At 47.1% G+C, this 60,948-nt stretch overlaps 1 protein-coding gene and 1 long non-coding RNA gene across 5 annotated transcripts; one reads left to right on the top strand and one right to left on the bottom strand.

Moving 5' to 3' along the window:
• Nucleotides 1-24,734: 24,734 nt before the first annotated feature.
• SPINT1 (serine peptidase inhibitor, Kunitz type 1) lies at nucleotides 24,735-54,926 on the bottom strand. 4 transcript variants are annotated; one of them, XM_074955685.1, is made up of 11 exons: nucleotides 54,517-54,926; nucleotides 53,867-54,333; nucleotides 38,581-38,732; nucleotides 36,943-37,078; nucleotides 35,895-36,065; nucleotides 35,181-35,207; nucleotides 32,534-32,659; nucleotides 31,547-31,597; nucleotides 29,536-29,706; nucleotides 28,503-28,559; nucleotides 24,736-27,262 (listed from the first exon to the last, which is right to left on the bottom strand). In XM_074955685.1, the coding sequence occupies exons 2-11, from the start codon at nucleotides 54,288-54,290 to the stop codon at nucleotides 27,066-27,068; spliced, it is 1,512 nt and encodes a 503-aa protein (XP_074811786.1). In that variant the 5' UTR covers nucleotides 54,291-54,333; nucleotides 54,517-54,926; the 3' UTR covers nucleotides 24,736-27,065. The 4 variants fall into 4 exon arrangements, with proteins under 4 accessions (XP_074811785.1, XP_074811787.1, XP_074811786.1 ...); XM_074955683.1 differs by lacking the exon at nucleotides 54,517-54,926 and having other exon boundaries at nucleotides 53,867-54,357; XM_074955684.1 differs by lacking the exons at nucleotides 32,534-32,659; nucleotides 54,517-54,926 and having other exon boundaries at nucleotides 24,735-27,262; nucleotides 53,867-54,357.
• Nucleotides 53,849-59,798, top strand: LOC141989247 (uncharacterized). Its single transcript, XR_012639945.1, has 3 exons — nucleotides 53,849-54,637; nucleotides 58,256-58,409; nucleotides 58,894-59,798. It is a non-coding gene; the product is annotated as an uncharacterized LOC141989247 (long non-coding RNA).
• The last annotated feature ends 1,150 nt before the right edge of the window (nucleotides 59,799-60,948 follow it).

The raw sequence follows: 60,948 nt of genomic DNA on the forward strand, positions 1-60,948 counted from the left end.
CAAGCCCTGGGCTCTGTGTTCAACAAGAGTTCCCATGATATAAATATGATATTGTACTAGTGAAGACCTATTGCACAAGAAAGGGGGAGATGATTCAACCTCTCCCTTAGACAGGTTCCTTCTGCTGCCACATCATGTGATGTCAGTTCCCAGGGTGACGCGATGCCCTTTCCTTTCGGAGGGCTGCTCTGCTTAGTGTCCAAACAGGCCTAACTTGTTCTGGAAGGGCAGGGTGAGATACGGACCCTCTCCTCCTTTACCCCACCGCTGCCCCAGGGCTGTGTTGTGCTCTGAAATACATGGGTTTCTTCTCACACAGAGATGCATCAGGTGCAGGAAATTTGGCTCAGAAACAAGTTTCACCACAAGTCACTGAGCCAGGGTTTTCTTTCCCATGAGATAATCCTGGGCGGGGCAGACAATCTATTAAAATTAAAATACAATGAAAATAAATGGCTTCCCACGGGTTAGCGTAAATCTCCCTTTCTTGTTTTCTCAGGTAGCTGGCCAGGGTTTTGTGAAACTGGCTCCAGGTTAGTGCCACAGAAGGTAACCCTGCGGTCTCAGGAACTACTTAACACTATTTGCACTCTGTGCTATAACCGATTTATAGCCCATTGGTTCTGACATGCTCTGAATTCAGAGCACTGATTTTGCTCTTGCTTTCACTAAGTGGTGTCATTGGAATGACACCCTTTCAAATCTAGAATAAATGAGAGCAGAGACAGGTCCTAGTAGAAAGAATTATAAATATTACCTCACCCACCTAGGCTGTCTTTTATTAGACCAACTTCTGTTGGTGAAAGACAAATTTGAGCTCCACAGAGCGCTTTTTCAGAGCTCTGGGGGAAGAAGAGCCAAATTGGTCCAATAAAAGATATTACCTCACCCACCTTGTCACTCTCCTCACCCAGGACCAACATAGCTACAACAACACTGCAAACAGTAATAAATGCAAGTTTATTTTCTGTCCCATGTTACAACTCCCCTGAACATAGTGCTATTATATTATTACTTGGTCCTGCTTTGAGTGCAGGGGCCTGGACTAGATGACGTATGGAGGTCTCTTCCAGTCCTACCCTTCTATGATTCTGTGCTACTGAGGGCAGAATTTGGCCCACATTGTCTAACTGCTCTCTTTTGCCCTAGGCATGCTTTGTCATCTTACATCAAGTATGGCTATAGAGGAGCCTGATATAGATACGATTCTTTTTGCCAAAGATTTCACAGCATTGCTGCCAATGGTCCACTTACCTGTGGTGGCAGAGCACTAGTGTAAACAGGGCTCCAGGCAGCCACTGTTATTTTAAGCACTGTGTTGTCTAATCTTGCTCAAAGCAGGTCTACACAACACAGGGGCCACTGGCACCTTAATGTAAATGGAAGCCTCCATGTTTTCTAGTACCCCAACACTGAACTGCTGGTGACAATGGTGTTAAATCTTACAGACATAAGAATAATACAGACAAGGTCACTGAGTGGAAAAGGCCAAGATTTTATTCCCCTAGGATAGGGTGGGACTTCCAGGGCTGGATTCCACTGGCCCAACTGCCTGAGAATGCCAAACAGCATGAACCTGGAGACTGAATTCCCCTCTCACCCCGGGGAGAAAAGTCAGTCCTGAAGTGCTGTGCTGGGCCCCTGTGTGGAAGCCAGGCTTTCATGAATAGTGAGACTGGGCTCCTCTCTTGAGAGGGTGATCCCTGCAAGGCCTGGTGGGAACTCTTCTCTATACCTTTGGAAGAAGTCTTTGAATGAAGAAAATATATTGCAGAGCACACGATAGTCCCCTGCCAAGAGCAGTTAACAAAGTGGCAGGGAAGTTGTCACCCTCTGTGTCTCTGCACCCCGGAAGCTGCAGGTGGCTGTAAAAAGTGGGTCTGTGGACCTTTGCAGGAACTGCATGAGATGGTGAAGATCTGAAGTTTTGAGAGGCTGTAGATATAAAAGTTTACACAGGATTCCTAAAATTGCACATTCATCTTCCCCTCAAGTCAGCCAGTAATGCCTTGGGCAGTACTATGACATGCTGCATGCCTAAATCATCATTTTCATGGGAACAGATTCATGAGACAGAGAAAGAAAGAATAAGGGAGGCTCTCCCAGCACTTCAGACATTGTCAGCACTCAGAATGTGGATTTCACAAGATAACCAAAAGCCTTTAATAACCACAGTGATCTAGACTTTGAAACCCTGCCAAATCCTTCTCAAGAAATGAGAGCAAACAAGAGACAGAATCCCAGGCCCGTGCCAGACCCACAGGTTAGTTACTCAGCTGCTTTCAGTGAAGAAGTTTGAGTGCGGGAGGGAGTCTAAAGATTCGGATATTAATTGACTGTAACTCTTCATGGTGAGTTTTCAGCTGATGACTATGTTGTACAACACCCCCCGGGGGCTGACAATTTAAATAAAAGAAATGAAAGAAGTCATACCTTGGACTTTTATCTGGGGACCCATGTATAATCTCAAAGCAGAGCACATGTGAGGGTATTTTATTCTAGGATCTCTTCCATCGGATGGAGATTGGGTGTCCTTGTTTTTTTTTGTTTTGTTTTTTGCAAAGTGTCCAGACACACAATAATATAATAAACCATTACATTTAAGTGTCTTATTTCAGAAGGATCCCAGACTGAACATATACAGATCACCTGCTAACCTATGAAAAGCAACTACCTCTGGTATGGAACGTGGCAGCCCAGAACACCAGCTCTCTACCACGAGGTTGCGCTCTCGGAACTTGGGGTGGCAAATTTTTTGCTTGGAGCAGCAAAAATCCTAGAGCTGGCACTGCTCTTCCCCCAACCCCCTCACTCCCACTTTCCTCATTTTCCCCCATCGCCCCCTTACCCAGCCACCCTGCAGCACTCACTGTTGCACAGAAAACAGGAAGGCTCTCAGCACGCAGAAGGGGAGCATGACTGGCACTAGGACCCAGGGAGCGGCACTGAGAGGCAGCCTCCTTCAGCTGGGCAGCTCCACACTTGCAGAAATGAGGAGGGGGGCAGTGGCATGTAACCTCATGCCCCCCCCATGCCTCACCTCTGTTTAGGGGGAGCAATCTCCCCCCCAAAACTGCACCCATGGTCTCCCCCAGCCTTCATGTGGCAGGGGAGTTTGGGGGTGTGGATGGGGGTCAGAGGGCAGGGAACAGGGTGTTTGGATGGGGCAGGGGTCCCGGGGGGGTCAGTCAGGAATGGGGGGGTGGATGGGGCAGTCAGGGATGGTCAGGGGACAGGGAGCAGGGGGTGGTGAATGGGGCAGCAGTCACAGGAGGGGCCAACAGGGAATGGGGCGGGGGGGGGGGGTTGGATGGGGCAGGAGTCCTGGGGGAGCTGTCGGGGGCAAGAAGCAGGGGGGGTTGGATAGGAAGCGGGGGTCAGGCCATACCTGGCTGTCTGGGAAGACACAGCCTCCCCTAACCGGCCCTCCATACAATTTTGGAAACCTGATGTGACCGCCCCTGCTCTAGATGAGCTCCTTCTCTGCAAGCAGCTACGGGTTGTTGCAGGGCAACTCATGAACTATTAACTTTGAAGATTTTGCTCTTTCCACAACCACTTGCACAACTAACTTTGTCCAGAAGGGTCAAAGCCCAGGAATGTGAAAGAATGCTGGCCATTTAAAAAGGGTTCCTCCCAAGTGGGTAGTTTAAGGAAAGCAAGCTGAGACCCAGGCACCTGGAGAAGGTAGGCCTGCCTAGGTTACCCTCAGGGCAGGGGCAACAGAACAGGGTTGCCAAGGGGTCATGGCCCTCCCACTTTTTGCCACAGGCCTGGCCCCTTGCCCGTCCTCTTCCCCCGCAAGACCCTGGAGCCTGGCCTGGGTAAGAGTGGCACAGGGAGCTCAGGCAGCTGTGGCGAGCGTGGGCCCCTCCACCTGCCTGAGGTGGGGGGCTCAAGAGCAGCCCCTGGCCCATGTCCTCGCCTCCCACACCCAGGGCAGATGGAGGGTCTGTGGCTCCCCACATCTGCCTGGGCCACGCTTACCATGGCCCTACTGTGGCCTTTTGGCTCCCAAGGGCCCCACCCCTAGGCCAGACTGAAAGTTGGATCGGGGTAAGAGCCATGCGGGCAACTGTGAGGAGCCATGAACCCTCCACCTGCCCTAGGTGGGGACACGGGCCAGGGGCTGCTCTCGGGCCCCCTCACCCTGAGCAGGTGGAGCTCCCCTGCCTAGCTCCGGCTTCCAGCTTGGCTGGGGTGGGCAGGGCCTTGTGGGGGAAGAGGTGGGGCAGAGGAGGGCCACGAAGGGGGTGGGGACTCATGGCCCTCCCCACTTTTAGGAAGAATCCTTCGTCCCTGCCTCAGGGGAGTCTTTAGGTAAGAAACACGCTTGTAGACTGTTGTTTGAAAACCCTTTTCCCTTCAGTGTTTTGTTCCTATTGCAAAGTAAACTATGTTATTGTTTTAATAATGCTGTCTGATCACTGAGTACCACTGGTCACAGACTCCCAAACAGAAAAGCCACAGGTGTCCAAGCTCAGTCAGACCTGCTGGGTAAGCACAGTTGATGCACATGGTTCTATAGGCCAAGCTACGAGTGGGAGAACTGAAGAATTCCACCCAAGGAGAGGTAAAGGTGGGATGCCTGAGACCTGTGGGTTGCTCTCAGAGAGACCAGAAAGGGGACACGGGTGCAGCTAACTCTGTAGCCATGACAACTACCAAAGTCTCTTCGAACGTACTGAATCTGGAAGCTGTGCCAGGAATGATGGGATATGTAACGTACCCAGAAAGTACTGGGCCTCACATGGATCAGCAGAGCAGTAGGGTAGATGCAAGGCAAAAAAGCAGATGTCTTAGCACAATGTATTATTATATTAATTAATTATATTTATTATAGCAAGGACACGCTCAATTGTTTGTGTTTCAATCCATGCAAAACAATTGACCCTGCACCCCAACCTGCTCCTTCACCCCCAGCCCTGGTCTCAGTGCACCCCCAGCCCTGGTCTCAGTGCAGAGAGAGGAAGAGAATGGGCCAGAACCAGGGAGAAGGTAGGTACCTACTCTATGTGGACAGGGCTGGGATCCCAGACCGGCAGCGGGCTGAGCGGGGCCGGTAGCCGGGACCCTGGCTGGCAGGAGCTGGCGGACGGAATCCCAGACCGGCAGCGGGCTGAGCTGCTCAGCCCACTGCTGGTCTGGGGTCCTGGCTGCCAGCCCCGCTCAGCCCACTGCCGGTCTGGGGTTCTGGGTGCCTGCCCCTTGCCAGCCCGGGTTCTGGCCGCAGGCCCCGCTCAACCCACTGCCGGCCTAGGTGAATGGAACCCCAGGCCGGCAACAGGCTGAATGGGCCGGCACTGTAAGATCAGCATTTTAATTTAATTTTAAATGAAACTTCTTAAACATTTTGAAAACCTTGTTTACATACGACAATAGTTTAGTTACAAATATATAGACTTATAGAGCGAGACCTTCTTAAAAAATGTTAAATGTATTATTGGCACACACAACCTTAAATTAAAGTGAATAAATGAAGACTCGGCACACCACTTCTAAAAGGTTGCTGACCCCTGGGTTAGAGGATACGGTGCCATATTTGTCTTATGCTGTTAAGCTCTTTGGGGCTTTTTGTTCTATATTCATACAGCGCCTAGCATAGTGGGGTCCTGGTCCATGCCTGTGGTTCCTACACACTACTGCAAACTAATAACGGTGTCAGCAACCAGTGGGCTATCTACACTAGAGATCCTAATACTGGTTGTGTAACTTGCAGCTGAACCTGACAAGATGTTTCACAGGCCAGTGATTCCGAGAGCTGAGGGAACTTTGCCTGGGGGCAGAGCTTCCTGCCATTGTCAGGAGGTTTCAGCAAAACTCTTTTCAAACTACATGAACAAACAGGTCCAGCCAGGCTAAGAAAACATCTTGTTGCTGGAGTTTGAAGGTTTGTCTTTCCTTCATCCTCTTTGTACTATGGCTTGAGCAGCGCTAGCAATTGACCAGCAATTCAAAAAAGGCTATCAAGCATGCTAGAGCCGTGCTCAATACCTGCCTCTGCTGTAGGAGGAAGCTGTGGTTTCTTTGAACTTTGCCGTTTTGTTTTTGATGACTGCACTAGTCCAAACCTTATGCACACAGAGGATTTACTCAAATTTCCCTGCCTGTGCTACAGACTGTGGGAGTGCTTGACTGCTGTCTTTTTACCACTGCGTCATTTAACCCTGCAGAGTTAGAGGACTTGGAGGCAAAACACTAGGGGCCTGTCTACACTAGTCAGCAGCAGAGAAGAAACTGAACTGGTGGGGAGAATTTGAGAAAGTCCTCAGCGCAGACATAGCCTATGACTATTTGCAGTAGTTATGGTCAGAAGCCATACTATCAAGACCACACTATGTTAGATGCAGGACATAGTATACTTGGACATAGTGTACTTAAGTTTCCAGAAAGCCTTTGACAAGATCCCTCACCAAAGGCTCTTACGTAAATTAAGTTGTCATGGGATAAGAGGGAAGATCCTTTCATGGATGGAGAACTGGTTAAAAGATGGGGAACAAAGGGAGGAATAAATGGTAAATTTTCAGAATGGAGAGGGGTAACTAGTGGTGTTCTCCAAGGGTCAGTCCTAGGACCAATCCTATTCAACTTATTCATAAATGATCTGGAGAAAGGGGTAAAGAATGAGGTGGTAAAGTTTGCAGATGATACTAAACTGCTCAAGATGGTTAAGACCAAAGCGGACTGTGAAGAACTTCAAAAAGATCTCACAAAACTGGGTGACTGGGCAACAAAATGGCAAATGAAATTTAATGTGGATAAATGTAAAGTAATGCACATTGGGAAAAAATAACCCCAACTACATATACAATATGATGGGGGGCTAATTTAGCTACAACTAATCATCTGGGCCCATCTCTAAGTTACTATCATAACATATTGTAGAAGACGGTTGGTATTTTTAAACTCAGCTTTTAATGCTAAAATTAAGTGAAGGGTCCAGAAGGGAGGAAAACATCTAATAATAATAATGTATTAATCCAGTTGGACTGCAGTTTACTATCAGAACAGAATGGCATTAGAAAAGGTTCAGAAAAGGGCAACTAAAATGATTAGGGGGTTGGAACGGGTCCCATATGAGGAGAGATTAAAGAGGCTAGGACTCTTCAGCTTGGAAAAGAAGAGACTAAGAGGGGATATGATAGAGGTACATAAAATCATGAGTGGTGTGGAGAAAGTGAATAAGGAAAAGTTATTTACTTGTTCCCATAATATAAGAACTAGGGGCCACCAAATGAAATTAATGGGTAGCAGGTTCAAAACAAATAAAAGGAAGTTCTTCTTCACTCAGCACACAGTCAACCTGTGGAACTCCTTGCCTGAGGAGGTTGTGAAGGCTAGGACTATAACAGGGTTTAAAAGAGAACTGGATAAATTCATGGAGTTTAAGTCCATTAATGGCTATTAGCCAGGATGGGTAAGGGATGGTGTCCCTAGGCTCTGTTTGTTAGTGGGTGGAGATGGATGGCAGGAGAGAAATCACTTGATCATTACCTGTTAGGTTCACTCCCTCTGGGGCACCTGGAATTGGCACTGTCGGTAGACAGGATACTGGGCTGGACAGACCTTTGGTCTGACCCAGTATGGCCATTCTTATGTTCTTATGACACAAACTCTGTCTACATATTTGAAAATGGTTTCAAAGGCCTAGTCTACCTTACAATTATAAGTGAGTAGGGGACACACCCAATGTCTTAGCCCACTTATGCAACACTTAAGGTCCTACTACATTACAAATTTGAACCATGTTGTAAGTGACATCCATGACTTCATTGTAATTGTAGCAGAGACAAGTATAAACTTGATTACAATCCCTAATATGGATTAGTTCACTGCTAACCTCTGCTCTCCAACTTTCAGTGGCTGGTTGTATAAAGCTCCCACATGAAAGCTCTTGATTCCTAACTGAGACCTTAATCAGGAGCCTAATGTCATTATCCTAACTGTTTTCACCTGGGTGGGTATGGGAAGCAGGCAAGCTGAACAGTGAGTTAATTCCTTGGCTGCTGGGCCTAGGGCAAGGGCTCTGCTGCCATCAGTCACTCAGGGACCTTTAGGCACCAAAAAATTAAACTTAATCTTTAATACAGTCTGACCAGTCAGTCCAGGAAGTAAGGATTTAGGGGAGGTGGGAGTTGCATCTGAGCAAATGTGTCTCATCTGATAGCGCTGGAGTTGGGGGCTACAGGCTGGTGTTTTCAACTCCCTTGGAACATACATGGGAACATTTGGAACGTGCTAGGATTCCGTTCAGAGAGTCACTTTACTCTCCATTCCAGACAGCAGGTGTCTTCTATCCCTCTGAGAGCTTGTCTGCACTGGCACTTTACAGCGCTGCAACTTTCTCGCTCACGGGTATGAAAAAACACCCCCCGAAGCACAGCAAGTTTCAGCCCTGTAAAGCACCAGTATAGATAGTGCACCAGTGCGGTGAGCCGTGCACCTCATGGAGGTGGGTTTTTTTAGAGCACTAGTAAAGCTCTCTCCCAGTGCTGTGCCACGACCACACAAGTCACATTAAAGCACTGCCACGGCAGCACTTTAACGTTGCCAGTGTAGACGAGCCCTGAGTCAGCCTTGAACCAGAGCCCTAGCATGGGGCTAAGAAGCCATGCTGCTGAAGGTGCAGTCTGTCACATGAGACATAAAAACAGGCCCCTCACTAGAGCCGGGCAAAAGGTGTTGGTTGCTCTCCCCGTTTGATTTTTAGTTTCTGGCTCAAACAATCCCCCATACTCAAAGTGAAACTCAACTGAAGTCACCAAAGAGTTTCATCCTCAGCCATAACTTGGGCCTGGCTCATCCAAAAGGTGTCTGAATGAATGTAGGCCGAGTTGCAGATTGATAGTAATGCAACAGGGTTTGGTTCTGAAAGGGTCATGCACAGTTAGACTTTGTCTTCACTGCAGACGAAAGTGTGTTTTTACATCCAGTTAGCTCTTGATGTCAAATCCTAACAGAGACAAAGCACTGTAGTTTTTACCTCAGTGTAGGCAAGATCACTATACCTCCCACTTGGGATCAACCCCAACTACTTACACCGAGGGAGAAATTATAGTGCCTTGTCTCCCGCTGGATTTTACACGCCAGTTAGCTCTCCTGATGTAAAGCAGTGAAGACACAGCTTCAGTCTTGTGGTTATTAATGCTCCCAAGGCCTTTTTGCAAGGAGCACTTACCCAAGTGCCCAGGCAAACTCCAGTTTGGGCTAATTGCACTATGACAAAAATTCCCTTACCAGTTCAAACTGGAGAAATTAGTTTTCACTTCCCCTCCTGAAACCCCTGCATTACTGGTGCAGAAAGTCTGCTGGGTCCCAGCCCAGTGATGGCTGCACTTCAGTGGTGTGTGAATTGAAGAGGCTACACCCTCTAATGTTGGTGGGATCCTTCAGAATGAAAGGTGCTACGCAGCTAGATGGTGTTATTACATGTTTGATTGGATTGCACACTATCTGAACACTTTCAGACTTCTGCCTGGCATATCAAAGCTCCCTCTGCCCCTGGGAAAAAACCCAGACACATGGGAAGGGAGTGTGCAAATCAAACAAAGGAAGAGTACATGGGAAAGTGAAGGGGAGAGGGGCAAACGAGAGATAGGAAACAATACTTTGAACAAGCCCAGTCATGCCCCAGGTACCTGTTTTACCTGCCCTAAGTGTGACCACAGCTCAGTCTGCCCAGCAACTGCCGTAAGAACTGGGACAAACCAAGATCAGGAGAACAAGAAGAATTTGCTGGGTGATATCACTGCGGAGCTGAGCTGGCCAACCACCTGTGTGATGAATGCATTAGTCATCTAGCAGCCCTCACCAAAAATCCCTGGGTTGGCATTACAGGGAGGAAGCAATTGTTTACATATGACGTCTACAGGAGCTAAGTCTTTGGAAATGACTGGCTGTGGGAAAGTGAAAAGATAGAAGTCACTACTCTGCATCCAATCTACTGGTGCATCTGTCTGCACAACCCTACAGGCATAGCAAAGGGGCTTGTGCAATGGGGCTGGCCAGCACTGTTTCAAGACCTGGGTGACCCATTAGATCATTATCTCTATCCCCACTAAACCTCACCCTGAGGAAATACAAGAAGATAAAAACCTCTCCACAGAAAATCTCCTCAAGCCTCTCCTCTGCCATGCAGCCTGTAAGAAATTGGCCAGTTAATCATGGCTAGGATGAGGGACAGGTGGGACTATATAGCACTATCTATTTATCATATTGTTTTAAAATAAGTGTATATAAAATGGTGTGTATTTGATTATATCTCTCTCCCGCCACTCTTCATTTGTTACCTCTCTTCATAGATCATACTGTTATGCTGAAAGATCTGGTTACTGCATGGATCAACAGACCTCTTTAGGACTGGGTGTGAGCACACTCTTCAGTTAGCATAACTGTCAGGATAAATGAATCACAAGCCCCTCACCTAAGACAAAAGGGAGTTGTGAACCTGCCCAGGAGTTTTTGGAGTGAGTGGTCTCACTGAATATTGGGAGGGGACAGAAAACACAGAGGAGAGACAGACAGACGCCCTGACAAAGCAGCTGAAAGCATAGTGTCTGACCCTGAAAGAAATGTGGAGAGAGATTTTTGGGTCAGGAGTGCAGGCTGAAAAGACCGTTCTTGGTTATGTGAACAAATGAAGCAGTTTCCTGCTATTTGATTCCTTCTGTGTTCAGAATAAGAGATGCAGGACTTCATACATTCTTTGTGGTGACAGAACTGTGTCAAAGAAATAGCAGACTACTTCCAATTTCTACTCCCAGCTGAGACACCCACAGGGCCCTAACAGGAAGTTATTTGAGGAGAGGACTGTGTCTTTGTATGCGTGTATTCAGCTCCTAGCAAGGAAAAGTTAGGGAGAAGGAGGCTGAAGACCCTACATTCCAAGGGTCTTCCTGTAGCGGCAGGATACTTGTATTTCTAGCTCTCAGGAATAAGAAGTCTGTGCAGAGACATTACTGTAGTCTAGTGATTAGCACAAGGTACTGGGGGCCTGGTTCTCCACTGCCCTGAACCTTATGTAGTCATTTATAGCTGTATAAACTGCTACTACCAGTATAAATAAGGGTGAATTCTAACTTGGTAGCACTTCACACACACTTTATACAGGTGCAAGTGACTCTACGTGGTACAAATCAGAAGGGAGTCAGGCCACTGGCGCATCAGGACACCTGGGTTCTGTTCCCAGCTCCGCAACTGACTCAATGTGTGGCTTAAGTTTAGGCAAATATGTTCAAAGGTGGTCTTTGATCTTGGTGTCTCAAAGTTGTGCACTGCAAAATTGTGACACCCAGAACCAGAGGCCACTTCTGAAAATATTTGCTTTAAACCTCACTGCGCTTCAGTTTTCCCCTCTGTAAAATTGAGATACTTTAATATATAAACCGTTATTACAAGAACACCCAGAAATGCTGAGTACAAAGTCTTATTTTATCTATCTGCTGTAAGGATTTCAGTAATAGTTCCATCTCAAAGTCATTTAGATCCATTCTTTGGGCTGGGATTTCTTTTGCCCTTCTGGGAGCAAGGGAGACTGTGTGGCTGGTCTATGCCCCAGCTCCGAGAAGCAGATTCAGTCTGCTGTGTCTCCTTTTTAAAGCTCTTTTCCTCATTCTTAACTTCATGTCTGTGTGTCCTTCACACCCAGCTGTCCTTTGCTGTGGAAATCCAGGCTGCCAATGAAAAGCTGCCCATGTGTCCCTAAATCAGCAGGTCTTTACCTCCCTCTCCACCATCATTTCCTAGCTATTTCCTCACACCTCTTTTGGAACTGGCTTTAATAATAGGTCCAGCCCATGGCCAATTAATCACTGAACAAATGAACATAAGCCAACTGCACTACTGCACTAAGGAAAGTGAAGGCTGGGCACACACACACATCCACCCACCCACCCTCTCCCTCCCTCCCTCCCTTTTCTCACAGCTGGATCAGGCAATTTACAGAAAGCCCAGCGGGCTGGGGAGGGAGTAAATCCTTCCTGAGGTTGTTGCTGGACTCCATAAGGAAGGAGCGGACCTACAGCAATTTTAGAAAAGTTTCCTACTGTTGCTAAGGCAGTTTCAGCTCCACTGCCATTGGCAAAATCAGGAGTCTCCTAGGGCAGACATCCTGCCAGCTCTCACCACTGTTTTGTATTTGAAAGCCTCCCTAGTGTTTAAATGTCAGTCATAATAAATACCTAGCTATTGCATAGTGCTTTTCATTCCCTAGTCCTCAAAGCACTTTTATCCCTATTTTACAGATGGGGAAACTGAGGCACAGAGCAGGGAGGTGACTTGCCCAAGTTCACCCAACAGGCCACTGGCAGAGCCAGCATTAGCCCACCACTGTCCTGAATCCCAGTCCACTGCTCTATCTGCTAGGCCACACTGCCTCTCTGAATTAGGCACCTAACTCCCACCGATAGTCAACAAGAGTTAGGTGCCTTTGAAACTCACCCGTGTCTCACTCAGACCTGTCTGAGCAGGGTTACTTGATGTGGTGATAAAAAATGCTGTTGATAACGGATAGCCACTCTGTCCTGGGGGCAGGGGTGCAATGTTGCTAACACTACAGGAGCCAAACCACAGTTAGCAAGGGTGGAATGTTTTAGAAAGTTTCCCTCCCTTGTGTAGACAAGGCCAGTGTCTCAGTGGTTGAATGGGAGATGCCAATACCCCTCTCATTGCGTATTTGGTTGGGGTTTTCTTCTCTGGGTCAGAGATACTAAATGTCCCTGACATCTGATTGGCTAGCTGGGTGTCCAAGTTTCTACTGCACTTGCGGGGGCTGGGGACATAGGCATAGTTTGACTTCTATATTTGCGGGGACAGCTCCAGTCAGGCCAATGGGGCCATGCGTGGCGGGGGCGGGGGCAAATTCCACACCTGCCTGAGGCTTGCAGTTTGGGGAGGCAAACTATGCCCATGGCTGTGGGTTCAACAGAAAGTGAGGGTGGGGGCTGATTTGATGGCTGAGTGGGTGTGTATGAGAAGTGTCAATCTGGGTGCACACATTATGGAGGCTGATCACTTTAAATAGCTCCTTGCTCTCTGAGCAGATCCTAAGCCTCTAAGAGAAGCCTATGAGCAGGCTGACTGGATAGAGAGAGAAATGAAGAGGGGGATGGAAAGTGTATGACTGGACGTGGGCAGCAGGTATAATGGGCCAGGGGAGGCTAAGGTTCTTGTGCATCCTCCAGGTGATGGGAAGGGGCTCAGGGGAGGAGGCCAAGTGGGACCTGGGCCTGGGGTGGAGCATGGGCGGGGCCACAGTCCAGGCGCTGGTGGCCCTCCCCACACTTCCAGGGAGCTTCCGCCGCTCAGGCCTAGCCTCGTCAAATGTGGGAGTCATACGCCGCCCATATGGCTGGATGAATAAGTTAACAATGGTTGAATGGGTATGGACTGTGCTTGGGCAGACTTCAGCGAAGGTTCAGACTTCAAGGAAAGGGAAGAGAAAGAAGAAAGAAGCAGAAAATACAAGGCCAGCTAGAGAAGGAAAGAGACAGATTAAAGTACAGGTTTCAGAGTAACAGCTGTGTTAGTCTGTATTCGCAAAAAGAAAAGGAGTACTTGTGGCTCACCAATTTATTTGAGCATAAGCTTTCATGAGCTACAGCTCACTTCATCGCATCTGATGAAGTGAGCTGTAGCTCACGAAAGCTTATGCTCAAATAAATTGGTTAGTCTCTAAGGTGCCACAAGTACTCCTTTTCTTTTTTAGATTAAAGTACCTATCTTTGCAAAGGGGAACAAAGAGAACCTTGGGAATTATACAACAGTCAGCTGAACTTCCATTCATGGAACAAATTTGTGATGTTGCACTCTATATGATTTTATGAAAATATGCTAATGAGTTTTAATATAATGTAACTGAAATATGCCTCATGCAAAAGGTCTCTTGTAAGGTACCATTACAAAGCTTATAATCTACTGAGTGTGGTCATCCTATTTGTATGTATGGATCATTCTTCTATCTGAAACTAGAAATATGAAATACAACTCTGAGGGCCTATTGTAATTATGCAAAGTGTGGGCCATTAATGGTGATTTGGAATCTTGATGGCTCCCTATTAACCAGGACAATTGACTGTAGATGGCTCTGTTTACTTGTAACTGTTCCTGTATACCTGCGTGCTGGCAAGTGGGTAATGAAGTCTTACAGTGATGTGTGATCAAGTCACCTGAACTGGAATCCATCTTTAACCTGATGCTTTTCCATTTAGAAGGAGGGGTAGGAACCCAGAGAGGGACAAAGGATTCCTGCCTTGTGCAAAAGATATATCAGGGGGTGGAACAGAACAAAGAGGGCTGCAGTCATGAGAAATCCCCTACCTACGACCTGAGCTGGAACAAGGACTGTACCAAGGGAAAGGATTGTGCCCAGACTAGGAAGGCGTCCAGTCTGTGATAGAAGCTTCTTGAAACATCTCTGAGGGTGAGATTTTATCTGTATTCAGTTTTCTTACTGTACTAGGCTTAGACTTGCCTGTTTTATTTTATTTTGCTTGGTAATTCACTTTGTTCTGTCTGTTATTACTTGGAACCACTTAAATCCTACTTTTTGCAATGGATCTTGGAAGGGTCCAATCCACATAAGAAGTGTTCCTGGAGACATTCAGGATAGCATGTGGGCAATGGCTGCTGCCTGTAAAAACTGAGTCATTCATGGACATGTGACTTGCCCATGTGACTCCAAAACTCCATCTTGGAGCTGGACTTTGCATAGGAGAGAGGAGGGGGTCTCCACCCACAAGAGAAAGTCTATTTAAGCTCATGGGAGACCCCTCCATTTTGTCTTCAGCTGGCTCAAGAGATAGCAGCTCCACCCCAAACGATACCTGACAGAAACTGGGACAAAGGACAGTAACTACAGGGGGTGTGAGTGACTGCTGGACCCAGACTAGAAGAAGACTAGTCTGTAAAAGGAAGCTTACTGTAACACCTCTGAGGGTGAGGTTTTATCTGTATTCAGTTTTCTTACTGTATTAGGCTTAGACTTGAGTGTTTTATTTTATTTTGCTCGGTAATTCACTTTGTTCTGTCTGTTACTACTTGGAACCACTTAAATCCTACTTTCAGTATTTAATAAAATCATTTTTTACATATTATTTAACCCAGAGTATGTATTAATACGGGGGGTAAACAGCTGTGCATATCTTTCTATCAATGTTATAGAGGGTGAACAATTTATGATTTTACCCTGTGTAAGCTTTATACAGGGTAAAATGGATTTATTTGGAGTTTGAACCCCAAATTGGGAGTTGGGTATCTGAGTGCTGGAGACAGGAACACTTCTTAAGCTGTTTTCAGTTAAGCCAGCAGCTTATGAGGGACATGGTTCAGATCTGTGTCTGTGTTTGTAGCAGGCTAGCGTGTCTGGCACAACCAGGCAGGGTTCTGAAGTCCCAAGCTGGCAGGGAAAACGGGCTCAGAGGTAGTCTCAGCACATCAGTTGGCAGTTCCCAAGGGGAGTTCTGTGATCCAACCCATCACAAAATTGTTAAACAATCCATTTATGAGCACCTGGAGGACAATAGGGTGATATGGAAAGCCCCATGTTTTCTGCAAATCTGAAATAACACAAAATAAAATGGAAAAACAACATATAAAATGAAAAACTCCCCCCTCAGTGGCAGTTCCCACCCCCGCAAGGCTAGGCCTGGCTGGTTTCCTGCTCTGGGCATTGTGACCTGGTGTACAGAGTCACAGAACCACTCAGGTTGGCACAGCTGCCTCTGTATCATGAATATAGAGGGACAGCTTGGTCAAGGATGAGTGACATTGACACCCTGAGTGCCAGGACACGATGCCTGGAGTGGGAAGCTGGGCCCAGCCCTGCAGGACAGGAGTTATCACTATGTGGTGAGCACAGGGAGGGCTCATTCTGCAACCCCCCAACCCTGAGAGCATCCCACCTCTGTGGGGGCAGGACTTAACACACATACACCCTCCCCCAGCCTGGATAAAATGAAATAACACAAAATTCCCCAAAAATAAAATGGAAAATTAAAAAAAGAATTTCACAGGGCTCTAGTGATAAATAGTCAACTTGGCTTCGGCAAGAACAAATCATGTAAAACCAACCTAATTTCCTTTTTTGACAGGAAGAAAAGGAGTACTTGTGGCACCTTAGAGACTAAGGTGCCACAAGTACTCCTTTTCTTTTTGCGAATACAGACTAACACGGCTGTTACTCTGAAACCTTTTTTGACAGGGTTACTGGCCTTGTGCATGAGGAGAAACAGTAGATGTGATATATCTCAGTTTTTGTAAGGCTTTTGACACACTCCCATGTGAGATCTCGTAAGCAAACTGGGGCAGCGTGGTCTAGATGAAATTACCATTGAGCACTGGTGCATCTCAGTGTCTCCTGTTCTCTGCCTGTGGCACATAACAGTCTAGTCTCCTGTAGGTCTCATTTCTGTTGTTGGGTTTACTGGGTGGGTACTGGGTGGTGTTGGTGGCCTGTGATATACAGGGGTCTGACTAGAATGAACTAGTGATCCCTTGTGGCCTTAAATTTTATGACTTAGTTTGTGCCTCAGTTCCCATTAGTAAGATGGGATAATAGCACTTCCCTACATCACGGTGGTGTTGTGAGGATAAATACATGAAATAGGGTGATGTGCTCTAATACTATTGTGAGGGGGGCCATATAAGCACCTTGGGTACATAGAAGGATGCAATAAGGGGGGTGGGGTGGAATGAGAGGCTGTTGCTCCTTGAGCCTGAAGAGAGAAAAGGCTCTAGCATGTTAATTTCAGTACAGTACTGATCTTCATTAAGCCAGAAGTCGCTGGGTGGGGAAGTGAGTTTCCATAGGGGTAGAATTGGTGTAATGAATGGTTGGCTGTAAATGTGTACACACACAAATGACAGAACAACTTACTGTAAAGAGCAGAATTTCTGGTTTGGGGAGTTCAGAAAGCTCCAATTCTCAGGCTAACAGAATAAAAGTTTGTCTTCAAAAGTGTTTGCAGGCATTTTTCAACAGACCAGAGCGTCTGGTCACTCCTTGGGCGTGTCAGAGCTGAGAACAAAGACGCAGACACCTTGTTTACATAGAGATTTGTGAAAATATCCCTATCATATGTGGCTTCACCAGCAATGGGGGGATGAGGAGGGGAGGGAAAGAAAGAGCACCAGTGTCCAATATTTGCTGGCATTTTAAATATCATTTTGTCTAGACTTGCTGTGAGCAACTTAGGCAAAACCGTAGTAAAACTGCCAGTGGCTACTCAACACCAACACTCCCAGTCTCACTAGCATCAGTGCTCCAGCAACAAGGGGAGGTTTTTCATGAAAACCACATTGTGGATACAGACAGAAATGGGCAAAGGCATTTCTGAGTGCCAAATCAGTGACAGAGACTCACAGGGAGTCCAGTCACACCTAGGCTGGCTTATGAACAAGGAAACCCAGAGTCATATTGCAGCAAGTCATACCCATAGTCAACCAACTCCTTTCTTGTAAAAAGATACTCCAATACCTTATATGGGCCACATTACAACAGTGATACTGTACTGCAGAATACTGTAACTTCTTTTTAATAAGGCTCTAATACCCACAGGGAAAACCCACCCTATATTATATCTATGTAATGACACTCAGATCTATTCCTGATGAACAGGGGTCAGTATAAGGCTTGTCTTCATAGGGAAATTGACCAGAATAGCCCCGTCTTGACACTTTTTCTGGAATAAGGGTGTCCACACAAGAAGCTATTCCAGAATAGCTCTAGCATTTTAAATTCACACCATACCTTATTCTGGAATAACTTCCGCATGTAGACAAGCCCTAAAACAAAGGTCCAAGAAATAAGGGGTTTAGGGTGAAAACTGTAGCATCAAACCACTCCTTGAGCATAATTAAACCCAGGTCTTAAGTCACTGACACCCAATTATTAAGCCATGCCCCATATAGTAACTTCACAGATACACCTCATTTAAACACCACAATACTGAGTTACAGAGAGGTGGAAGTGAGAAGAGCAAAGTAATGGGAGGGGGTCTGCCAGATGAGTACCACACCCTGAAGAGGACTTGTCCAAATAACTGAGTCCTCTACCTTTTGCCCAGACTCATGAGTGTGCACTCTACATGTTATCACAGCTGAGACTCAAACAGGATCCTGATGATTCATAGCTGGACATATTGGCAAGTGAAAGCACACCAGTGTCCTCTAGTGGTTGGAATCAGAAATACATAAATGTGGCATAGGCCCTATACTGCTTACCAGTAACAAAGATTCTTCTTTAGTTACAGTGATGGATGCCTGTGCTTTTGAAATACATTATCGGGGAGTTCCAAGTGTTCATGGAATTGATACAATAAGGAGTGAATTTAAGAGGTGAGCCAAAAAGAAGCCTCTCCTTGGCTAAGCCAGCAATAGCTGGGCCAAACTGGAAGTTGTTTTGCTTTCCTTAGAAAAAAGAGTGCAGAGAAAACTCATAGAGAGCTACCTTCATTACAGTGCCCAAGAAGTTAGCTCCCCATCCCACACTGGGTATATCTACACTGCAGTGCAAGCCCAGGGTTCAAACTCAGGCTCAAGCCTAACCCCTCTTCCATTTACACACAAATCTTGAAAACCCAAGGCTTAAACACAGAGTCCCAGGACCTCATGGGGACGGAAGGTCTGAGCTTGAGTCAAGCTGGAAACCAGGGTTCATTGTTTTTCCATGTAGACACAGTCCCACTGAACGCATGCTCTGGGAGTCTGTCAAAAGTATTCCACAGTCCCACCGTCTGACTTTCATTTTCCTCTGGACAGTCACATTTGATAGACATTCATTTTTTCCCACACTGAACCATGGAAAGGGCTAGAGTAGCCACCTTTTGGGAGGGTGTCAGGAAGCCTGGGATATGGGTGGTTGGACTCAGGCCCATATAATGCAGTGCAGGTGCTAGTGCCCCAGGTTTAAACAATTCCTAACCTAAGATTACAAATGAGTGTAGATGCTTAAGCACTAGGTTAATGACTCCAAGGTCTGCTGACTCAAGTTCTACTAACACTGGACTTACATTGCAGTGTAAACATATCCACAAACCATTTTTCAAAGCAAAATGGCCCTTTCCATCTTCTCCCACAGCATTGAGAGAAGAGGGGCTTTCTTTTGCTTTTATTTCAAGGTGACCTGAAAACAAGTGATAAACCTGGGTTTGTGCCCTTTTTTGCTTCTCTACATTGGCTAAAGAAGGCCTGAAAATGCACACCTTACAATTCAGTCTTCTCTATTCTGTCACGAACTGACAGGATTATGACATCACACACACTCCGCTGCTTTAGTTGACACCTATTTAACTGCAACACTGTGACAGATTTAACAGCTATTTCCCTTCAGCCAAGGGCTAAAAATTTTCTCAGCTCAGATCTGAGTCATCCAAGGAGTCCTTCATCAGGAACAGGCAAAATGAGCTTTTGCATTCTTAAAATTCCTAAAGGTAAAAACACGAGCAGAGTTTACACACACACAACTTTCAGGCCTTCTACAAAGAGCCAAAATGGGCAAAAATCTATTTCCCCCCCCCCCCCCCCGTACTGGTCAGCTTACAGTCTCACTAAACTGGCATCCAACTTGAAATGACTTTTCATTTAAACAATGAGATGGCTGAAAACCTAGTGTTACCATTACCTTAAAGTACCACATCAGACTAGTTCTTTGCCCACAGAGATAATAGTCCATCTATTGCAGTGTTGTTATGGCCATGTTGTTCCCAAGATACTAGAGAGACAAGCTGGGCGAGGCAGTATCTTATCTTTCAAAAGCTTGTCTCTGTCACCAACAGACCTTGGTCCAATAAAAGACATTACCTCACCTACCTGGTCTCTCTCATATCCCACCTTGTCAAGGTGGAGCCATCCCATTGTCATGAGATGGCTTGCTGGTTTATTTATTTACATAACATAGTCATTGTGCCATAGGGAACCCAGTCAGACCTGATATCATGTAAGTGTGAGCTAATGCTCCTGGCTTAGGCACTGGGCCTTGCGCAGAGAACATGTGTTCCTCCTCAAGCAAATTGTGACTTAACACACCCTCCCCAAGTGGGAGTGGGACTTCACTGTCGCTCCCAGCAGGGTGGCCCCTGCAGGGCAGAGTTAGACTGCTTTGGTGGAGCAGTGTAAGCAAGAAGTTTCAATTCCTCTCATTCCATGAAGGCAGGATGCTGCTAGGAAAGGGTTGAAGTCCATTAATGGAGCAGGGTGGAGAAGTCCAGGGTTGACCGAACAAACAATTTTTCCTCACGCCAGCAGGGTGGTGAGATCATATTTATAAAACCCTGTTACATAAAAGACACATTTCAGAGTAACAGCCATGTTAGTCTGTATTCGCAAAAAGAAAAGGAGTACTTGTGGCACCTTAGAGACTAACCAATTTATTTGAGCATAAGCTTTCGTGAGCTACAACTCACTTCATCGGATGCATACTAAAAAGATCTTCTACACTTTCCACAGTATGCATCCGATGAAGTGAGCTGTAGCTCACGAAAGCTTATGCTCAAATAAATTGGTTAGTCTCTAAGGTGCCACAAGTACTCCTTTTCTTTTTATAAAGGACACAATGGTTTCTTTAAGACCAACTGGTGCCCTGACCCTGCCTAGGGCAATGGTGACAATCTCAACCCACAATACATACAGGCCTTCATTAGCCAGCAAGGACAGGAGGCCAAGGACGTGCTCTACCACCCCCTCCAGAACCATAGTAAGCATCACAGGCTGCCACTCAGCAGAGAGGATTCCTTAAGACACTGTTCTGTTTCCACAGCAGTATTAACACAGCTCAGGCTGAATAGGAGCAAATCTGTCTAAAAAGTAACACGAGAGAGACAAGGTGGGTGAGGTAGTGTCTTTTATTGGGCTAACTTCTGTTGGTGAGAGAATCAGGGCCTGCAGTGGAACCAGTCTCCAGGCAACCTAGTAAGTGCAGCTGGCCTGCAATATGGGAAGAGTCAGCAGACCGGCTCTCAAGCCCAGCAGCAGCAGGCAGTTCAAGTGGCTGCTTCTCAAAACATTTGCCAATGTCCATGGCTGCAATAACTCCTGCCCCTGCTTGTTCCCAACTCCTGCCCCACCTCACTCCTGGTAACCCAGTTCCGACTCTTGGTTCTGACACTGGCCTCTGACACCAGCTCTGCCCAGTAGGGATGACCGCCCACATTCCAGTCACTGACAGACGCTTCCTATGTTGACGGAAGGGGTTTTCCATGGATGTAGATAATCCACCTCCCCAAGCGGCAGTAATGAGGTGAACACCGGGGTTAGGTTGGCTTAACTAGGGTGCATGGGTGCCAGGTTTGTATAATTTTTGGTGGTGCCCAGAACAGGTCCAAGCAGAGATAGGCACCACCTCTGAATGGGCGGCTCTGAAAATATAAGCCCAAACATTGGTGGAGCCAGGTCCGCCTTCCTGAATATAGGTGGAGCATAGGCCTATATAACTCGCTGCCTATGGGGGTGCTCAGGGATGTGAATTTTCCACACATCTGAGCTACGTAGCTAGATCAGGGGTTCTCAAACCGTGGGTCAGGACCCCAAAGTGGGTTGTGACCCCACCAAGGCTGGTGTTGGCCCTGGGCCTCAGCAAGTCTGAAGCCCAAGCCCAAGCCCCACCGCTCAGGGCTTAGGTTACATGCCCCCTGCCCAGGGCAGAAGCCTGGGGTGGTGGGGCTCGGGCAGGCTCTGTCTTCAGTGCCCCCTCCTGGGGTCATGTAGTAGTTTTTGTTGTCAGAAGGGGGTCACGATGCAATGAAGTTTGAGAACCGCTGAGCTACGTTAATCTATGCTTAAAATTTAGACCAAGACTCAGCAACTCCTGCCAAGTATTAGAAGCCAGGAAGCCTGTGTTTACAGACAGTAACTACACGAGAGCCACTGGTGCCAGCACATGGCCAAACTGGGAACTGCAATTTTCTGAAGTGTTTTATACCCTACAGGCACCACTCCGAGAAACCGGTGCCTGGACCAGGAACAGGGCCTGCCCCTTTCTGAATCCTCACGGAGGGGGCTGGTTTTCCCATGCTGAGCACCTGCAGCTCCAGCTGAAATAATGGGAACTGCAGGTGCTGAGCTCTGCTCGCTCATGTAGCTTGCGTGCTCAGTGTGCCGCAATTATTTTGTGGCCCTTCCCCCTCCCACAATATGCCCCCGCTCTCACCTCCTAGCTGCTGGGAGGAAAGGGAAAGGATGTCCAGGAGAAAGCACTTTTATGAGTGCGTGAGGGTCTGCCTTAACCTGCAGCCTCCGTGAAGGCCACCTCAGGGGCCCCCAGACAGGCAGATTTGTTTTAATTGAAAGAAGCCTGTTAAATCTAGGCATCCTTTGCTTTAGGAAGAGCCCCCAGGAGAAGCTGCTTTGCTTGCCTATAATGCAGGTTCTCACAGTGGATTAGCTGCTTGCTAGTCTGACTAGCAACTCTGATGTACTGCAAGAGCTCAAATGGTTTGCGAGCAAACCAGCTTCTCCTGAGAGGTCTTCATAAAGCAAAGGCTGCCTAGATTTACCACAAAAAGGACATTATGCACTCAAGAGCAGGACATGGCAAAGCCAGAGGCAGCACTAGCATTGGGGAATAGGCCTGCAAATCACTTTTGGCTGCTGCCACCTACCCCTTTCCCACAAAACCAACTGCTTACCACCGGAGTGCACAATTTCCCACCTCCATGCCCAGGTCCGGCCTGAGCCTTTGGAGAAGGGTTAGCGAGACTTTGGAGGGCTCCTCCCAGAGTGACCCATTTTATAAAGGCAGTGTAGATGTAGCTGTGTCAGTCCCAGGGTACGAGAGACACAAGGTGGGTGAGGTAATATATTTTATTGGACCAACTTCTGTTGATGAGAGAGACACGTATCCAGCCGCACAGAGCTCTTCTTTCTGCTGAAGAGCTCTGTGGAGCTTGAAAGTTTCGTCTCTCTCACCAACAGTTATGTGACCCCCGAGCATGCTCAAATAAATTGGTTAGTCTCTAAGGTGCCACAAGTACTCCTTTTCTTTTTGCAAATACAGACTAACACGGCTGCTACTCTGAAACCAAACATTAACTAGGAAACACAATGTGGCTGGTACATTTTGTTATCCCCACTCTACACGCTGGGGGAGGGAATAATCCCAGCACTGAGATTGACTGCCCCTGTCGCCTAGGTCAGCATTCACTCATGACAAATTTCTGCCCCCACCATCCAAAGCCAGCAACTAGGGCTCCATGGGATTGCCAGTAATCACAAGGACTCCCCAGCATAGGTGGATGGTTTTGGTTTGCCATGCTTTTTTTTTATGCTACTGCATCTCTTATTAAAACATGAATCTCAAGGGAGGGAGAGAAATGAAAAGGATCAGTTTCTCCTAGAGGAAAGGAATTGAAGGAGGGTAACAGTGCACTTGGCTGGGCTGGCTTCCAGCTTCCTCCTGGCATGGCTCTGCTTCCCAAATGACAAAGGAAGGAAGAAGACAGGAGCACAGCTGTCCTGGGAGGCAGAACCAAGCCATTGACCTGTGAGGAGCAAGCCCCACTGAAAAAGCCAGCGCTTTGACCGGTGACTATTACTGTTCCCCAAGCTGCGGGTGTGAGTGAGGCAGGTACAGGCGCAATGTATTGGCAAAGTATAGGCCCCACCAAAAAGAGGAGTTGTTTAGGGTGGTCTGGGGCGGGCGGGCGGGGGGTGCGGAGATGAACAGTAGGAAAAATAGATTGAAACTGAACAAAGAAGAATTGGAGAGACAAGGTGGGTGAGGTAATAAAGGGACTGAGAGACTTTTTCCATTGGACCATATTAACTGGAACCATAAACTCGCTGAACATTAAATCTCATCAAATGAGGGTAAATCCATCCTCATCATCCACACTCATTATATTCCACACCTGAACATAGCCATTATATGAGCAACATACCCTCATATCTCAATGTCTGTACTTTGACCCGTTAACCTTTTACCCCCAGTTGGGGATATTGAAGATTATGTACTCCTTACAGCATCCGATCCTAAACCAAATGTTGCACCCCTTGATAATCTGTACGTTATTCCCTGATAACAAGACACTTCTATGCTTTAACTCTGTATCGTTTTCTTTTTATTTTATCATCTTAATAAAATTCTTAAATCTGTTGGCAAGAGAGAGAAGTTTCGGCTTACACAGAGCTCTTAGAAGTGGAGCAGACTAGCAGGAAACATTTGGTAATTAGTGCAGTCTACTGAACTGCGCCATGCAAAACACATTTCCTGGCTGTGGAGTTACTTAACCTTTAGAGCCTAAGGAGATCAATGTGTGAGGAGGTGGGGGAGGGTTATCCTGGTTTTCACACACATCCATCAGGGATATAAGCAAAATTTCCATGACAGTGGCTGACTGATCAGCAGCCCCAAGGTAGAGAAAGAACTACACATGGGAAAAGAAGAGCGTGTTTGTGTTTGGTTTCAAAGACCCAAAACCAGTCTGACTAGCTGAAAGCCCAGTTTCAGGCTACACCCTTCCCTTCCTCCCTGTGTGTTAATGGGAAGTGATCCCATTCCCAGAATGCCTCAGACTTAGTCATTATCTATGTAATCAAGCATTTCTGCTGCATTCATCACTATAGTATTTTGTGCTTAACAACTCCCCCCACCCCAACAGTGTGGGCTCATTCCCCTCCCTGAGGCAGATACCACAGAGCCACTTCAGCCCTATCCCCCAAGCCACTACAACCTGAGCGGGGATGCTGGTGCTGAGGGAAGACTCCTCACTGACAGGAGGACAACATTCCTCAGACACTTCTCTCAAGCCAGATAAAGACGAACAACATTTTATTAAAATCTGCATTTACAGAGGGAGCAAAATCATGAGTTAAGGATTCTTACACAGGCCTGGGGGGTTGTAGAAAAGCACAGGAGGCTGGGTGTGGAGGAGATGATGCAAGGCAGACCAGAAAAACATGAGAGCCTGGCAATGGGCAGGTGCTCAGGCAGGTGTCTACATGCCCTTTGCCATCCCTTCAGGGGGCAATTGTGGGTATCAAGCCTGCAATCGGAGCACCAGCAGCTTGGGGGCAGTCATCATCCTCCCAAAAGAGAGACAGTTCTGCTGGACTCACACCCGAGGAGTCCGAGCGTCACTCCATTCAAGAAGAGATTATAATCACTTCATAACCTTCCCCAGGACGTCCACTAGTGCCAGCCCACCACAGCCACAACCCTCTGGGGACGGGTCCCACACACTTGTGTCCAAACGTTTAAAAAAAAAAAAAAAAAGATCTGTACATACATTTAACATTTTTAAAAGTCATAAAAGAAAATGATCCAGGTTATCACTTCATAGTGGATATTTCCAAAGCAGCGGACATGGGGAGTCCAGGCTCTAATCCCAGTATTAACCAGCATTGCTTCAGAAGCATTTCACAGACAACTCCTCACCCAACTAGAGAGAGTTGGGTTCCATTCTAAAAGCAAGAGTAGCCTGGACTATTAGGTGCATGGCTGGGGTGAGAGGCCCCATCACTGTCATTGAGAGAAGCAGGAGTGCAGAGTAAAGGGCTTAGTCTCTGCCTGGAGTTGGGACTTTGTACTTAGCTACTCAACAAGAACGTGAGTGAGTACAGGGACTAGTGTCTGGGTAAGTTCTCAGAGCCTCACGTAGCTGGTGCTAGACTTCAATGCTAGCAGCTGGGCTCATTTTGTTCCAGTCAAAATAGGGATGGGAGAAAAAGTGGCTGAGTAAGAGAACCAGGGAGGTTCACTTTCCTCTGCACAGCCCCGAATCGGGGCTCTCTCAGGTATGTTGATCAGCAGAGGGGCACTCTGGCACTGCGTGAGATTCTCAGCCTCAAAATGTTAAATAAAGGAACATTTACAAAAAAAGTTACAAGCTAACCACATTGAGCTGCTCCAGACATCCGTCCCCAACAGCAGAGCCAGGCCATCACCAGGGCAAATCCAGAGGCCTGTGAGCAGTTTCACCAGAGCTGGGGCTATTACACTCTGTGGTTTGGGACATGAGAAAATGGACCAACATGCTTGCTCACCCTCCCTCCCTCCATTTCACCTCTATCCATCTTTGGAGCATGGGTGGGAAGCTGCTCATTTCTCCATACATGTCCTCTTCCTCCAAAAAGCCAACCAGGGTCCTTTTGCCAGGATACTACCTTGTTCCCACGCTGTGCTGATTGGCCCCTTCCCTGTGGCAGAACTTACCATGAGCAACCAACAGGTGGCGCTAGTTCAGCACAGCTGAAGCAAGGGTACTGGCTGAACCTGCAAGGGTGGAGAGGCCACTCTTTCCATCTCCCCCTAAGACTAGCTAGAAAACTAGGGACATATCCTTCCATTCACTTTGAGTAAGAATATGCACATTTGCAAAGAGTGTTTAGAGACCAGACTGTCATCCTGAAAAACAGACACGTGGAAGGGTGCAACAAAGAAGGGTGCATGTAAAACTCTTACTGCAATGTGTTTGGGGAGATATTAGTTGCACATTTCTGTAATATCTGTTCAAAACTCAAACAGCAATCAAAATGTAGACAACCCTGTCTTTCCTGTCATAGAAGAGAGATCATTTGAAAGACTGGCACATAGTTCACAGCACTGACTGAGACAGTCACATGAAGCATGCAAGCCCAGACAAATTCTCACGGAGATCCCCAAGTTTGGCGTTGGGACAGAACTACCTAGGGAAGGTGGTTTGGGGACCGGTGAATATGAGGAGGTGGTTGGATAGACCCAAAGTGGGCAGATTTACATGTCACAGAAAAAAAAAAAAAATAGCTGGCTCTGGTGGGCCTGCAGAAAAATTAATGCCACATAAAAGTCAAACCACAGCCCCTTCAGCAGATCCTTCTGCCACTCTCGCTTAGAGTGGCAGGCACAGAACCATTCAGAGCTGTGACTGGATTGCTCAAAATGGGGAAGGGGAAAAAGTCAAGAGGTGAACTAAAATCCTTCCCCATACTTTCAGCTTCAAGAGCAACCACAAGCACTTGGGACATGGCTAGTATCTACTGCCACGCTACAAACATCTTCTAATAGAAAAGGAGGTGAAGAGTCCTTCAGGCATAGGCTATTGTTTCTAACACAAACAGTACATGGAACTGTGCCTGATCAGAGGGAAGTGCTTGGATCAGATGGGTTTGGTTGTACTGTTGTAAACCAGGTGCTCAGTATCCTCTGTGGTGGAGAGGGTTGAGTTGGTAGCAGTGGTAGGCTGGCGTCGCCGGCTGTTCCTCTTTCTATTCTTCAGGAAGAAGTAGCCAATGATGACCAGGACTACCATTATACAGATACAAAGGAGAACTGTAATAGCCACCTCAAAAGCACCTGTAAGGGGGACACACACAGTTAGAAGGGCTGCTCCGCTACTTCTGTAGTGGCATTAACAGGCAGAAAAGAGCAAGAGGTACACAGCTGGGTCACCACCTGGTGCTGGCAAAGGAGATGGTATCAGCAGTCAACAAGGACTAGTGACTGGACAGCAGGATGTTTAGCTCAGCGGTGGATGGAGATGAAGAAAGACCATGACTGGATGGCTCAAGGGGCTGGTAAGGATATACAGAGCCTTTCACTTCCAGGTCATGGTTCAAGTTCCACTCGAGTCAGTTCTCAATAGGGTGATCAGACGTCCCAATAAAATCGGGACCGTCCCGATTTTTAGTTCTTTGTCCCACGCCCCAACCAATGCACGGTCAGGACGCCATTTATCCCGATATTGCAGCTTTGGCCGGTGTGTGTGTGTGTGTGCGCGCGCGCGTGTGTGCGCTTCCCCCGTGTTTCCCGATATTTTGTCCGTTTCATCTGGTCAACTTAATTCTCAAAGTTATCATCATCTGAAGGCTGTTCAGCTACTTGGAGGTTGGACATCCGTATTAAACACACAACCTTATCCCCAGCACCAGTGATGTTAATCAGGCGCCTGTCACCAGCACTGAAGTCATATAAGTGTGGTGCATTTGAGAGGACCGGGGCAAATCTGAGAGGAAGGTTGAGTCTCTGAGACATTGGGAATGGAGAAGAATCATCTCAGGAGCGGTTTGCTCTGGGAGAAACTCTCAACACAGGTTTGGGATGAATGGGCAACTCACGTTAAAATGTGAGCGTTGTATGTTTAAGATCATTAACTTCAGGCCCATTGCAATTGTAGGTAGGAGCTTTACAACCCTGCTCCCATGTCAACCAACATTATTCAAATACCCACCTGTATCAAGCCTATCCTCAGCTATCCAGGTCAGTGGGGGACATGCCAGACTGGCTATGAGAGGAGAGTGTCTTCCCGCTGTTCTTTGATGCCTACAGATTATAGGGCTCAATTCTCGTCTCGCTTATATTAGGGTGAATTAGGAGTAACTACAGAGGTCAACCGAGTCACACAGGAGTGAGAGAGGAGAAGGAGTCCCACAGATCCATTTCCCTTGTCCCATGAAGACCACATTACTTCCTGAAGTTAGATGTGATGTTCCCTCCCCGCACCCCCCCCCCCCCGATAATGAAGTGCAATACATTCCATGAGAGAGGGAAGGAGAGATCATGACAAACATGTCACTTGAGTAGAATTCTTACTTACTCAAGCCAGCTTGCTGGGTCCCATATGCTCCCCATCTCTGGCCAATCACATCTGCCTCTGCGCAGGGAAAAAACAAAAACACAGTCTCATGAGAGAGCTGGGAACAATGGGATGAGGCACCAGCCTCCCAGGACACTTTCATGCTGGAGTCAAACTGCATACCTGGAATTAACCACCAGAGAATTCCCTTCCAGCACACCCTCAACTCAGCCAGGGCATTATTGTCCATTTCTTTAATTCTGGCTTCTCTCTTTCTCTACAAATACAGGAATCTGGGGAGGGGAGAGTCTCCCTTCTGACAGCCCCAATGGGGGAAAATATGCTCTTGGGGCAGGCCAGTGAAGGATGGTATTGATCCACGCAACACTTCAGAGAAAGCATCAGAGCAGGAGTCTCTCCACTTCCTTACATACACAGCTTAGTGGAATCCCTTCTTTGGGACCCCCTCCCCTCCCACTCAGACAAGACACAATCTGCACTAGATGATGTAAAACTGGTTTCTAGATGCATGTTTTAGCACATCTGAGTCAGCAGTCCCTACAGAGAGGACCTACAGGTTTGGGGGCATGTGTCTCCCCACCACCAAATATCCAGTTTTGCCTCCTCCATTGTTGTATCAATGTGATGACCCTGAAGAGGGCAAAACAGATACCTGCGGCCCCTAAACTGGGCCATCTCACTCCAGTGTCAAGAACTATTGGAATTCTCTGTGGCTGGACAGCCAAGAGCCAATGCCTTGCACATCAATACCCAAAATGCTCCTCCAGTTCACAGCAGTAACGGAGCTCAAGAAACTCCCAAGAAAAGTAGGGTGGCCTTTTGGAGGTTGTACTGCAGAGTGTTATTTTCTGGGTGCTCTGCACGAGCAATCAGACAGAATGAGGAGCTTTGTGGAGAGAGGCCAGGGTTAGAAAGCAATGCTCCATCTCATGCTCTGCAGAGCTCCAGCCTATTTGGAGCCAGGGAATTTAGCTTGGAGGGTTTCACTGTGGTAGAGATGCTGGCCCCCTCACCCCACAGCCCTGTTGCTTACTTGTGATGCCTGCACATGATTTCAGACACTCTTCTTCCTCCTCAAAGTTATTTCGGTTGCCTTCACAGCCCCCATAGGTGAAGCGGTCACATTTCTCGGTGAATGGGTTATAGTACCAGCGGGGGATGCTCTCTTGGCACAGCCCAGTGTCTGGTAAATCCACACAGTGACCTGGCAAAGCAAGAGAGGTGTTCGGGCTTGTGACGAAGGGGGACAGTTCTTAATATTTCCTCTGAATACTGTAGGGGTGCCTCAGTTTCCCCTATGCATTTCTTAAGTCTCTAGGTGGTGAGATAAGGGGTGTAATTGTTGCAGTGCAAAGGGCCAGTGTACATAAATGGCCGACATTCCCATCTCCTGGCAACTGATGGCCTGGGCCCTCCCCCCCCCCCCACAAGGTAATAGCTAAAGGGTTGGAGAACAAAGGAATCAGGTGACCTCCTGGCCCAGGAAAGGGACAAAGCCCAGAGGAGGAGGGTCTGGAGGGTGAGTCAGTTTGGGCTGGCTGGGGATGTGGAGTGAAGTGCAGACGCAGACTTGGTTGTCTCGCTCTCCAAAACGGACCCAGCTGAGGGGTCCTGTTCTCTGTACCTACAAGCTCTGCTTTAGGCCGTGTTCCTGTCATCTAATAAACCTCTGTTTTACTGGCTGGCTAAGAGTCACGTCTGACTGTGAAGTTGGGCTGCAGGACCCTCTGGCTTCCCCGGGACCCAACCTGGGCGGACTTGCTGTGGGAAGCGCACGGAGGGGCAGAGGATGCTGAATGCTCCGAGGTCAGACCTAGGAAGGTGGAAGTCGTGTGAGCTTTTTGCCTGGAGACAGTCTGCTCACACAGAGGAGACTTCACCAGACTGGCTTCATAGGGAGCAGTTGCAGAGCATTGCCTGGGGACTCCGTGACAGGGCTCAACCAGCACATTTACAGTGTCCATGCTTCATAACTCCTCTAGTGCCCCGTGTGCCACTGTTCAGTCTCCAAGCCACTTTGTGGCACCTATTTCCTAGAGTTAGCAAAGACTATCAACATCCAATTGATATAACTGCCAACCAATTGCAGGCACACTGGCAACAATCACCCTCACAGCCCCAAGAGTGCATGGGGGGGGGGGGGGAGGAGGATGTAACCAATTAGGGCATTTTAGCAGAGGCTGGAAGAGGATAATGCTGTTCCCATCAGAAGAGAGATCAGCGTCCCCCCAGTAAGGGCTTGTCTACAAGAGGAACCGACTGCAATAGCTACTCCACCGAATAACTCTAGCATGTTAAATTCACACCCTACCTTATTCGGAGATCACTTCCCTATGTAGACAAGCCCTAAGCATGGAGGCTTAAAAGAAGGGAAATTCTCCCCTCCCCACAGAGCAGGGAGATCACTCCAGCAATCACTGCAATGAGTGAGAGCTAACGAGGCCAACAGCTGTCATTGGTAGGTTAAAACAAACAGAGAGAGGGTGGCGTAGAGTCCAGAGTTAATCCTGAGGTTCTCATCCGTCTAATATTACACCAGTGCCTGACTGCCCAAGTGTTCAAAGTTCACTTAATAAACAGGACACTGCCAAGCAGAACTGCCATCTGTCCATAAATCTCCCCAGAAGGCATTGGAGTGTGGTCTAGGCATCAGGTATGGCATTAGAATCACACTCAAATCCTTGCAATGTTGACTGGAGCAATTCATCCCCCCAAGTTTAGACAGACTGATGCAGTGAGTGTCATGCAACTTACTGCATGGGGGGATGGGTGTGGGAGGAGCTCCCTGGAGGAGCACGGCGCTACTTACCGTGGTGAAGAGGTTTTACTCTGGTTATGCCTCCTCTATACTATTCAGGCAAACAAACAGTGCTGAAATCGATTCAGGAAATGCTTTTAGACCCAGTGTCAATGGGATCAGTCAGGCACTGACTGGCTTATGCTAGGCAAGAGTCCTTTTCTGGGATAGGCAATTTCCCACTATGCACTGGGAAAATACATGGAAGAAGGCTAAAGTAGCCTTTCAGGATTTGTAACACACATACCCTGCTCGGTCGTAACATTGATTTTCCGTAGTTTATTGAACGCAAGTGCATCTGCAAAAAGAAACAGCTCATAGGATAGAAACGTACAGTCCCCAGCTCAGTATGAAACTCCTCCACCCATCCCAAGGTATGTGAAGAGAGAGGTCTTTGTGGGACACTTCCTAAATACTTTCTTCTCCCTTCTGCTAGTATCATACATAAGGCAGGGAAAGAAGCTATAAATCCAGGTCCACAAATATTTTTAAAAAATCAAGGTGGAAAAGGAATTAGGTATGGAAGTGTGACTAATAATAATGGGATGAAATTAAGGAAGGGAAAGTTTAGGCTCCTTATCAGGAAATACTCCCTGACAGCAAGATGTATTTGACGGTGGAATAACCTCCCAAGAGAAGTGAGGGGAAAAAAGTCATGTCACTCTAGACTTTTAAAATTAATACTGGTTTGTGATGCTCAAGAGAGAGGGGAATCACAGAATATATACATGCTGTAGGATGAGAAAACAGAAAGGATCCCAGGAATTATCTGTCATGACACAGAAGCGAGAGGGAGGTTAAGGAGTTCAGTGTTTTGCCATGTCAGGTGCAAGCTGTTAGCAGGACATCCTTGTAATGTTTAAGAGACTGCAAGACGTCGGGGTGGCAAAAAGTATTTGGAGGTGGTACATGAAACCATGAGACCAGCTAAGGTCACTCAGGGATAAGATACAGGGGGAGAAAAGGACAGAACCCTGTGGGTCACAGACAGAAGGGTAGACTCCAGAGGGGAGAGAAAGTGGAGGAAGAATCCAGGAAGTAAGGGAGAGTCAAGAACAGCGTGATCAGCAGTGTTAGGACTCTCAAATGCTAGTGACAGGGCAGTGCTCTGAAGATGCTTACGTGTGAGGGATACAACTGGGTTAGGAGACCAGAGTACTATGGCTACAGTAAGATGTATCCATCTTCAGACACTAAAGTTGGAAAGTTTTGGACCCAGACTCCAAGTACTTACACGTCTCACAATACGCCTCATCTGATCCATCTGCACAATCTGAAGTTTCATCACATTCCAGGAAACCATCAATGCAGCAGCCATCTCTGCATTTGAAGTGAAAGGACTCACAGTTCCCATTGCACACTGTAATAGAAAGAAGCTGGACTTCAGAAAAAGCAGACTTTGCCTCCCTCAGGGAACTGATGGGCAGGATCCCCTGGGAGAATAACATGAGGGGGAAAAGGAGTCCAGGAGAACTGGCTGTATTTTAAAGAATCCTTATTGAGGTTACAGGGACAAACCATCCCGATGTGTAGAAAGAATAGTAAATATGGCAGGCGACCAGCTTGGCTTAACAGTGAAATCCTTGCTGATCTTAAACACAAAAACGAAGCTTACAAGAAGTGGAAGATTGGACAAATGACCAGGGAAGAGTATAAAAATATTGCTCGAGCATACAGGAGTGAAATCAGGAAGGCCAAATCACACCTGGAGTTGCAGCTAGCAAGAGATGTGAAGAGTAACAAGAAGGGTTTCTTCAGGTATGTTAGCAACAAGAAGAAATTCAAGGAAAAAGTGTGGGCCCCTTAGTGAATGAGGGAGGCAACCTAGTGACAGAGGATGTGGAAAAAGCTAATGTACTCAATGCTTTTTTTGCCTCTGTCTTCATGAACAAGGTCAGCTCCCAGACTACTGCACTGGGCAGCACAGCATGGGGAGGAGGTGACCAGCCCTCTGTGGAGAAAGAAGTGGTTCGGGACCATTTAGAAAAGCTGGACGAGCACATGTCCATGGGGCCGGATGCGCTGCATCCGAGAGTGCTAAAGGAGTTGGCGGATGTGATTGCAGAGCCATTGGCCATTATCTTTGAAAACTCATGGCGATCGGGGGAGGTCCCGGATGACTGGAAAAAGGCTAATGTAGTGCCCATCTTTAAAAAAGGGAAGGAGGAGGATCCTGGGAACTACAGGCCAGTCAGCCTCACCTCAGTCCCTGGAAAAATCATGGAGCAGGTCCTCAAGGAATCAATTCTGAAGCACTTAGAGGAGAGGAAAGTGATCAGGAACAGTCAGCATGGATTCACCAAGGGCAAGTCATGCCTGACTAATCTAATTGCCTTCTATGATGAGATAACGGGCTCTGTGGATGAGGGGAAAGCAGTGGACGTGTTGTTCCTTGACTTTAGCAAAGCTTTTGACATGGTCTCCCACAGTATTCTTGCCAGCAAGTTAAAGAAGTATGGGCTGGATGAATGGACTATAAGGTGAATAGAAAGCTGACTAGATTGTGGGCTTAACGGGTAGTGATCAATGGCTCCATGTCTAGTTGGCAGTCGGTATCAAGTGGAGTGCCCCAAGGGTCGGTCCTCGGGCCGGTTTTGTTCAATATCTTCATAAATGATCTGGAGGATGGTGTGGATTGCACCCTCAGCAAGTCTGCAGATGACACTAAACTGGAGGGTAGGGATAGGATACAGAGGGACCTAGACAAATTAGAGGATTGGGCCAAAAGAAATCTGATGAGGTTCAACAAGGACAAGTGCAGAGTCCTGCACTTAGGACGGAAGAATCCCGTGCACCGCTACAGACTAGGGGCCGAATGGCTAGGCAGCAGTTCTGCAGAAAAGGACCTAGGGGTTACAGTGGACAAGAAGCTGGAGAGGAGTCAACAGTGTGCCCTTGTTGCCAAGAAGGCTAATGGCATTTTGGGATATATATGTAGGAGCATTGCCAGCAGATCAAGGGACGTGATCGTTCCCCTCTATTCGACATTGGTGAGGCCTCACCTGGAGTACTGTGTCCAGTTTTGGGCCCCACACTACAAGAAGGATGTGGAAAAATTGGAAAGAGTCCAGCGGAGGGCAACAAAAATGATTAGGGGACTGGAACACATGACTTATGAGGAGAGGCTGAAGGAACTGGGATTGTTTAGTCTACGGAAGAGAAGAATGAGGGGGGATTTGATAGCTGCTTTCAACTACCTGAAAGGGGGTTCCAAAGAGGATGGATCTAGACTGTTCTCAGTGGTAGGAGATGACAGAACAAGGAGTAATGGTCTCAAGTTGCAGTGGGGGAGGTTTATGTTGGATATTAGGAAAAACTTTTTCACTAGGAGGGTGGTGAAACACTGGAATGCGTTACCTAGGGAGGTGGTGGAATCTCCTTCCTTAGATATTTTTAAGGTCAGGCTTGACAAAGCCCTGGCTGGGATGATTTAGTTGGGGATTGGTCCTGCTTTGAGCAGGGGGTTGGACTAGATGACCTCCTGAGGTCCCTTCCAACCCTGATATTCTATGAAAGATTATGGGTTTTTTGGGGTGGGGGGGGAACAGTGTTCACCAGAAAACCCCCACCTCCTGGCACCCAGATATGTCGTGAAGGGCTTGTGCCTCCCTGTGAGCTTGCTGGGGCATGGGAAGCCTGGATAGTACTCACTTCAGAGTCCATCAGTGCCATTCCGAACTTGGTCCAAGGAAGTCAGTGGGGAATGAAACAAAGTGCCTCCTTTCCCCAGGGAGCGAACAAGCTTCCTCTTTCATGACTTGGAAGTGCAGAGTGCTAGCTATAAAGCTACAGAACTTAGATTTTAGCCTCGACACCCACCTTTCTCATTCACACTTACTGGAACACACTGCACATTAGACAGAGAGGTATGAGAAGCCTACCTGGCTTGGCCCGCGTTCCAAAAGAGCCTGCAGAAAAGACATAAAAAAGCTACATTATTTTGGTGAATCAGAGTCTGTTCTATACGGTCTCTATGCCTCTCACAATAACCAAGGCTACCCTAGCACAACAGCTACCTAGGACAAACATTTTGATTGTTTACCAGAATCCAATATTGCATTTTCCAGGAGAGCTATATCCTGTGTGGGGAAGGGAGGTGGGAAAAGTACTGACTGCTCTGAAGTCCCTCCCACCTTACCCCTCCTAAGCCAGTCAAGCTATTCCAAATTGTCTTTCTTGTCTCCGTTCCTCTGCCCTCACCTTAAGGCTCAATATGAAACACAGTGGCCTGACAAAGGCCCCATGAATTCGTCACATCGCAGACTTTGCTGATTGGCTCTTAAAGGCTCAGCTGTGCTACGGCTAAAGGGTGTAAGGAGAAAGCTGAATTTCATGGGAAAGAGAGGAATTTCTGGTACCTCCATGGCAAGACACCTTGTTCTGTGGCTACATTTATAGGTAGCACGAAAAGGATTTTGAAAGCAAGTCTGTGGCCACAGAAGTGTAGTAAACACCAGGCCTTGAATGAACTTCTTTCACGCCATGGTGAGTAACGCTGAGTAGACAGAAACTTCAAACTAAATACCAAGTATATGCCAATCAATGGAACCATGAGACCACACTGACCCAGGGGTTTCTGCTCTAGATGGACTCACCTTGAACATTCTTGCAGGCAAGTTTACACTCTTCCTCCCGTACGTAGTTATTCTTGTTGGCCTTGCAGCCCCCAAAGGTGAATCTCTCACATTGCTGAGACGCTGGATTGTAGAACCAGCGGGGAAAGGACCCACGGCACCGACCCACCTTACTAGGAGCCAAGCAGAACTCTGGAATGTAAGAAAGGTACTCCAATGCAAAAAGTCTGCATGCAAGGCCAGAGCTCGTTTTACTTCAACTCCACAGCTGGAGTATGGATGCTTGGCCTTGCTGAAATATCAGGAGGTGAGCTGGATCAGCAGCAATGACTGCAGCGTACTGCAAGGGCAGGATCAAGCACTAGCTAATCTGACACCAATTGTCCCATCTTTGTAGTCACAAAGGGAGGGCAGGAGCAGGCACTGGTGGCTTGTGGGAGGGCGGGGGGGAGGAGGGGGAAGAGTTCTCCCAAAGGCTACACATATCTTGAGCTCAGTCCAAGGACGTTCCTTCTAAAAAATATTTTCTTGTCTGCATTCTATGGAAGTCTATTTACCATGGTACTGGGATGGAGGGAGGACACCTCTGCTTAAGGCATTGCTGCCAAATGGCCACCAAGAACTCACACTGCCTCATTGACGCAGAACTCTGAACATCTTGATTACCAGGCATGAGGGACGTACCGGACGCCGCTTCCCACAGCCCCCATTGGCCTGCAGCAGCAAACTGTGGCCAGTGGGAGCCGTGATCGGCCGAACCTGCGGACGCGGCAGGTAAACAAACTGGCCCGGCCCGGCCCGCCAGGGGCTTTCCCTGCACAAGCAATGTCCCAAGTTTCAGAAACACTGCCTTATACTAATAAAGTTTAGGTGTGGTAGGTTAAATTTTCATCTGGAGAAACTTCATACAGTCGTCCTGCCTCCAGTCCCCCAACATACGGTATTCCCATGCACCATCTCCCACAAGAGTGCTGGTAACATACTTAGCTTGCTGATAACCTATTAGAGCAGCAATCTTAGGTGGGACCCCTGGAGATTCTAGTTCAAAGGTCTATCTGGGTAGACTCACCTTCAGTCTGTTCAGCTGTCAGGACCATAATTGTGATGTTGCTGGAGTCCTGCTGGCCAGCACTGTCTGTGACAGTGAGCTGGAAGACATACTGCCCCTCCTGCAGGTTGGAGATCTCAGCTTGATCTTCCCCTTTCTTCGAGAAAGCAAAACAAACAAAGTCAGAGAAGGAGCTGGCATATCAAACAGTGGGGGAGAGGGGAGTATGTGCACATGTGTGTCGCATTAGGAGGAGAGCAGCTGAGCTACACCTGGAATAGGCTTCCACCCACTGTCATCTTGAAAGCACTTTGGGATTCTTTACAACTATGGGCTAGATTCTGGCTGCGCATGCCCAAGCGGGCTAAGGGAGGTAGATAACACCACATCCTCAGCACCCTAGCATGACCAATCTAGATACTGGTGGTCTTTAGGGCACTACACTTTGGACTAGCCAATAAGCCTAGTAGTGCCATAGGCTCTGAAGATATTACAGCCAGATAGGAGTCAAGAGGCATGGGTTCTATTCCTTACTCTGCCACTGATTTGTTGTGCAGTTTTGAGAAAGTCACTTAGCAGCTTTGTGCCTCAGTTTCCCCATCTGTAACTGGATGATAAAACCTTATGTAAAGAACGCCTCAGTGACAGGCATTCTAACTGTGTTGTTGTTGCTTACTAGTCTCTGGGTACACCATGCCATCTGACAGCAGGCATCAATGGGTTTTAAGTCTTGGCTTTAATTAGCTCATGTAGCCTTTCAGGCACGTAAGGATTGCAGGATTTGAACAGGGAGAAGCACCTATCCAAGACAGTGATGAAATCAGAGAACAGCCCAATGAGAACAGGAGCAGAACTCTAGGGACAGGCCACAGGGATACGAGCTAGCCCATTTGAGGAGGAGAAGGCTAGCAATCAGAGCACAGTAGAACCAGAGTATGGGTCAGACACCTCGCTCAAAGACACGCACTAAGAAGCAAAGACGGTTATAGCACTTTAGATACTGTTTTTTCTCTCTCTCGCAACATTCCAGTGGTGAAGCACTGGAATGGGTTACCTAGGGAAGTGGTGGAATCTCCTTCTTTATTGGTTTTTAAGGTCAGGCTTGACAAAGCCCTGGCTGGGATGATTTAGTTGGGGATTGGTCCTGCTTTGAGCAGGGGATTGGACTAGATGACCTCCTGAGGTCCCTTCCAACCCTGATATTCTATGATTCTCTCTCCTCCCCGCCCCCCCCAAAATAGAACAGACCAAATGCACAGGGGATGAAGATCCAGGAGCACTTGCTGGATTCTTGACTTCCTGTGCTGCAAGAGTTTCCTGATGGAGAGGAGAAAGGTTAGCTCACTAAGCAATGACAGCACCACCAAGTGACAACAGCAGGGAAGTATAAAGCATGGAAGATGCATGGGAGAGAGCAGAAGAGACAGAAAACGGTAGGATATTGATAGGAAACTCTGTCATTGTGGCCCAGCTTCTTCCCTCAACTCCTCTGCCCTTAACTCACTTTAAAGAGGGGCGAGATAGAGAGCAGACACTTGGCTGCAACAACATGAAGAGGGAAGGACAAGGTGACCCATAAGATATTGATCACTTGCAACATATTTGGTGTATACAGCATGAGCCTTTGGGAGAGAAAAGCAGCACTCGCTCCGCTCCTACCTCCACCACCACAGAGGTGTCACCAAGCAGAAGTTTCCAATCATAACTGACAATCCCATGGTCATCTGAGCTCTCTGTGCCTCTCAGTAACACTGGCTCCTGAGGCTGCACCTTCATGTCCATCCCAGCACGGGCTATGGGAGGCTTATCATCTGGAGAAGAAAGGCAACAAAAGGCTTAGGTAAGAAGAAGGACTGGGGTCTTGTCTCAACCAGGAAAAGGGTGGGATTCCCCCAGACTGAATACATGTGGGTTCCAGTCACTGAAATAGGAAGACGTTTGATCATTCTATGTTAGTAAGCAAGTCGCTCTGAAACAGAGAAGTGGGGCACATGAGGAATGCCGGGTCAGTTTCAAGGGTCTGGAGCAGAATTATTTCTCTTACCTAACCCATCTTCTCCATTATTAAATGTGACTGGTCAGTAATCCATACTGCAGCCAGTCTCTTTGAGCCAATTGCAACTACTTAGAGATTTTACCTATAGGAAGAAGTATAGGTGACAAGGGAACATCTTGTTCCTACAGCTGTGGACTCCTAACACTCACAAATTTTACATAACCCAACCGCCCCCCCCACACCATTTAATGTTGGCGTTAGACAAGGAATCAGTTCAACATTTTCTACCAATTAATTCCCTCCAATACCCAACTTAAGGAGACACTTTTGTGGGGGAAGTGATAGAATTCACTTATTCCATGTTTCTATTCAAAACTCATATCGTCTCTGGAGAATAGCCCCCCCTTGAAAAAAAATCTTGCACAACCTTCAAATGCCATCCCATGGACCACACCCCTCCCTTCACACCACTAACACAATCTGGATCAAAAGGTCACTCTGGAAAATGTAAGACGCAAAAGTAAATCCTCATCATGGGAACAGGCCAGTAAAAACAGAATGCAGGCCATAAAACTTCACCCAATAATTTCTGCATCAAGCCCAATAATTTATACTCAAATTCAACCACATCTTTTAAGAAGTCATCCATTCTTGATTTATAATCCAGCTATGAAAGCTGTATACTGTGCTATGAATGGTTACTATAGAGGGAGGTTCAGAATACACCAAATCTCTTGGTAAACTATTCCAATGGTTTATTTATTCAAGTGACACCATCAAAGGACCTAATCACATTAGCCATGCCATCAGGGGCTCGTTCACCTGCACATCTACCAATGTAATATATGCCTTCATGTGCCAGCAATGCCCCTCTGCCATGTACATTGGCCAAACAGAACAGTCTCTATGCAAAAGAATAAATGGACACAAATCTGACATCAGGAATCATAACACTTCAACCTCTCTGGCCACTCAGTAAAAGATTTAAGGGTGGAAATTTTGCAACAGAAAAGCTTCAGAAACAGACTCCAATGAGAAACTGCTGAGCTTGAATTAATATGCAAACTAGATACCATTAACTTGGGTTTGAATAGAGACTGGGAGTGGCTGGGTCATTACACATATTGAATCTATTTCCTTAAGTTAAGTATCCTCACACCTTCTTGTCAACTGTCTAAATGGGCCATCTTGATTATCACTAAAAAAGTTTTTTTCTCCTAAAAAGAAAAAAGAAAAGGAGTACTTGTGGCACCTTAGAGACTAACCAGTTTATTTTTTTCTCCTGCTGATAATAGTCATCTTAACTAATTAACCTCTCACAGTTTGTATGGCAACTTCCACCTTATCTCTATGTGTATATCTCTTACTATATGTTCCATTCTACATATCCAACGCAGTGGGCTGTAGCTCACGAAAGCTTATGCTCAAATAAATTTGTTAGTCTCTAAGGTGCCACAAGTACTCCTGTTCTTTTTGCGGATACAGACTAACACGGCGGCTATTCTGAAACCTGTCAAATATCCCAATGGTTAATTACCTTCACTATTAAAAATTTACACCTTATTTTCAATTTGAGTTTTTCTAGATTCGAGTTCCAGCCATTGGATCTTGCTGTGCCTTTTGCCTACTAGATTAAATAGCCCTTTGGCATTAGGCATCTTCTTCCTGAGTGAATACTTCTAAGCCATGATCAACTCACCTCTTGGCCCTCTCTTCAATAAACCAAATAGAATCAATCTCCTTAAGTCTCTCATAGTGAGATGCATTTTCCAGACCACAATTCTTTGCAGCTCTTCTCTGAGCTGCCTCCTATTTCCCCCCTCCCAAAATCCTTTAGAGTGTTGATACAAAAACTGGACAAAGTATTCTAGTAGCTTTGTGAGACCCTACTACTACTCTATATCACCTCCCCACTAAACAATTCTGTTTATACAGCCAAGCATCACATGAACCCTTTAGCCAGAGAATTACAGTGGATACTCAAGTTCTTTCCATGGCCACTGCTTGCCAAACCTCACATCCTGTAATTATGGCTTACATTCTATGTTCCTAGATGTAAGACCTCACATTTGGCTGTATGAAAACGTTTGATAGAAAACTGGGTACAAAAGCCATCCAGAGCACTCTGTATAAGTGACACATCCCTGTAATCAAATTTACCACTCCAGTCTTTGGGTCACCTGCAATCTTCATCAGCAATGATTTTACATTTTATTCCACAGAATTTTTGATAAAAATAATTCCTAAAAGTGTAGGGCTGGAAGGCACCTCAAGAGGTCAGCTAGTGCCATCCCCCTATGCTAAAGCAGGATCAAGTGTACCTTGGGCACCCCATCCGACAGGTGTTTTGAATCCCCATCTTTGGGGGGTTTTTTAAAACAGTTTATGCAAAGCCTCCCTTTGAAGCCTATTCCACTACTTAACTATCCTTATAGTTGGAATGTTTTTCCTAATATCTAACTTAAATCTCCCTTGCTGCAGATTAAGCCCATTACTTTTTGTCCTATCTTCAGTGGACACGAAGAACAACTGATCTCCATCCTCTTTATTACAGCTTGTAACATATTTGAAGACTTATCAGGTCCCCCCTCAATCTTCTTTTCTCAAGACTAAACATGCCCAGTTTTTTAACCTTTCCTCATAGATTATGTTTTCTAAACCTTTCATCATTTTTGTTGCTCTCCTTTGGACTCTCTCCAATTTGTCCACATGTTTCTGAAAGTGTGACACCCAAAACTGGACACAGTACTCCAGCTGAGGCCTCACCAGTGCCAAGTACAGAAGAACAACTACCTTCCTTGTATTACATAGGACATTCTCATTAATACACCCCAGAATATTAGCCTTATCACAACTGCATCATCTTGTTGGCTTATATTCAATTTGTGATTCACTCTAACTTGTAAATCCTTTTCAGCAGTACTACTACCTACTCAGTTATTCCCCATTTTGTAGCTGTACATTTGATTTTTCCTTCCTAAGTATACTACATTGTGCTTGTCTTTACTGAATTTCATCTTCCTCATTTCAGACCAATTCTCCAATGTGGCAAGGTCCTTTTGAATTCTAATCCTTGCCTCCAACGTGCTTGTGAACCCTCCCAGCTTAGTGTCATCCAGAAATTTTAGAAGCATATTTTGCCCTCCATTATCCAAGTCATTAAAGAAACTATTGACTAGTACCAGACTCAGGATAGACCTCGGGTGGACCCCACAAATACACCGTCCTAGTATGACAGTGAACCACTGGCAAGTACCCTTTGAGCACGGTCTTGCAACCAGTTGTAAACCCAGTGCCCCCTTGGGGACGAACTAGCGTGACTCACAAGCGCTCAGGCAGGCAGCCGTTGAGGGGTCATGGCGTGCACCTCTCCCACTGCTGCCAGCCCTCTTCTCCTCCTCGCGTTCCTCCTGTGGCTGGACTCAAGCTGCGGCGCGTGCCCTGTGGCAAACCGCAGTCTGTCACCCCATCGCTGGCACCCAGGAGTTCGAGGAATGTATCCCTGTCTCCGAGTGCTGGGAATGGGGCTGCTAGAGAGGAGGGGAGGAGAACGAGACTGCCCCACTCAGGGTTCTGTCGCCTGATGGGACTCCTGTGCTGCCTCCCCTATAGGGTCCTGAGAAAGAGTATGAAAAAGTGTCTCTGTGTAGGCAAGTGTGTGCATGCATGCACTGTATGTATGTATGTGTGTGTGTGTGTAAGAGACTGTCTTTGTGTAGGGAGGGGCATGTATTGCTGTGTGAATGAAATCTGCAGCCAAACTGACTTTTATTCCTTCTGCTGGCTTGCACACACACACACAAAAATGACGACATAAAATGTGTGTATTCAATTCATAACAAGTTTTTAAAAAAGAAGGGAACTCTAAAAGAAATTATTATTTCTTTTAACAAGTGAATGTTGTTGACTAGTAGTTGCAAAGAGCCAATGTATCAGACATGTCTCCCCACCTTTGTCTAGCTACATTATACTCTCTTTTTACTTGTATGTCCAGCACCTACCACCCTGGAGCCTTGATCTTAGTTGGGGCCTGTAGGCACTAAACAACAATTGTAATATTAAATAATGTGGAAGTATATTTGTTAGTGCATGTTAGAGGTGTGGATCTGCATGTAGGTGTGGGAGTCAATTCCTACAGATTTAATTATATAGAGCCCACACCCCCACACACCCCAAACCTGTGCCGAGCCCCCTCCTGCACCCCAAGCCCCTCGTCCCCAGCCTCACCAGAGAGCCCTCACCACCCAGCTGGAGCCTGCACCCCCTCCCACATTCCAAACCCCTTGGCCCCAACTCAGAGACCCCTCCTGCCCCTCACACACCTCATCCTAGCCCCACCCCAGAGCCTGTAATCCCAGCTGGAGCCCTCACCCCCCAGCAAACCCAATACCCTGCCCCAACCCAGAGCCCTCTTCTGCATCCTGAACCCCTCATTTCTGGCCTCATCTGGAGCCCACACCCAAAGCCCAGAGCCCATACCCCCTCACACACCCCAACCCCCTGCCCCAGCCCAGAGCCCTCTCCTGAACCCCAAACCCCTTATCCCCGGCCTAACCCCAGAGCCCGCACCCCCAGCCGGAGCCCTCACCCCCTCCCAAACCCAAACCCCTTGCCCCAGCCTGGTGAAAGTGATTAAGGGTGGGGGAGAGCAAGCGACAGAGGGAGGGGGGATGGAACAAGCAGGGATGGGGCCTCGGGGAAGGGGCGGGGCAGGGGTGTTTGGTTTTGTGCGATTAGAAAGTTGGCAAGCCTAAGGTCAGCAGGAGGTGACATACCTCCAAAATGTTCCTTTCAGGCAGAACGCAACAAAGACAGCTTCCTGCCTGGCCATCTGTGTATCCTATGCCTCACTATGTAGGCCTATTTGCATACAGAGCCACAGGTAAAAGGAGAAGAAATCTACAGGACTAAAGAAACAGTTTATCACTACAGACAAAGGATTGTTCTGGTCTATTGGAGTGCAAAGCGACACACTGGGTCCTTCACCAAGGAATAGGGTGGCCAACTTTCTAATTTGTGAAAAACGGACACTGAGCGCTGGAACCTCCCTGGCCCATCCTGCCTCTTCCCCTTCCCGCCCCCTCTCACCCCCCCCCCCCGGCCCTCAGGCCCTCTCCCTGTTCTGCGTCTCCCCTCCATCACCCACTGCTCTCTCCGCCTCCCTCCCTCCGCCAGCTGAGCAGGGTTCTAGGAGTGGAGGGGTGACCAGGACAGAACGTTCAAGGGGAGAGCCACATTCTAGGGTGTGTGACTGGGGCAGGAAGAGCCACAATTGGGGGTGGGGAGGGAGGCGCAACTGGGGCAGGATGGGGGCAGCACTCCAGGGACAAGGCACAAAGGAGGCTGAGAGAGGGGCCTGGGCAGTGAGCTTCAGGATCCCTCCCCCCAGGCGCTGGCCGCCAGTACCTCTCTCCGCTGGAGCCAGGCAGTTCCTGAGAGCTCCTCCAGCTCCCGCAGCAGCTGCTCTTCCCACTCTCCCGGCGGTAGAGCAGAAGCTGACTGCGGACGGTTACTCAGGTAACCGGACTTTTGGTGTCTGGTCAGTAGTACTGACCAGACACTGTCAGGTTCCCCTTTTCAACCAAACTTTCAGGTCAAAAACAAGACACCTGGCAACCTGACCACAGAGGCCAGATGACAGCATGCTTGTCTCATGAAAGAAGGGACATAGCCAGCCTGGCTGTAAAGTGCTGCAAGCATTTTGGGTGAGCAATATTTGGTTTGTTATACTTGATTTCACTGTAAACATATCCAAGTGCTGTGTATCCAGCAGAGCGGTGCTCTGAAGTGGAACTGGTAAACTGGGGTGTACCGTGTCTTTGGAAGCAGTGAATCTGTGAATGGTAGGAGGGTCCAGTGGACCAGGGACTGAATGTGCTAATTGCTAACCTGTCAAGTGACAGCAGGGCCTGGGAGACCTAGTGGGGAGTGCTTGTATTGCCTGTGGAGATGGGGCGCTGACCCACAGCAGGCAAAGACAAGGCTTCCTCACGGTAAAGGCAGGTGGTATCAAGGTGCCACACAAGGCTGCGTACCCCCGGGAAGTGTCTCACCCCCATTGTAGCAATTTCATCTAGAGCACATTTCCCTAGTTTGCTTATGAGAACATCATCATGTGGGACTGTGTCAAAAGCCTTCCTTAAAAAGAAAAAGAAAAAAAATTCAAGATATAGCACATCTACTGTATTGTGTCCAGTTCTGGGTGCCACATTTCAGGAAAGATATGGACAAATTGGAGAAAGTCCAGAGGAGAGCAACAAAAATTATTAAAGGTCTAGAAAACATGACCTATGAGGGAAGATTGAAAAAACTGGGTTTGTTCAGTTTGGAGAAGAGAAGACTGAGAAGGGACATGATAATAGCTTTCAAGTACATAAAAGGGTGTTACAAGGAGGAGGGAGAAAATTTTTTTTTTCTTAACCTCTGAGGATAGGACAAGAAGCAATGGGCTTAAATTGCAGCAAGGGTGGTTTAGGTTGGACATTACGAAAAACTTCCTAACTGTCAGAGTGGTTAAGCACTGGAATAAATTGCCTAGCGAGGATGTGGAATCTCCATCATTGGGGATTTTTAAGAGAATCCCCAAACACCTATCAGGGATGGTCTAGATAATACTTAGTCCTGCCATGAGTGCAGGGGACTGGACTAGATGACTCTCGAGGTCCCTTCCAGTCCCTTCCTGCACACAGCAATTAAAGCTACTGAATAAGAGGCATGTCACTGCCAGCCCTCCCATGTACACCGCATTAATGGGACACACTTATTTTGAAGACTATTTCCCACCACCTCCCCTGTCAACATAAAGGTCTGGTTGACACCATGACACACCTATCAGTAACTATTAGGATGAGACCAGTCCGACTGGACTATATCCATGGCAACGGGCTATGAACTTTCAACACGTCAAGGTATTTTCAGCTGACATTTCTACATGTCTCCACAATTAATGAGAGCCTTAAATGACCTCCGGAAAAGCATGTGCTGGTACTTATAAAACAGACAGGTTAAAGGCACTCAGTGTAGTGCCCAGACACCCAGAGTGTAACACTCAGGCCAGGTACTGAACTCCCACCATATGAACAGAAGCCCTAATCACTGTGGCAATGCTGTGGGGCCATTTCACAGGCTGAGGCGGGCAGGGGGCTGCACGAGGAGATCTCCCCTTGGAAGGAGAGGCACATTGGCATGGCAAAGGCACTGCAGGGAGATCTGCCACTCTGTGGATCAAAGGCCTGAGTAGGGATAGACAGGAGGCTCCAGCTGCTATTTGATGAGTTGTCAGAGTTTGGTTTGTTGGCAGGGCAGGGAAGAGGAAGGATTCATTTTACCTGCACAGCCATTTGGGCTTTGCATTTGCCAGGGACAGCATGGCTTCCAAGAAATCTAATGAAGGCCATTCACATGCCAAATATTTCACTGCAGATCAGTTTAGCACTTACATCCAGCTCCCCCAGGATTCTGGGTAGAGCAGCAGCACTTTCTCCTCTTTGAGTCACCCTGACTAACAGGTCAGTTCAGTTCTAGATTCCATCTCTATGATTCAGCCAGTCCCTCCATCACCATCTCGTCATCCCCATTAAAAAAAAAAAAAAAAAAAAAAAGGCCAATCACTTGCACACAAGCAAAGTCTCTAACAAGGAGAGAAGGCGTTTTACCAGACATTCAGGGTCTGGTTTTCAGAGTGCTGAGAATCCTCTTCTTTCCTCCATGGATCTCAACTGGACTTGTGACTACTCAACACCTTCAGGAAAAAAAAACAAACAAAAAAACAAAACAAACAACGGGTTTTTTTATTTATTTAGAGAGAACCCTTACTGTCAGCCCAGGTCATTCGAGTAGGTACTGGCTCTAACTGGCACTTGCACAAGCTGTAACATTCTTCACCTGCAGCTGGGTGAAATTCTCTCTTACCTCTAGAATTTGTGTTTGCTTTGAAATCATTTTACAGCTAATCTTTACAACCAAATGCTCCCTGGACAGGGACAATCATCAGCAACAGGAAGTGTCTTTTGGAAGGTAATTTTCCTATGTGAACCCATCAGCAAACAGAACTCCACAAAGTTAAGAGAATTTGGTACTTACTTGTACTTTGGTACTTCGAAAAGTCTCCATTAAAAAGGAAAACTGCTGGAATTTTTAGTGCTTTTGAGTATAGAAAGTTTCAGAAAAAGGTACATAAACAAGTGATTAAAGCTGTTGTTAACTTTCATGATTTTATCATGAGTCTCATGATACCTGATGTTTTTCCAAAAGGCCCAGCCCCCTGGAGTCATGCAGTTATGTGAGAATCTCAGCTTTCATTAAAATAATATTAAAAAGTTTCTAGCCTTATAATTTCAGAGAAAAGCTTGAAGGGGGAAAAAAAAAAGGCAAAAAAAGCAAAAAGAAAATAAAAATGACTCAAAATCTTTTGATTTTTTTTAATCTCATGCTTTTTAAGCCAGTCTCATGATTTCTGAAAGTGAGAGACTGGCAATACTGAGATCATAAAGCAATATTTAGAAAGATACCTGAAAACGATTTGAAATCTGCACTGATCAGAATTAGGAAGTTTTCCCACTAGAAATCTTAAGAGTCAAATGCTACCCAAACAAACATGCTGAAAAAACAGATTAGCAAGGTAGTTTTATACACATAACCAGGCAGGGACCAACAATGAAGTTGTGTACCACTGCTAAACAAACACTCCCCATACAAAGTACACTGCTCTTTCATCACTTCCCCAAGGAAGGTATTCAGAAGCAAATAATTTCCTGAGAGTGTTTCTCTCTTCACAGTAACAAGCCAATGTCATGAATGGGAACATTGTGGTTGCCAGGTAGAAGGGAGTTGAATTTCACTAAGGAAAAAAAATGCTTCTGAAGGAGGTGGGGGAATACAAATCAAAATGAGTGGGCGAGAGGGGAAAATGCAGTATTTCCTTGTTTGGAAGCAATCTCTCAGGAATACCTCCTACAGACCGCAAAAAGAAAAGGAGTACTTGTGGCACCTTAGAGACTAACAAATTTATTTGAGCATAAGCTTTCGTGAGCTACAGAGTTATTACAAAAAGTACATAATTTAACAGAGAACAATCCCTGCTATAGAAGCATTATAAAAGTTGGTTTAAAAGTTCTGAAGAAAGGTTCTCATTCTGTAATAACGTATTAAGGATTTTTCCATAAGGGTTTTTAAAAGGGTGCTCACTGCAGTTCAAGCCAATCTCATTATAACCATGGGAGCAACCCAACAGGACTCCCGGTGCTTCCGCCTTGTTCACGCCAACTGAAGTAAGTAAAAAGAAAACTGAAAGCATCCGATGAAGTGAGCTGTAGCTCACAAAAGCTTATGCTCAAATAAATTGGTTAGTCTCTAAGGTGCCACAAGTACTCCTTTTCTTTTTGTGAAAACAGACTAACACGGCTGTTACTCTGAATCCAACTGAAGTGTTTCTCAAGGGTCACTGCTTTAGAATAAAGCAGCTTGCCACACCGCTCAGGGTTTATGAGAGGCAAACATTATTTCCTTGAAGCATAGAGGGGATTCCCAGGGGAAGGTTCTTCTGCTGATCTTTGTTTTTGCTGGTTTCATTAAATTTGGGATCAATTTGCTAGCTTGGTTTGAGTCTTAAAACACGCAGCACCAAGTTTTACCCTCAGTCAGATACATGCTCACTGCTCCCAGCATGGTCAATCAATAGTGACCAAGCAAGTGTGTGTAGAGGTCAAGCATCTGTGTACTGCACCTTTAATTATAGAGCAGCCGCCCCACCTGATGCAGGGGCTCTTTCAGCTGAAAAAAAACAAAAAATGCCTTAGGCAACAGGCTTAATGAGCAGTCTGGCTTGTAGAAGCCAGCAGACTCCATTAGGGGAACATGATGTATCTCACATCGGGTTATTCACTAAAGGCAGGAGAGAGGGCCCTGTTCAAGAGGCATAGCTGTGCTACATTTATTACAAAATGGAAGCTAGTCCAGAGCATTTGGGCTGGGTGTCAGCTCAGAGAAGTAGCCTACAGTTTGGCTACATAGCTGCACCTTGAATCTGCAAATCTGGGTTGGAAATTTGGTGAGAACATGCATTTCCAGAGTCCTGCAGGTTAACAGTCATGAGCCACAAACTGGAGGCAAATCAAGTGTAACCAAGTATTTCACAATATTAACAAAAGATTCAGTTCTAGAAATGGGTAAAGGTTCAGGGAAGTTATTTTCCACTCCCAAACTGGTTTGCCTAGATCCAGAATAAACCTCTGTAGTCTTAAACTTTGCACGCTATTGCTAGTAAAAATCACAGTGAGCCCTGCCTTGAGAGCCAGAGAGAAGCCTTAGAACAAAGTTTGTGCTTGAAATGGCAGAGGAACACATGCTGTGCCTTCAAGTATAATAATATGACCAGAGACTCAGGAGAGCAATTAGCCTGTGTGTCGGAGGGAGCAGATGATGATTGTTGCCTTGATAGGGGACCCAGTTAAATCAGAGCATCCCCCTAGCACAGTGAACACACTCTTAGAGGAGACCCCAAAGTTATATTTTAGACTCAGTGTTCCCCACTCTTGCAATTTTATCCTGAGTTTCAGGAGTTGGGTATTTTTTCTAAAAGCCCCCGCTGCTGGAATCACAAGATGGCAGGAGAAATGCAGCTTTCATTTTGAAAAGTTTCTAGCCTTCATTATTGCAGGGGGGAAAAAAAAATGACTAGGAAAACACAACCCAAGTGTTTAGTAAAGGCTCGGAATCCAGAAGCCAGAGAGAGCCCCAAATATATTTTTAAAATCTCATGATTTTTACATCAGTCTCCTGATTTTATTAGGGCCTGACTCATGATTTTAAATGCTTGGGTTTTGGCAATAGTGCGTAGGCCAGAGGTGGGCAAACTACGGCCCGCGGGACTGTCCTGCTCGGCGCCTGAGATCCCAGCCGGGGAGGCTAGCCCCTGGCCCCTCCCCTGCTGTTCCCTCTCCCCAGCAGCCTCAGCTGGCGGGGCTGCGAGCTCCTGCCGGGCGGCGCAGCTGCCAGTCCTGCTGCTCTGAGCAGCATGGTAAGGGCACGGGGCATTGGATAAGGGGCAGGAGGTCCTGGGGGGCAGTCAGGGGACAGGGAGCAGGGGGCGGTGGATGGGGTGGAGGTTCGGGGGGGGGGAAACGTGGTCAGGGGATGGGGGTGTGGATAGGGGTCAGAGCAGTCAGGGGACAAGGATCGGGGGGGTTGGATAGGGGGTGGAGGCCGGGGGGGGTTAGGGGCGGGGGGTCCTGGGAGGGGGCAGTCAGGTGACAAGGAGCAGGGGGGGTTGGACAGGTTGGGAGTTCTGAGGGGGGCAGTCAGGGGGCAGGAAGTGGGAGGGGGCAGATAGGGGGGAGGGGCCAGGCTGTTTGAGGAAGCACAGCCTTCCCTACCCGGCCCTCCATGCAGATTTGGAACCCCAATGTGGCCCTTGGGCCAAAAAGTTTGCCCACCCCAGTGTAGTCTCAAACAGTGCTGCATCCTGGAGCTCTAGCATAACAACTGTAGTACAACTTGTGAAGACTGTATGGTCTGTCTAGACTCTACTGCAAGACTAAACCACGTAATGTCAGTATTATTTAGGATTGCGAACTTTCTAATAGCACAAAACTGAACAGCCCCACCCCTTCTCTGAGGCCCCATCCCCACTCACTCCATTCCCCCTCTCCCCGCTGCTGGCTCTCCCAAATCCTCACTCAGTTTCACTGGGCTGGGACAGGGGGTTGGGGTGTGGGATGGGGTGAGGGCTCTGGCTGGGGGGTGCAGGCTCCGGGGTGAGGCCAATGATAAGGGGCTTGGGGTGCAGGAGGGTGCTCTGAGCTGGTGCCGAGGGGTTCGGAGTGCAGGAGCAGACTCAGGGCTGGGGCAGGGTGTGTGGGCTCTGAGGTGGGGATGAGGGGTTTGGGGTGCAGGAGGGGGCTCAGGGTTGGAGCAGGGGGTTGGATGCGGGAGGGGGTGCAGGCTCTGGGAGGGAGTTAAGGTGCGGGAGGGGGCCCAGGGGTGGGGCAGGGGAGTCAAGGTGAGGGAGGGAGTGCAGGCTCTGGAAGGGAGTTAGGGTGCAGGACAGGGTTCCAACCTGGGGCAGGGGATTGGGATGCAGGAGGGAGATCGGAGCGCAGTCTCCAGCTGGGCAGCACTTACCTCCGCAGCTCCCGGTCAGCGGCACAGCTGGGCTAAGGCAGGCTCTCTGCCTGCCCTGGCTCTGTGTAGCTCCCAAAAGCAGCTGGCATGTCCCTGCGGCCCCCAGGTGGAGGGGCCAGGGTGCTCTGTGCACTGCCCGTTCCCACAAGCGCCAGCCAATGGGAGCTGCAGAGCCAGCCCTGAGGGGTGGGGGGAATGCAGTGCACAGAGCTTCCCTGATCGCCCCTGCACCTAGGAGCCGGACATGCCATATGCTGCCGGGAGCTGCACAGAGCCAGGGCAGGCAGGCAGGCAACCTGCCTTAGCCCTGCTGTGCCACCGACCAGACTTTTAACAGCCCGAAGCCAGCAGGGTGCATTTTCGACCAGGGGTCCTGTCGAAAACCTGGCCACCCTAATATTATATAAGTAGTAATACTATGATAGCTCCTCGAAAAGGTCTTAAAAGGAAACATTACTAATTCCCTTTTCAGCACCAGCTAGGTGCAGCCATTGACTAGAGGCAATCTGCTGTCCTGGAAATACACCCTTGCAATCTTGCTTCTCTCGCCCATGCAGCGGAAGTGATGCACTCACCTCTCCTGCTAAAACAAGACCTTTATTCTATGCTGAATTCCTCTTCTGATGACCTAGTTATGTCATCATACTGTGTAGTATTTTTTGGCTCTAAACCAAAAGTTCTAGAATGTCTAAACAATCCTACTGTAAACTAGGGACCATCTAATATAGTTTGATTGGTCATCCTTTATTTTTCACCCCTCTTCTCAGGCTTGGAATGTTTGTCAGTAATCATCCTGTGTCTCTTCTCAGCAACCCTTCTGTTTCACCTAAGTTAAACTGCAAAGATTTTGCTGCCAGTTAAAACTTGTTTAAGAGTAGGAAAACATGCTTTCCCCCCAAGAGTGTCATCAGCATTGTAGTTTAACAAAGTTGTCTCACTAGGATGCTGAGAAAATAGGGACTGCAAACTTCCTGGTTTCTGTGCTATGGTTATGTTGTCACAAGTACTGTACAAGTAGGAAATTAAGACAGGGGAAGTTGGATGGAATGAAGTCTTTCCAGCAGCCACGTGGTGTAAAATCCAGCATGAGAGAGGAGCTGAACGCCCTATTAAGCAGGTTTTGGGTGGCATTCCCAACAGAATCTTTCAACGTTTTTCTCCCCTCTCATAAGTTTCTTTCCAGTGCCACAGGAAGTACTAGAGATCCCAGAATGCATTGTTCTGTGATTTCTGAACTACCACAGAGGGAGGCTTCTGGCATTGCTTATTTTGGGATAAATTTGTTGAACCAACAAGACTTAAGTGCAGAGGGAAAAGGGAAGAACATAGCATTTACAAGTTAGTTAAGATTAATGTCTGTGCCCCACACCTTGGTTTGTAGGATACTGGTTACAGAGTAACAGGTTTAACTCATCTTTGTTTTTGAGAAGGAAAGACCTCAGCCTACAATCAAGGCATAGGAGAGATCAAGCAGAGATGAACAAGAGACATATTACAATGAGAGGAGATACACATCCTAGCAGTGGTGTGAGAGAAGCAGTGAGAGGCAGTAACATTCAAGAGTCAGCAGGGGAGGATTACTAGGAGTTGTTTGGGTAGCTACACCCTCTTGAATTCCCTCCTCTGTGTTGTCTTCTGTAGATAGCAGAACTAATCAATTCCACTTTTCCCTGCTCTTGAACTTATGTTTCCAGCACACATGGGGTCTTTTTGGTATTCTTGCAACTTCCAGTAGAAATCATGGCATCAGAGACCTCTCAACTCACCTAGGAGAGCCTATGACTATCTGCCCATACACCTGACACACTGGTGTCCTTAGAAGCTGGTACTCTTAATAGAGCCACCCGCTCCAACCCACAGCTGTTTTGGGAGGGGAGAAAAGGAAGATCAGCATATTCAAATAACCTCAGAACAGCCTCTTGTAACCTACCAACTTGTTGGGTCCGAACCCCATAGATTCAAAAAGCCAGTACATGACCAGAGATCTGATCCAACTATGAAACAGGCTCCAGTACTGTAAGACATTTGGGGGGGTGAGGAGGAGAAAAAGAGGTGCCAGACCCATAGCTATATATCTTAATACTTTGCATGTCTATAGTACCTTTCAGCTGAAGACTTCAAAATGCTTTACAAGAGGTTAATTACAGGTGATTTTACTTTATGAAAGTGCTTCCCATCCAGTGCCCTATACAGAGATGCAACCTTTATAAAATTTTCACTTAAACAGTTAGGATCCAAAAATCCAAATAAAAGACTCCCTGAAATCCATTCAAAAAACTCAACCCATCCAAATACTAATTCACTCCTGCCCACCAAAAGCCTAGCAAAACAGAAAGGCCTTGCCACCCAAGCGGATCCAGACTTTAGCACTCCAAGAGGGGAAATAGATTCCATACCAGAGAACCTCCTCACTGCCTCCAGCCCCTTCACAATTCAGCTATTAGTGAACCATGGCTAAAAACATTACAATATTTAGATTTAATGTGATTTCAAGTTTCTATTCTAAATTCCTTGTGGGAAGGACCACATCTTACTCTATTTTTGTACCACATCAAGACCATGTTTGGCACTCAGTTATTGAGCCCCTTCAGAGAAGTACTGTATTACCCCATCTCTCCTCCCTGGGTAAACTGAGGCACAGAGTTTAAGGCATCTGATTGACGTTGTGGAGCGAACCAGCGGCAGAGCCTTAACTCTCAGACCCTTACTCCGACTATTTGACAACGCAGCCACCCCGTTTACAATGGAAGGAGGAGAGGAGGCCCCAGACAGATTTAAATGAACACACCCAGCCGCAAATTCAATCACAGGCTCGTTGTGTCTGCTCACCACCAGATCCTTGCTCCCGCACGTCCACGTAGGCATCGTACACTTCCCTCCTGACGTAATTGAGGAAGCCCACCTTCCTGGCAAACTTGCAGACGAAAGCTTGCTCGTAGAGGCAGTCCAGGAGGAAGCAGGCTTGGATGCGGTCTTCCTCCCCGTGTGGGTCCTGCTGCACCAGGGCCAGGTTGCAAGCAGGCTGCTTACAGCAGGCCCGCACGCAGTCCTTGCCCCGATGAACCCGGGGGGAGGACAGGAAGGTGGCCCCGTTCTTCACCGAGGCATCGCTGTCCAGCACGAACTCAGGCATCCCTGCAGTGAAATCGGCCAGGCAGGTTTCGCCAAAGGACGCTCCCTCCTGCCCCAGAACGGCAGCCGTCAGCAGCTGGATCAGGAGGCCAGCCTGGAGCAGGGCTCTGCCGCTGGCCATCTTAACGCGGGTCTTTTCTCTCCGTCTCCAAGCTCTGCTCTTCCTGGGTGGCGCGGGAGGAGAGGAGGTGAGAGAAGACAAGTTAAAAGGCTGACAAAGTAACCGTTTCTCTGCCGGGCCCTTTAGGAGGAGCGGGGTCATATTTCAGCCCTCCTTCCCCCTCAGTTTTCCGTTCCTTGTGGCCCCATTTAACTTATTAACGAAGCATCATTAATATAAAACCTACCTTCCCAAGCGCCACGGACCCGGATGTTCTGCTCCGACACTAGGTTCTAGGTGGAGGTGTGACGCCTCCGGATTCTTCTTTGTTGAATACAGCCCAGTCCTCTGCCTGCTTAGTAGCTGAGGTGAGGCCTCCAGCCCAGGTTCCTACCGCTTTGTCTGACTTTCCCCTCTCCCTGCTGCATGGGTCCCGCTTCCCTTTCCCCCCCCTCTGGTAGCTACTCCGTGTGCCTGTTCTCTGTTTTTCTCTTCACCACCACCACCACCTGTAGAGTTTCAGGTGAAACTGACTCAGAGCCTAGTAGCGTAGGGTGTTTCCCTTTCCTCTGAGCACATCCACCTTTAACCCCTTCTCTGCCTGCACCTTAGGTGTGCCCTTCAGGAGCAGACAGGCAGGAAAAGACAAAGGAGGAGATCCGGGTGCAGGAAGTGAAACCCAACTCCCTGAGAGGGGAAAAAAAAAAAAATCAAGTCACTCCCCTCTATACCTGACTAACTAGACAAGAGGGAGGAGAAGGGGAGAGAAGAGGCTGCTAAGAGTCTTTCACTTCTTCAAAGGAGGAGGGATCTGCTGAGCAAAAAGCAACAGACCGCACACTCCAACTGAGAGACCTGCATGGTGGGGAGACTTCCAAGCAGCTTGCACTGCTCTCCTCCTGATTCCTACAGGGGTAGACCACCTTGAGATGGGGGAGAAGGCAGTAGTGCTGCAGTTCTGTTTCCCTCCCCAGGGACAACGATTATCATTTGCCACTTGCTGTAAAGCACTTGTGTGCGTGGGTGTGTTATTTCCATGCCTGCTTGAAGTCTCTATTAGATTGTAAACTCAACTGTCTTTATGTGCGTGTTGTACAGCAGTGGTTCTCACCCTTTCCAGTCTACTGTACCCCTTTCAAGAGTCTGATTTGTCTTGTATAACCCCAAGTTTCGCCTCAGTTAAAAACTACTTGCTTACAAAATCAGACATAAAAATACAAAAGTGTCACAGCGCATTACTGAAAAATTGCTTACTCTCTCAATTTTACCATATACTTCTAAAATAAATCATTGGAATATAAATATTGTACTTACATTTCAGTTTATAGTATATAGACCAATATAAACAAGTTGTTGTCTGTATAAAATTTTAGTTTGTACTGACTTTGCTAGTGCTTTTTATGTAGCCTGTTGTAAAACTAGGCAACTATCTAGATGAGTTGAGGTATCCCCTGGAAGACCTCTGTATTCCCAGGGGTATGTGTGTACTCCTGGTTGAGAACCACTGTTGTACAGTGTCAGCAATTAGCCATTAGAATATTATTATTAATAATAATTATTGTTATTTTGGTCAGTTTGTATTTTATAAGCAAAATATTGACTAGTTTCCCTCTGTTTCTCCCAAAAGCTCTCTCCACCAGGTGTACTTCAATGGAGTTAAAAGGTGTGCATCAGTTCTTTTCCCCAAATGTCTCTAATAGCTTTCAGGTGTTGTCAGGTGTGTAATCACTGCTCTCCTTTAAAATACAGAATAGTTCAGTCTCAGATACATCCGTGGTGTCTGTTTCCTCTTTACGCAAATGTGCTGGAACCTTCGGGGTGTGAGAACTGCATACTGCAGCTTGACAGATATAATTTGATATATTTTCTGTACTTCTGCTTGTGTTTGTGGATCCAAGCTTAATTCTTCTTCTTCCTATGGCAGGGGTGGGCAAACTTTTTGGCCCGAGGACCACATCGGGGTTGCAAAACTTTGTGGAGGGCCCGGTAGGGAAGGCTGTGCTTCCCCAAACAGCCTTGCCCCCAACCCCTCCCACTTCCCGCCCCCAACTGCCCCCTTAGAACCACTGACCCATCCAACCCCGACCTTGTCCCCTGACCGCCCCCTCCTGAGACCTCCCCCAACCCTAACCTCTCCCCCGGGACCCCAACCCCATCCAACCCTCCCTGTCCCCTGAGTGCCCCAACCCCTATCCACGCCCCTGCCCCCTGACAGGCCGCACAGGACCCCACCCCCTATCCAACCCTCCCTGTCCCCTGACTGCCCCACCCCGACAGCCCCCCGGGACTCCCATGCTTATCCAACCCACCCCCGTTCCCCGTCCCCTGACCGTCCCCCCAGAACATCCGCCCCATCCAACCGCCCCTGTCCCCTGACTACCCCCAGGGACCCCCTGCCCCTTATCCAAACCCCCGGTCCCCTTATCGTGCCACTCAGAGCAGTATGTCTGGCAGCCGCGCTGCTTGGCTGGAGCCAGACATGCTGCCGCACTGCCCTGCAGGAGCTCACAGCCCTGCTGCCCAGAGTGCTGGCGGTGCAGCGGCGTATCTGCGAGGGAGGGGAGACAGCAGGGGAGGTGCTGGGGGCTAGCCTCCCCTGCTGGGAGCTCAAGGGCCAGGCAGGACGGTCCTGCGGACCGGATGTGGCCCTCAGGCCATAGTTTGCCCACGTCTGTCCTACAGGCTGGTAACTGGAGTCTCAGTACAGTGTATTATAGGCTGGGCACCATCGCATCCTGTAGAACGTGCCTAAAACCCCTCACCTGCTGTTAGTCCTCTGCCCTTATCCCTGCGTTGTTCATAAGAGCATAAGTATGGCCATACTGGGTCAGACCAATGGGCCATCGAGCTCAGTATCCTATCTTCTGACAGTGGCTAAATCCAGATGGTTCTGAGGGAATGAACAGAACAGAACAGGGCAGCTATCAAGCGATCCATCCCCTGTCATCCAGTCCCTGCTTCTGGCAGTTGGAGGTTTAGGGACACCCAGAGCTTGGGGTTGCGTCCCTGACCATCTTGGCTAACAGCCACTGATGGACTTATCCTGTGTGAAGTTATCTAATTCTTTTTTGAACCCAGTTATATTTTTGGCCTTCACAACATTCATTCTCTGGCAATGAGTTACACAGGTTGACTGTGTGTTGTGTGAAGAAGTACTTCCTTCTATTTGTTTTAATGCTGTTGCCTATTAATTTCATTGGGTGACCCCTGGTTCTTGTATTATGTAAAGGGTAAATAACACTTCCCTATTCACTTTTTCCACATCATTCATGGTTTTATAGACCTCGATCATATCCCCCCTTAGTCATCTCTTTTCTAAACTAAACAGTCCCAGTCTTTTTAATCTCTCCTCAAGCTGTTCCATACCCCTCATCATTTTCCCCCCAACTGTACTTTTTCCAATTCTAATACATCTTTTTTTGAGATGAAGTGACCAAAACTGTACGCAGTATACAAGGTATGTGGGTGTACCATGGATTTATATAGCGGCATGATGTTGTGTTCTCTCTTATTGTCTGTCCTTTTCCTAATCGTTCCTAATATTCTGTTCACTTTTTTGGCTGCTGCTGTACATTGAGCAGATGTTTTCAGAGAACTATCCATGATGACTCAAGATCTTTCTTGAGTGGTAACAGCTAATTTAGACCCATCGTTTTGTATATATAGTTGGGATTATGTTTTCCAGTGTGCATTACTTTGCCTCTATCAATATTGAATTTCATCTGCCATTTTGTTCCCACTCATCCACTTTAGTGAGATCTCTTTGTAACTCTCTGCAGTCAGCTTTGGACTTAACTATCTTGAGTAATTTTGTATCATATGCAAATTTTGCCACCTCATTGTTCACCCCCTTTTCTAGATCATTTATGAATATGTTGAACAGCACAGGCCCCAATACAGCTCCTTGGGGAACCCTGCTATTTGCCTCTCTCCATTGTGAAAACTTACCATGTATTCCTACCCTTTGTTTCTTATCTTTTAACCAGTTACTGATCCATGAGAGGACCTTCCCTCTTATCCCATGACTGCTTAGTTTGCTTAAGAGCCTTTGGTGTGGGACATTGTCAAAGGATACTGTATCCACTGGAGCACCCTTGTCGATCATGTTGACTCCTTCCAAGAATTTAATAGATTGGTGAGGTATGATTCCCTTTATGAAAGCTGTGTTGTCTCTTCCCCAACATATCATATTCATCTATGTGTCTGATAATTCTATTCTTTACTATAGTTTCAATCAATTTGCCTGGTACTGAAGTTAGGCTTAGTGGCCTGTAATGGCCAGGATCGCCTCCAGAGCCTTTATTAAAAATCAGCGTTCTCTTTATGAGAACACAGAGCACTTGTAATTAACGCATGTTATATTTATGGAAATATTACATAACTAAACACAGCCTAGTGCTGACTGCCCCTCCTTCCAGAATGGAGGATGACCTTTGGCCTCTGCTGCCGTACCTTACACACTGCAGCTACTCCACAGAATCCCTGGGATCTTTTTGTGCTTCAGCTCCCAATGATTGTTACTGTGGAGAGGGCAGATACTGTACCTGTGATCTGCTATTACCAACTTGTGTCATCTTACTGTGAGTCTTGTGCGATTTGTGTTTGTTTATTTTTTTCTTATCAGGCTTCCAGTTCCTGGAAGCAAGTGATCATGTGAGAATCTCAGCTTTCATTTATAAAAGAGAGTGGAGAGTAAGTTTATAGTCCTTATGATTGCAGAGAAAAGCTTGAATATGTGAACTGAGTGAGCCCTAAAGGCTCAAAACCAGAAGGCAAATAATAACCCAGTTTTAAAAAAATCTCATGATTTGTAAGCCAAGCTCAAGATTTGGAATGCTCACCGTTGACGATCGTGCTGAACTGTGTCTACAAAAGAAAAGTCCTTTAACCTAACTCCTTTGCCATGCCCAGCAAAGATCTGAGCAGCAAGTACAGCCTGTAACCAAGAATGAATCCACACTTGGTCAACACAAGAAGGAGGGAGAGAGAGAGAGACGATTGAAATGTACACATCTCCAGAACAGAGAGAAATAATTATGCTTCCATCCCTAGGTAGAAAGAATCTTCCCTAAAAACAGCATGAATCTCTTCTATTGAAAGTTCAGATCCTGTTCTGATGTAACTCTCTCTTTTTGATCTTGGAATATTTTTCTTTGGCACTGGATTGAAGAATTTAAAGGAGTTAGAGAGCTGACCTTATAATTCTGGAGCAGGAGTTATAACATGGGATCTTTGAAATAAAAACAATGACACACTAAGAGTGAAAAGTGCCTCTTCACTGAATATTTTCCAGGCTTTCAAGAATTCTTCCCAATTTCAGTGAGAGTTAAAGATTTTAGCAGTTAGTCTACAAATGGAGATGACCTCTTCCTTTTTCTGCCCCATCCAGCTCAGCTACCATACAATAAGGCAGTGGTTCTTAACCTGGGGTGCACACACCCCCTGGGGGTGCAAGATGCCCTTTCTGGGGATGCGAGACATGCCAGATTTTTTTTAGAAGGTACATCATTGAAAACACAAATTAAGCACAGGCACGTAAGTACAATTACTTTGTTTCATCAAACCTATGTATTTATTAACATTATACATTTTTTAATGATTACTGTAATATACAAACAAAAAATACATCTAGGTTTAAAGAACTGACCTACTTCAACGATTTTTGATAAGGGGTGCGAGAACATATTTTGAGAACCAAAGAGGTGCAGGCTGCAGTAAAGATTAAGAATCACTGCGATAAGGAAAGAATTTGTATTTCATTATTATTTTGGGAGGGTGGGGGAGCAACAACCTGATCTACTAGGTAGGTTTTAAGACAACAGCTCTCCCAGGCAGGCAGCAACAGAATCCATTCTGGATGAGTACAGTTTGGGATTTACCTTTGGCTGTCCCAGGATAACAAATTCCACCCATTATCACATAGGCTGCAGGCAGAGGATTCCCTCAATCTGTTGATTCCTTAGAAATAACATAGCTCTGACAAAACCAACATTTGGACCTGAAAACCAGCCAGTGGGTTCCAGGTACTTAAAGGCAAGGCCAGTCCAGACAAAGCTACTGTCACAGTTCAGGGCAGCTGCACCTGTATTTTCCCTCAGTAGTCCAGCAAGGGCACTGGCTCTCAGGCTGCTGGCTCCCCTGACCCTCACCTCTCTTAGCTGGAGACCCAAGTCTCTCTCCCTTCTGAGATCTGTTATCTCCAGGTTGAACAGTTCCCTCCCTTCACTGTGTTATTCCCAGGAGAGATAGGTTGCCCAACCACTCCTGCTTGCTTTCTCTTCTGAGACAATTAACAGTGTGACTGCCCAGAGTAGCAAGTTACCACACAGGTCTTTCTAAGCAGCCTATTTTATTCTTAAAGGTAAAAAGCACTTTGGAGCAAACATATGGAAAACAAAAACTGACACGCAGACAAATAAGCTTACCAGAGATAACCCAACCCTAACGTGGGCTGCTTTGGCAGGAGCAGTCCTTCCATAACCCATCCAAGGGGTTTCCTTGTGATTTCAAGTACCTCACAGCTTCAGCTCAGAACAAGCACACAGTCTTATGGGGACGCAGGAGGCCCAGTCTTTCCAACCCTTTCATCAGAGCTGGAGCCCTCTGTGTGGACCAGGATCCTGTCTGTTTGCTGGATCAGGAAGAAGACCCTAAGCCTGTTTTAAACCAGGCTATTTAT

This window comes from Natator depressus, chromosome 6, assembly GCF_965152275.1.
Source record: "Natator depressus isolate rNatDep1 chromosome 6, rNatDep2.hap1, whole genome shotgun sequence".
NCBI classification, from domain to species: Eukaryota; Metazoa; Chordata; order Testudines; family Cheloniidae; genus Natator; species Natator depressus.

Excerpts from the sequence above, each read along its gene's own strand:
- SPINT1 (XM_074955685.1), bottom strand. The coding sequence starts at position 54,290 with ATGGCCAGCGGCAGAGCCCTGCTCCAGGCTGGCCTCCTGATCCAGCTG. Across the intron at positions 37,079-38,580 it reads ACACCTCTGTGGTGGTGGAG|AAAGGGGAAGATCAAGCTGA; the intron begins GTAGGAGCGGAG and ends GCTTTCTCGAAG. Across the intron at positions 31,598-32,533 it reads TGAGGCGTATTGTGAGACGT|ATGCACTTGCGTTCAATAAA; the intron begins GTAAGTACTTGG and ends TTCTTTTTGCAG.